At 36.8% G+C, this 72,089-nt stretch overlaps 4 protein-coding genes and 1 pseudogene across 5 annotated transcripts in view; 4 read left to right on the top strand and 1 right to left on the bottom strand.

Annotated features, from left to right (window-relative positions):
• Positions 1 to 10,715: 10,715 nt before the first annotated feature.
• LOC149823093 (putative dolichyl-diphosphooligosaccharide--protein glycosyltransferase subunit 3B pseudogene) lies at positions 10,716 to 11,183 on the bottom strand (annotated as a pseudogene).
• A 2,532-nt stretch (positions 11,184 to 13,715) lies between these two features.
• LOC149823092 (uncharacterized) lies at positions 13,716 to 18,316 on the top strand. Its single transcript, XM_089981413.1, has 4 exons — positions 13,716 to 14,565; positions 16,236 to 16,381; positions 16,542 to 16,652; positions 17,472 to 18,316. The coding sequence occupies exons 1-4, from the start codon at positions 14,040 to 14,042 to the stop codon at positions 18,075 to 18,077; spliced, it is 1,389 nt and encodes a 462-aa protein (XP_089837539.1). The 5' UTR covers positions 13,716 to 14,039; the 3' UTR covers positions 18,078 to 18,316.
• A 2,180-nt stretch (positions 18,317 to 20,496) lies between these two features.
• On the top strand, positions 20,497 to 21,219 carry LOC149823091 (ubiquitin-like domain-containing protein). The gene has a single exon (XM_089980433.1). The coding sequence runs from the start codon at positions 20,497 to 20,499 to the stop codon at positions 21,217 to 21,219; it is 723 nt and encodes a 240-aa protein (XP_089836559.1).
• A 9,062-nt stretch (positions 21,220 to 30,281) lies between these two features.
• On the top strand, positions 30,282 to 65,959 carry LOC149823090 (Chaperone DnaJ-domain superfamily protein). Of its 2 annotated transcripts, XM_089980542.1 has the most exons (11): positions 30,282 to 30,452; positions 30,561 to 30,623; positions 30,765 to 30,831; positions 31,110 to 31,169; positions 33,078 to 33,128; positions 33,246 to 33,326; positions 34,070 to 34,182; positions 63,666 to 63,783; positions 63,961 to 64,087; positions 65,187 to 65,286; positions 65,788 to 65,959. In XM_089980542.1, the coding sequence occupies exons 1-11, from the start codon at positions 30,346 to 30,348 to the stop codon at positions 65,834 to 65,836; spliced, it is 936 nt and encodes a 311-aa protein (XP_089836668.1). In that variant the 5' UTR covers positions 30,282 to 30,345; the 3' UTR covers positions 65,837 to 65,959. The 2 variants fall into 2 exon arrangements, with proteins under 2 accessions (XP_089836668.1, XP_089836669.1); XM_089980543.1 differs by lacking the exon at positions 65,788 to 65,959 and having other exon boundaries at positions 65,187 to 65,474.
• Positions 65,960 to 71,326: 5,367 nt separating this feature from the next.
• Positions 71,327 to 72,089, top strand: part of LOC149823089 (uncharacterized) — a 16,009-nt gene continuing 15,246 nt past the window's right edge. Inside the window, exons 1-2 of the mRNA XM_089980541.1 lie at positions 71,327 to 71,489; positions 71,658 to 71,755. Coding sequence (XP_089836667.1) covers positions 71,433 to 71,489; positions 71,658 to 71,755 — 155 coding nt within the window. The 5' untranslated portion in view covers positions 71,327 to 71,432. The remainder of the gene's footprint in view (positions 71,490 to 71,657; positions 71,756 to 72,089) is intronic.

The following is a 72,089-nucleotide window of genomic DNA, read 5'->3' as shown; positions in this document are numbered from 1 at the left end:
TTTCAATAGGCACATGCTTAATGACATTTATGTCAAAGTTCGGATCCAACCATGAATCCTTCAACCAATTGGAATCACTAGACAACACTGGATCTTCTTTCTCCATGATCCATTCATCGTCTCAGTCTATATGATCTAGACATATAGGGTCTTTGGTAGCTCTTCTTCTCATATTTTTCTCTCTTAATTTCATATTGTACATTACAAAAACCAATGCATTCATCTTCTCTTGTTCAAGTCTATTCCTCCGTTTTGTATGCACCTATAATTTCAAATCATTGATAATCAATTATATGATAATTACACTTATAAAAATGTATTACAAAAATAAAATATAAATTCACAAACCAATGAGAAAGTACTCCAATTCCTCTTACAGCCTGATGGACTGCATGTCAAACTTAGAATTCGAATTGCAAAATTCATCAACTCAGGATTTTCGTGCCCAAATGAACTACATTCAAATAAAACAATACAAAATTGATAAAAACATTAATAATGTCATAATTAACAAAAACATAAAAAAATAACAGCATAATTGCAAACTTACTAGGACTTTTTAATTTTTTTGTTGTAACAACTGCCTCTCTACCAAACAACCCCTTTGCCTTTTTAAATGCATCAATTTATGTTGTAATTTTCAACCAAACATTTGCATCAGAAACCAATTTCTCAACACAATCATAAAAGTCACTCGTAACTTCTCCATTCAAGTTGAAGTTGTCAGCATAATAAAAATGTGGATTTAAATAATAGGCAGCTGCATGCAAAGACTTATGAAGTTGCAAGTCCCATCGTCTATCAATGATATTTCAAATAGGTTTATATTTTCTTTCAACCTTGTCAAGGTTCAAAGTAATTTTCTCTTTTGCTCTATCCATTGTCTCGTACAAAAATTCCATTGCAGGTTTATCTGTCTCAACTAATCGCAACACTTTCACGAGAGGCAGAGTAACTTTAATTGCATATGATATGGCAACCAAAAACTTATGATCATTAAGAACAATATAAAAAATGTTCTTAACATCAGATTTCTTATAGTAATTAGATGATCCAAAATTTGAAGATAAGAACATCAACTCTTTCTTATAACATCCAATACTATAAACCGTAAGATATGTTGTGGCAAAACAAGTGACGGTTGGATGTAGAAGTTCTTTTTTTTTTGTGAACTTTCTTATCAAATTTAATACTTATGCATGACTATAAATATATCTTGTAAATTTTTTTGCCTTTTTCACTGTATCTTTAAAAATTGATATCTTTCGAATATCTTCTAACATAGGATCCAAGCAATGCGCCACACATGGTGTCCAAAAACATGTTTTTCCTGCTGTTAATATATTCCCAGCTGCCACATAATTTGATGCATTATCTGTAATGAATTGCACCACATTACTTTCACCATCTTCTTTAACAACTTCTTCAAACAACTTACACAAATTTGTATCAGTTTTTTTATATCGCTGTTCACAAGAAAATTAATTAAGTTATTCATTTTTCATCTGTTCAACCATCTGCTATAATACTACAACTAACCTTTGGTCATTCATTTTTGAACTCTTTTAAAATTTCGTGAGTACAATCTATCTTGACCTTCAAAATCCACGTTCTGATCTCGTGATAAGAAGACGGTTTGAACCCTCGCCCATAATTTGCAATAGCTTCTACCATTGCACCAAAATATGAACACTTGCAAAGATTAAATTATAAGACATTTGAATAAAAAAATCTACCAATGGTACGACATACATTTTTTTATTTCATCTCTTTTGAAAATAGTGTTTATTGTGGTTTGTCGTGCTTTTTTGTTCACAAAGAGGTCCATAGGACCACCTGTGCTTGTTTTTGCATTACTACATGATCCAATGGTTTCTTTGTTTACATTATTGCCTGTTGAGGATCCAAAATAAACATTCCTCCTGATATACAACTTGTTTTGTTCTTCCTCTTGTTTCTTTTGCTTCTGATCCCTTAGATGATTCTGAAAAAATCTTTTCACATCAGGTGAAACCGTTTCACACATGCTTACACCGTGTTTTGTGTCAGCTAAGTGATGCTTTAACCTATAGATGCCTCTTGTAGTCTGTTTATGATAGCAATTGCAAATTACATATCCTACGAGTTTGGGATATTTAGTGGGTTTTGGAACTTTAGCTCCTTGATCACATCCTACCTCTTTTCCCATTGTTCAACTGCAAAAATGCATATAAGAAAATATATATTAACACAAAAAAGTAGATTCATGTTCAATAGGAATCAACATAATGATTAATGATTCCTATGCATATTGTATACCTTTGTGTTTTATAAAAGGACTATGTATGGTTACTATGTATCTTTTCAATCAACCACATATCCTTTTGTCAACTTTCATGCCCATGATCATTAATATTTTCTTGCAAGCACAACATTTACGGGAAATTAAATCCAATGTCTCATGCATCCCATTCAGATTTCTTCATGATAAAGAAGAAATTAGCCATTTCTGTCACATTTATTTTTCATCCACATTTTCTAGTGTTCATGCCCGTGCACATGCATTCATATATTAATTCAGAATCACTACAAGTATCTGTTGACCATACTGAGCCACCCACAAGGAAAAAAATGCATTTCCATACCGACCTTGGTGTTTAATTAGTTGTCACATGCTAGAAATTGACTGAGCATATACATTGATGACAAGAATAAGTGATGCACCGTATGATCAATAATGGGAATGTATTTCATACAAAGACCAACTTCAAGTAAGCATATCAAAATGTGTCTATGGCTCATTCTATTAACCTGATTAAACTCACCTGAAAAATACAAATCGATATAAAGTGAAAGCTTTGCTTACCTAGAAACTGCTACTAGGTCCTCCACTTTCATATTATACAGATACAATATACCGTTACTAAATTCATATTAAGCACACAAAAACAAAGGAAGTGACAAAAACAGATAAGGAGATGTGGCTTGTCAAAAAGGATGTCACACCACCACATAATGAATGCATGGTGGAAAATTAGAATAAAAGCTTCACGATAACAACATAAATGGGAGCAATAAGGTGTTACTTTAACACTAAAAAATAATTAGAAAGAAGCACAAGCATGAAAATATTTAAAAATAAGCTTCAAGCATAAAAATATTTAATTACAATATCCTGAAACTCTAATACATTGGAAAACAGATTTTTTTAAAAAAAAAAAAGATAAACATCGTATATATGTGCATGAACTGCAGCATTTTCTTAATTAGAATAGTTGAATGCATCGTATGAAAACAAAGAGAGACAAAATCCATGACATGCCATCATAAAAATGAGAAAAAAACAGAGAGAGGGGTGAGAAAAAAAATGAAAAAAGAGAGAGGGGCGACTGTATCACGCGAGAGAGATAGAATGTTGTATCACACGAGAGACAAGAAAAGAGATAAGAAGAGGAGAACGAGAGAAAAAAATGTAGCTGTTTCGGGGCTCCACCACGCGAGAGAGAATGCTGTGAGCCAGTGAGAGCCGTGAGGGAGAGAAGGCTGCTGTGAGGGAGAGAAGGCTCTGAGAAAAAAACAGAGATAGGGGGTGAGAAAAAAAATAAAAGAACATAAAGGGGTCAGTATATCTTTGTTTAATCCCTATTTTTTGGTCGAATGAGGGTTTTGACCCTCATTCTGAGATGCGCCTCGCCTCGAGGCCTATAAGGCGCATGCCTAGGGAGTTTTGCGCTTTACACATGCGCCTCAAGGCATGAAGCCCCTCGCCTTGAGGCGAGGCGTGCTTTTTGCGCCTTGAGGCGCGTTTTTAATTACACTGCTATTGCCTTTCTCAGTTGATCCCCACACAAAGGCAGCAAAACTTGTATCCAAAGTGTGGATGATCTGGCTCGGAAGTAGGAAACAAAGGCTCCAGTGTGAAGATAAGCTCTACAATACATGCTTGACCAAGCAAACCCATCCCGCGTAGGACAAAATATGAATCTTCCAAGAAGCCAATCTGTTTGCCACCTACACAATGAGCTTCTGATAATGACTAACCAAAGGATTCCCTTCAAATAGGGGAAGCCCCAAGTAGGTAATAGGTAAGGAGCCAAGTGGCTATCCAATCAAATTCCTAATTTTCGATAAATGGAACCAACACAAACTTTTCTGGGTCGATCTTCATTCCAGAATGAAGTTCAAACTCTGCCAAAATAGTTTGGAAGTTCAATCTGGGAATGGACATACTAAACAACACCTCACCATTAGCATAATACAAAGAAGGGAATGGTTGTTGGCACCTGGGAAAGTGTGTTATAAGAATCTTCTTTCGGCGGACAGCAAGTAGCAGACTACGAGTAAGACACTCCATGACTGAGGAACAAATAAGGGGACAAGGGGTTCCCTTTTCTAAACCCCCTTGTGCTATGGAAGAAATCTGCCTAACCTCCATTCACTGAAACAACAAAGGAAACCTTTGTGACTCCTAGCATGATTCGAGTGATGGAGAACCCCCCTTCCACTCCTTCTAGTCACTTCCCTCCATGATCACAGCCTAGTACCCCCATTCTTATGCCTCTTTCTGATGAAATGCATCCTTGGGTTTCTTCTTTTCAAGCATCTAAGGCCACTTCTTGGGCGGATATTGTTGATGGTACTCGTACGATGGAATTCTCCTCTTCCCATGTGATTAGGTCTTCTAATGAGAAAAATCAGAAGAATCTGTTTGTTCCAGCTGATCGTGTTGAACAGGCTTCAAAATCCTTTAATTGGAAGACTATTGTTGGTTTCTCTAGAGGAGAGAAGCATAAGAAACTCTATTTCAGGTTCATCTTCGATAAATTGTGCTCTTTATGGCCCCAAATCAAGGGGTTGAAGTTTTCTGAACTCAGGAATGGGTTGTTCTTGATCAGATTGTTGAATGATGACCTTCACTTGGTATTATGTCGTAGGGCATGGAGGGTGAAAAGAAAGGCCTTGGTTGCTAGTCAATGGAAGCCAGGTATGCTAATGAAGCTGGATGCAACCAATACCATTCCGATTTGGGTGAGACTTAACAATTTCCTCTAGAAGACCAGTTTCTTGATTTCTCTGAGAAGGCAGCTGAATATCTGTCTGGAAAATTGCTAGAAGTTGATCATTATAGGAGTTCTTTGGAAAAGCTTCACTATGCCAGGACAAAGATTGAGGTCCCTATTAAATTTTGACCTGAAGCTTTTATTGATATTGAGGTTAAAGGTGGCAAAGATTTTAATTAATCAGTGGAATACAAAGTATACTTGGAAGTCTGTACTGCCTGTGGTTCAATGTATCATTCATGTGCTACATGCCCTAGGAATTTCAAAGTTCATGACCCCCATCTTCCGGATTAAGATGGCCGATCGAAAGTCAAGGTGACCAAGAGATTGGGCAAACATCAACCTGGTGTAGGGAAACCATTAGTTTCTAATAAGTTTAGAGCTGGGTTACCGGAAGCGTCCATAGGCATGGTGAAGTACACTTCCACGAAATGCGTTTCAGAAGACAAACGTTACGTTAGGGGAGGCACCATTTTTAAATGGGACGCTCGCATCCTAGTAATGGACAATTTTAGCCCTTAAAACTTTTTTTTACCAAAGAATAAAAGAATACCCTTTTTTAAAGGGTAAAATGTTCATTATGCCATTATAAAAGGGAAGGTCGAATAGGGTTTCAACTTTCCCAAATCCGAACTCTCTCTCTCTCTCTCTCTCTCTCTCTCTCTCTCTCTCTCGTTATCGACCTCTATCGACTTTCGGCACTTCTGGCGACCTCCGATAACCTTGAGGGACTTCCAGCGACCTCTGGTGACCATGGGGTCTTCAGGTACTCTCTATCTCTCTTTCTTGTCGTCTCTGTCTCTCACGGTATCTCGCTCTCTCTATCTCTCTCTCGTTGTCTTTGTCTCTCGCTCTCTCTATCTCTCACTCTTTCTCCGTCTCTCGCTCTAACTCTCCTCTCCCTCTTTCTGTCTTTGTCTCTCGCTCTGACTCTCCTCTCCCTCTCTCTCTGTCTCTCACTGTCTCCGTCTCTTCCTCTCTCTGTCTCTCGCTCTCTCCGTCTTTTCCTCGCTCTCGCTCTCTCTGACTCTCCTCTCCTCTCCCCCCCCCCCCCCCCCCTCTCAGTCTCCCAGTCTCTCACTCTCTCTCGCTGTCTATAAAATGTTATGCTGAATATTCAGTTACGAAAATATGTTATCCAGTTTTTGCGATTGGCTTCTTTTGTGTTATCCAATGTTTGCAAAAAAATGTGCTGAATATTCAGTTGCCAGCATGTGTACTGCATACATAGATGTTATAGTCTTGATTCTTGATTAATTTTGCTTGGGATCAAACATATTTGACACACTCAAACATTCATGCACTTTGCTTGCTGTTATGATTCTGGTATTGGACCCCATTAAGTCATTTTTTTTACCATGTAATTTGTTGACATGTATCATAGCTGCAATAATGTCTTTAAGTTTTTTCCTTAGGAAAAATTTAGTGCAGTTTTTCTTGGGGTTCAAGGATTTGCTGAGTACAATTTGTAATGTTGAAAATTATAATTAATGAAAATATGTTTTAGAGGAAATATCATGATAATATTTATTTTTTAATTTGTCCAAATATTTTTAGTATGTTGGAGATACATGTGTTAAAGGTGTAAACGAGTATGAAAGTGTCAAGATAGTTAGAAAAATATAATTACATTTTCGCTTCTCTTTCACTTCCTTCTTCGTTCTCCTTTCGAATCTTATGTTGCTTCCTTCTTCATTCTCCTTTCGAATCCTGGTTCGCTTCTGGTTCGATTCCTAGGTCGCATCTTGTTCACGTTCCTTCTTGCTATTGAGACGATTCTCGGTTCACTTCTATATAGTCCTGCTCTTTCCACTTCCTAAAATTTTAGAAGTTCCTCGCTTCTCGCTTCCCGCTTCTTCGACTTGTAACTCTGGTTTAGAGTCTTCAATAATCTTCTTGCTGAAGGTGTAGACTGTAGAGGGTGATGGTGCAGAGAAGCTGATGGATGTGGTTGCTTCATCTTTTTCATCTAAAGATTTAGTGTTGTCTTTTCTTGAAATTCCACAGGGTTTCTTAGCCTCTGCTAATGAAGAAGTTGTCTTGTAAGCCAAAATGGAGATGGAAGTGGATATAATCTTGGTTGATGGTGATATGAATGAGAATGATAACACTGCTTTGGTCAAGCCATTCAAGTTGTGGCCCAAGGTCATGCAGAGGGGCCAATTCTTCTCTCATCATGAAATTTGGGATTCAGATTGTGAATAGGTGTTTCTTATGCAAACAAGCTGCCAATCTGTTTATAGATTGTTTCTTTGCTAAACAATGCTGGGGCTATATTTTCCATAAGTTTGGATGTTCAAGAACTATGCATGGAAATGTGATCACCCTTTTGCAATGGTGGTTTAACAGTGGTGTTCGAGTCTGACTTTTCACCTGGTGATTTGTATAAGAAATGTTATTCTTCACAACTCTAGTGATTATTCTGTTCAAAGGTTTATTGGAGAGATTAGGCAGTGTTTTGAAGAGCATTTACTTGAAGTTGAGCTGGAACAAGGATAAAGAGCACATGGTGAAGTCCTGGGTGAAATTTGGAGTTTTTTTCCACTGTTTGGGAGTCTCCTGGTAGTTTGTGTGTTGATATACATATTATTTCTGTTATGGTGCAGCAGAGTATCAGAATAGCTTATGTTATGCGGGAGCATTCTAGTTTTATCATAGTTGCTGGAGTGTGACAAGTGATGAAGGATTTGTTGCTGCTGGAGTTCATTATTTTTTGAGATTCTGTGTACAACATTGTAGTGGTAAGTGGTTGCAGATATCATCTAATAATGGAGTTTGGTTGTCTAATTGAAATCGGTGTTAGACGGACAGAGGCCTTTACAGAGGAATTTGTGGAGGTTACAAATTTTTTGCTGATCAGGTTCAGGATTATCCAACCAGATTTGTTGTGTCATTTGTTGAATTGTGTCTTCACAGTGGAGAGAATAAGCGATAAACCCCCTGATTGATCTGCTTGTGCGACCATTCAGTAAGGGTGCTGAAGGGGATTTAACACCAGCCTGTTAATAAAAAGAGAGGGGGAAAAGTAGAATCACAACAAAGTAATGACGAATAGTAAATATCAACGACATTGCAATTGATGAATTTAAGTCAGGAAATCAATAAATTGAACTCTTATTACAACTTGACTTTGTTGTGATTTAATCATGGTATAGTCGTGATAAGGGCTAACTTGTGCGTTTGTATATATTATAGACGTCTCCAATAAAAGTACAAACCTATCCGGCTATTTTGACTCTCACAGATGGGAACATTAAATGTTAAAAAGTGTGTTGGGGTCTGAGAATAGCGAGAAAGCATGTGAACAAAAGCGACCTTTTCATTTAAATCTTTAAGGGATTGGTTTGAAGTTTCTGACTCTCTTTCTCGTGCCTTGTGGTTGGTGTGATCCGACTAGGGATGGCAGTGGGGCGGGGGACAAGGTCTCCACCCCCGCCCCGCCTCAAGATTAGAACCTCCATCCCCGCCTCCATCCCCGGCGGGGATGGATTTTGACCTCCACCCCCGCCTTCATCCCCGTTTCATGTCCTCCATCCCCGGTTCAAACGGGGATGAGGCGGGGCGGAGAAAAGTGGCAGGGACGGGGCGGGGCGGGGAAAAGGGTACGTCCATCCCCGCCTCCATCCCCAAACGGGGATGGATTTTAACCTCCGTCCCCGCCTCCATCCCCGTTTCATACCCTTCATCCCCGGTCCAAACGGGGCGAGGCGGGGCCCCGCTTTCCCCCGGTCCACTGCCATCCCTAGATCCGACTGTGGTGACTGGTGAGTACGAAAGCAAATTCTCTGCTACTGCTGGTCTGCAACCACACTGCAAAGTGATCAAAGTTTTTCTCCAACAACTTTTCTTTGTTTGCTTGTTGAGGTGCCACTGAAAATTAAATGACCTCTTTAAGTATTCTTGCTTTCTGACACTACACTGGTTGAATCCAAATATCAAGTCCCCTATTTTTTCATTCTGCCAGTTGTATAATGCTATTACAAGACTAGCTGAGTTGTCCATGCATGTCATATATATATATATATATATATATATATATATATATATATATATATATATATATATATATATATATAGAGAGAGAGAGAGAGAGAGAGCATTGTATCATCAGACGCCCTGGGTGTCCGATGCTGGTCGGATGCACCCAGTGTGTCCATCTTTTTTAAAACAACGGTTTGCCACCTTTAGTGGCGGTTGCGCCCGCGGCTAAAGGTTGCTTTTTATACATCACGTGTTTTCCACCACTGATCTTGTGCTATCAGTGTTGGAAACGCGTTTGAGAGAGAGAGAGAGAGAGAGAGAGAGAGAGAGAGAGAGAGAGAGAGAGAGAGATGAACATATTAGGCTCCATTTCTCGTTTTGCCCCATAGATTTTAAGTGTTTTATGATAGATCTGAACCATTGGATGTGTTTAGCATGCTCGATTTAATGGGAATCAACTCTTGGATCATGTTTTTTCGATGAAAAAACATGTTTTTATGATCTGGGAAAAACAGGTACCTTTATAGCCATTGATCTTGGATCACTGGAAAAACCTTTTCACAGGTCAGATTCCGGCAATCCAAAAGTCGGTTCCCGCTAAATAAAACCTATAGATGACATCTACGGTGTTAGACTTGAGAAAAAAATACTTAAAACTACAATTTTTAAGGGGACTAACGAGACCTAAGGAACGCATTACTCATATATATATATATATATATATATATATATAGCGTAAATATTTGTTATTAATGAAGGTAAGAAACTAATTAGTAGAAATCACTATTTTCTTCAAAAAGAAATCAATTTTTTGTAGATCAAATGTTACAGATGTGATCTACATAGTTTGTTTAGTATATATATGTATAGGGTAAATATGTGTTATTAATGAAGGGAAGAAACGAATTAAGTAGAAATCACTATTTTCTTCAAAAAATTTAAATTTTTTGTAGATCAAATGTTACAGATGTGATCTACATAATTTGTTTAGTAAGAAACTTGTTTTGAATCATGTGATTATGACAAGGAATTAGGTTTTTTAAAGGGTCAAAAAATCAACAGCCCACGATATACTAAAATTTCATAAACTCAAGGATGACATTTTTACATCAGAAAAGCATGATCTTGATCATTAGCAAGCAAACCATGTTTAACACATTCTGTGGTTAAATTTAATTGATGCAACTTGCACCTCTGATTTTTAGCTCATTAGTTTCCTACTTTGGTTAATAACAAATATTTTCCATATATATATATATATATTCATGAATTTGTTCATGCTTGCATGTAAATATGTGTCTATGCATCTATTTGCACATATTTGTTCATGCATTGTGTGGTTGTTTAGTAAGGCATTGTGATAGTCTCCTTGGGTGGTGTTTATTGGTGGATTCCACAAAACTCGTCTCAGGAGGTGGGTGACTGTATTTCTGCATTGAGGACCCTCACTGTTGCCTTTATTTTGGTAAAACATTGCTCCCAAACGCAGCTTGCATCACAGAATCTGCAACCCAGCTTCAATGCAAAACTCCCAAAGATGACCTAAATATAAAAATTGCAACTTTGAGACTGTTAAATCTTACAAATTCGTCAAACGTAATCGGTCCATAAGATTGGAAAATTTTCAACTAGTCGTCATTCTGATTCCTAATGTGAAGCAAGAAAGAAACATTTTGAAAGTAAGCAAGACAACCTTCAACGCCTTGGAGAAGTCCGGAAAGCATGGATGGTGTACTCCGTCTTCCAATTGTCCAAATAAATCACCTTCTTCACAGCCCAGACTGACACCAACATGGCGACAAGCATCACCACCCTCTGCAAATTCACGTTCTTCGCATTCACGAGGATGTTAATAACAAGCACGGGCAGCAGGCCAACGATGGTGTAAAGGAAACTCATTGCAAGTCTTTCGGTCGTGAGCTGCGCTCCTGCGCCCTGGTAGATCAGCTTTGAGGGATCACTGCTGTTGGGGATGGCAATGGGAACGTTTCGGATCACATTGTGCAATGTCCCAGAGATGCTGAAGAAGTAGATGAAGACAGCTCTGGTGAAACACACCTTGGGCTTGTGAAGCAGACTATCCCCTTCCATGATCTTCACCACGAAGTGCGCAGAGTCAACGAGGATGAGGGCCAGGATCACCTTCTGAGTCTTCGAGATCATGGGTGGGTGCTCAATGGGGCCCAACCAAGAATTTTGTCTTGGTTTCTACACAGTTTGATATCCCCTTGGAAAGCTGCGGGAAGTCGACCTGATCCATGGGTTAGGAAGCCACCAGTTTCTTCACATGGGGAGGCACCAAACGGATGTGGGGGAGGGCATCAACACCAAAGAGGCCGAAGCTTGCCTCAGACTCCTTGAACATCATGTCACAGAAGAAGAATTGGGCCTCTGACTCCTGGCCTCTGCTGTTTTTGATGGAGGAGGCAGCAACAAGGGAGAACACAGAGTGAAGCAGCTGGAGATGGAGCTCGGGCTTGTCTTGGAGTTGGATGGCATTGAAGAAGATAAGGAGGGTGTAGGGGTGAGGGGCATGGGGAGAGGAGGAACCGGTAGAGGGTGTGGTCATCGAGATGGATGATGTCCGAAGGGGACTGCTGCTGCAGTGCAAGGAGGTTGGCGACTAGGTAGGTGTTGGATTCTCGTGAGATTTTGGAGGGGAAGATTGACATGAGAGAGAGAGAGGCATATGGCATTATGATGAAGCAACTAAGAACATAATAGACCGAAGGATGACTCTTGAGGTCTTGAGATCTGGATAGAGAATAAACCTAAAGGTCAGATCCAGTGATCAGGAACCACTCAAAACACAAAATCACTGCATGTGTAGCGAACTTCTGCCTTGCATTTTACACGGAAATCGCTGCACACAATAGAGTTTTTCTGTGTTTTGTGTGGCCTGAGTACTTGGTAAAGTACTCGAGCCTGATCGTCTAATGTGGATTATACAGGGGGAGATGCAAACAGGTTGGATGCAAGCTGGGTCATATTTGATCCAAATACAGATCCAAGATTTGAGTAGTAAATCTTAATTCAAATCCAGTTTCAAGCTAGATCCAATGAAGCAGAATTTGAATGTGAATTTTAGATGGCGGCGTCAGATCAAATAGAAAATCTGTTGGTAACAAGGTTTTACGTGTTAAACGTATAAACAAGCTGGATTCGATCCGATTCTGAACACAGATCTGGTAGGAAATATTGGTCTGAATTTGAATCCTGATCTAAAAAAAGTGTGATCAATCTGGCGTCAATAAACCTTTGGATCCTACTTTTAAAATTCATATCGGTCCACCAAGTCAGTACCCTAACGAGTGTCTTGAAGCGTGCACCAAGGAGCCTCTTTATTCTGGGGTGTCATATTTGCGTGTTGGTTCCAGATACCGAATCCATTTTTGTGGCTATAGGGTCTCAAGTCTCAACTAAGGAGCTCTGCAAGCCACTAAAATGAATATGGCTCATTAAAGCGTAGGTTATTTGATTTATGGGATGCTATAACTCCCATGCTAATGTTAGGGTTAATGTCACAATGGCTGCATGTATAACCTATATACATGGTTATTATGTAGGAGTTATTTGAATTAATGAAGGATTATCTCCAAGTTAATGGTGGAATAAATCCAATTTTCCATGGCTGCCCATAGATGTAGCCATCAATCCAACTAATTTGTCAATGTTTGAACAATGGTTATTTGTGCCTCAACTAGTATAGAGAGTAGCTTCAATTGTTATTAGGATTTTGTCAACAAGGAAAACTCTTGGGGGCACGTTTGTAAGCAAGAAAAATTCTCACAAGATTTTTTTTTTGCCAATGAGTAGTTTTGATATGATAACTTCTCTAAATGAAAAAAATTCACTTGTGTGTAGCATGGGAAAAAAGAAATGAAAAATGAGAGGAAAATGAGAGGGGGAAGGGTCGATCAGCCTACCAGCCTACCGAGTGAGAGTGAGACCTGAAAATGGCTGTGGGTAGGAGGAAGATGAAGACAGAGAGAGCATGGCAGCCCATGTTTTGGGATGTGTTGTGGGTGAATGGTTGTCATTATCAAAAATAATTTTTGATGGGAAAAATTCCTCCACCCCTCTAGGTGAAAGAAAATTTTCTGTCAAAAAGCTCACTTTTTGAAAAATCATTCCTTTCAAAAAATTTGGCTCCTTTGAAATGGTTGAAAAAGTTAGTATTTTTTCTTTCCTATTTGCGTTTTTCTTAGCATTTTCTTGCTTCCAAATGTACCCTGAATGAAGCAAACAACAAATTATCGTGATGGAAAAGTGTTATATTGGCATTCTCACGAGGAGGCTGAGTTGGCAAGGCCTTTTACTAAAAATCTATGCCCTTTTCCATGAAAGCCCCTTCCCCTTCCATTAGGGATGTAAACGGTTCGGGTGCAACCGTAATCAGAGTCCACTAAACGGGTTTGGTAGTAAAATCTGGATCTGATTAATAATTGGATCTGAATTTGGTATTAAGTTTTGTAATCAAATCTCTACCCGAATCCGACTAAAAACCCAATCAGATTAAATATAAATACCAGATTTTAAGCTAGTCAGATCTGGGTTTAGTTTTATCTTTTTTCATCCGAATGCAAACCGTTTACATCCCTACCTTTCATGGAATTGAAATAGTCGGGGCTCCTAAGCCCCAAAAATCCAACTTTGGGAGTAATCGATGTCATAGATCTCGCTCAAGGTGCAAGGGAAAATCTCCCAATATTTTAAAACTGTACTTTTTCCCAAAATCCTCCGCAGAATGTCACTACATATAAAATAAAAATATATATAAATAAAAGTATTAAAATATTATAAGATGGCTTTATTGCGTTAATATCATGATAAAAAATATAACACTTTCAAAATAGGCGATATGTTAAAAATATCTCACTTTTACTGCATTCGTCCTTTTAGAAAATATCGTGAAAACGGCGATAAAATTTCAAAGTATCGGAGATAGCACCATAGCGGGATTTGCGGCTTTTTAAGGTTGCAGCAATTCCCTACACTGAAATGGCGCCCCAAATTTAAATGTTGGGTTCCAACCTTTTTCATCCCTTCCCCATCACTAGTGCCCTCTCTGTGCGCACCATGATGGAGTGGCCCTGCTCCAGATGCACCTTCCTCAATCCTTCCGCCCAGAAATCGGCCTGTGAGGTCTGCCTGGCTACCAAGCCTTTCCCTTCCCCCTCCAAAACCAACCTCCCATCATCATCATCACTATCATCGTCTCAATGGTCATGCAAAGCCTGCACCTTCCTCAACCCTCTGCGCGCCGCCAGGTGCGGAATCTGCACTGCCCCGAAGATCGAAACGATGATCTCGCTTCTGGACGTTGATGGGGAGGAACTGGACGCCTCCGTCGGGTCAGTGTTTCGGCCCTTGCAGCGCTGCGATCGCTTGCGGGAACCGGAGAAGCCGGCTGGGGATCGAAGTGGAGCGGCGGGGAATTTGGAGACGTCGCTTTCGATCGGATACCCTAACAACGATCTGTTGCGGGGTCTTCATGCGGAGAAAAGGGCGAGGACGGAAGCCTTCAAGCCGGACCGATCTGTTGGTGAGGGCTTAAGATCTTTTTTAATTTTCCTTTTTTATTCTTGTATTTTCATTAAGCTTTCTTGGGGATCTTGATTTTAATTTTTGGTTGTTGAAAGAGCCTTCATTTTGCAAGCCTTGATCACTCTTATGGCCTTTTAGCATAGAGGTGAACTGGGTTTGTCGGATTGGTCTTGTTCTGTTAAATTTGCAGAGCTAATTTTGATACCCAAAGAGGCAGAGAAAATCGTGCATTGTTAATTGGATGATAAATGCAGTTAATTGGGAAAGGATGGCAGGAACACATGAATGTCATCAGCTTTTATGATTATAAATAGGAGATTGGCTTTTTTGCATAGAATCCCTTGCATGCATGTTATCTCTTCCCCATGTGTTGCTTAGTTGCTTGTGTGACTCCTTGTGGGATGCCCATGTGATGCTTAGGTTCTAGTGTGTCTCTTTGATATGAATGTGCAAAAAGGGTCCCTTCCATATATATTTGCATCCCCATGGGAACGTAATGTACCTCATGCTTTGCTTGGCTATTGCCTAATAAGAGGTCTTACTCTCCTTCTACCATGGATGTAGGCCGCCGTAGGTAAAACCCTCTTTCTTATTCTTTTGTTCTTTTTTTTTTTCGATACCACTTAGCGCTTCCAAAGTGCCTAGAAGTAGAATTTTGTTGATGCAATGAATTCAAACAGTAGTCCTATTCAAGGTATGACTTTTTGTAGTGTAATCTTAATTTCTTGGTGTTCATGGCGCAGCATGCGTGGTTTGCTTGCATTGTATATAGATTAACAATTGATAAAAATAGCAATGATGACATTCTTGATTATTATAGCGCAGAAGTGGATGCCTGTAATGAATCTAAATCAATTTAGCAATTGCAATTGAAAAATGGGGAGTTACTTGGGGTTTTGAGCTGGTCATGTTCTTACAGGTTACTAGTCTGGCTTGCTAACTGAAATATATAAGCATATGGCTGAAGCCTGTATGTGATTGTATAACTCAATCTTATCCTCCGTTTTGGTATTAAAAATAATGCCATAGCTACGTATCTTCCACTCAAACTTAGGCCATTAGTGTTGCAATCTAAGTTATACAGACAAAAAGAACAGGTAGTATCAAATTCATGCAAGGGATGACACTCCAGGTGAAAACTTAAAAGAAAGAAGAAAAACATATTTAAGATGTAAAAAATCAATAAAAAGCAAAAACTGATAATATCGTGATATTATCATGAGAATATCACAATTTAATTAATTTTTTATATTTTGAAAATACATGATATCTTTAGTATCATTTGCTGATTTTACTGCAATATTATAGCGAGATTTTGAAAATATTGCCGATATCTGTGAATATGGTTTCTACTACTGCTTAACATTGATCTATAGATAGATCACACATGAATTTTTTCTTTTCTGGTATCTGAGTTTCTTACTTTCTTGTCACTAGTTACCATCTGTTTCAATCAGGAAAAAACATTCTTAACAGCTCTACGACCACACTTAAGTTGTAGGATACTTTCTGTTTTAAGCATTTGAACATCTATTTGACTTGATCTTTCTTTTTTTGGTATCCTTTAATGCTTTCCCTTTTTCTTTTAAGTGATGCTGCTGCTTTCTCACATTTCTTTAAGTGAGAATTCTGCTTCCTCATGGGTAAATAATGTGCTTCCCCTGACAGGCCTTCCTGAACCATGTCCAGAGCAGGAGACATTGAAAATCTTGACCTACAATGTTTGGTTCAGGGAGGATCTAGAGTTAAATGAGAGGATGAAAGCACTTGGATTACTTATCAAACAGCATGATCCACATGTCATTTGTTTCCAGGTCTCTCTCTCTCTCTCTTTCACACACACACAACACACACACACACATACACACATGGATGCATGCTGACACAGAAACATGCTTGCTTACTCATGAACTTGTGCCTCATTATTTAGCCTGCATTTTGAAGCTTGTTACATTCTTATGGTGGACACTGCAGGAAGTCACACCTAGCATATACAAATTTTTTAAGGGATCAAGTTGGTGGAGTGCATACCAGTGTTCAGTCTCAGATAGTTTGGCTTCTAATAGGTCTTACTTTTGCATTCAGGTGAAAAAAATTTCCTCTCTCTCTCTCTCTCTCATCCAACTGCTTGGGTTGTTTTACACCTTACAGCTCTTTTTATTTCTAAGTGTATACCAACCGTGAACACTTTAGCGTGCACTGTTAAGTTTTTGTTGTTCAGGATTATAGTTCCAACTGTCATACTTACTTACATGTGCCTCACTATAGCTTAACCTATTAATGTAAATTGCTCAAGCTAAACTTAAGCAGTTGGCTATATTGACATGACTAGGGATTTTTTTATCATCTAGTGTAGCAGTTGGGGTGAATCTTTCAATATCAATCAATGATTTTGAAGCCCTTTACCTAAAGAGTTTCTGATATATTCACATGACTACAGAGTTATTTGCTTTTTAGCGTATAGCTGATCAGTTTGTGTAAATCTTTCAGGTATCCATAGATGATCAGTTGGTGTAAATCTTTTAGGTATCTATAGATTTTGGGCCTGACTACCTAAATGGTGCCATTATAAGCAGGAACGATCAACATAGTTCTTGTCCTTAGTTATGTGCAGATCCATTTGATTACCGTCTTAAATTTTATTAATTGAAAGAACCCTTTGAACTGTGAAAGTTTGCATGTGAATCTGGAGTTAGAAATTGTGCATGTTGATTGAGGATTTTCCCTCAAACATCCAGAAAGTTTTGCTTGTTTTCCACATGCATTTTTGTTCTACATGATGGATGCATCATTTTTTTTCTTATATGTCCTGTATTTTTTTTATTGACTATATGTCCTGTATTTGCAATTGGCAAAAGTTCACATGTCAATGGTATGCAACTTACATGCTTTCATGCATTTCAGCTGAGCAAGTTATTCGTAAGAGGCTTTCAGCGCAACCCATTTCGCAATTCCATTATGGGAAGGGAACTCTGCTTGGCGGCCATTGATGTAGGTATGGGGAAGCAATTGGTGATTGCTACCAGTCACCTTGAAAGCCCTTGCCCTGCACCCCCAAGATGGGATCAAATGTACAGCAAAGAGCGTGTGGCTCAGGCCAAGGAATCTATACAACAACTTAAGGTTTTTTCCAATGTCATATTCTGTGGTGACATGAATTGGGATGACAAGTTAGATGGCAGCTTTCCATTATTTGATAGGTGGGTTGATGCTTGGCTTGAGCTTAGGCCAAAAGAAAATGGTTGGACATATGATACAAAAGCGAATCAGATGTTGTCAGGTAACAGAACATTGCAAAAGCGGTTGGACCGGTTTCTCTGCAACTTGACTGATTTCCAGATTGCCACCATTGATATGATTGGGAAGGAAGCAATACCGGGGCTATCGTACTGCAAAGAGAAGAAAGTGAAGAAGACAGTGCAGAATCTTGTGCTCCCTGTCTTGCCGAGTGATCATTATGGGCTGCTCTTGAAGATAGAGAGGAAGCATGGGATGCTTGCCCAGAATTGAATTTCTACGGAAGTTGGTGGAATGCTTCTGGATGACCAGAGTGCTAATTTGCTCTTTAGTTCTGAAATTATGCTAGTTTGACTGGTTTAAGAAAATGGATGGCTTTAACATTAAGTGGTATCAATGTATTTGCAGAGGATGACCGAGTTTCAAAATTTTGTTCCAAGGCCTTCTGCTTGAAATTTGACTGCATGCCTTTTGTAGATAATCTTGATACATATTTTAACAATTCTCAGGTCCCGATGAAATGTTTTTTTGAGCTTAAGGAAACAAAAGCTTCTAATTTTTTCATTGTGTTTCTTTGAATATATATGCATTTAGGATTTTTTTTTTCTATCTAGATCCATCACCCACCAAACTTATTTTACATCCCTCATTTATGACACTCATTTATGCATGACGTTGTCTTTTCCAGCCGTAGATTTTTGAATCGCCAAAAAAATCCTGCACGGATGTTGGATTCCGACAATTCAAGTCTCGATCTTCACTAAACGGACCATATAGATTACATTTATTGGGGTTAGATTTTGATTAAAACAACTTGCAACAATGAGCTCTCAGGTTCCTTTATCCCCCCGATCTGAACCCTAGTACAATATGCAAAAAAAAGGAGAAGAAACGAAATCAATGAAAACCCTTAGAAGATGAAACAAAACTGTAGAAAAAACCCTAGATCAACAAAGAGAAGGATAAGATGGGTCGGAAGAGGAAGCGGAGAGGGGAAAGACCTGACCCATTCTCCTTGCCTACCCATCACCGTATTCTCACGGACGATAAAAAAAACCAGAGAGACTGCCGCAGGGGAACTAATGAAAAATGAAACCTTAAAAAACAAAGGAAAAAATCAATTGATGATCGATCACATAGAGAACAATGGGTTGGGGATCGATCACTGAGAGAATAATTGGCTTGAGGATCGATCGCAGAGAGAACGATCGGCTTGAGGATCCAATGCAAAGAGAATAATCGACTTGAGGATTGACTGCAGAGAGAGAGAGAGAGAGAGAGCTCGGGCCCTTTTTATAGATGTCACTTTATATTGACAACATAACTGTCACTGCTATAGAATAAAACCCTATAACGGCGAGAACCAAATCTCACCATTATTGCTCTATCTTCTAGCCGTTATACATGTCTTTAACGGTGAGATGTGTGCAAAGACAAGGCATTCTAGATAATATCCAACTCACTGTTATTGACAAAGCTAATAGCAGTGAGATTCATGCCCATAGTAAAGTAATAACGGCAAAATATTCTTGTCTCTGTTATTACCTATCAATTAGCGAAGACAAAAATCTTGCCCTTATTACTTTATCAATACTGGTGAGATTTTTTTTCACCGGAAAAGAGTCGCTGCTATTGACCCTCATCCTTGTAGTGGACGTTGCAAGTTCGAATCCCAATGGTATCTTTGTACAAACTGGTGGGGGGTCTGCCAGCTTGCCTTTGAAAAAAAAAACTTTAAGTATATATTCAGATTTGAAGGCATATGAGAGACTTGAAGAACCTGAAAAAATCAAGTGTAAGATGATTGCACAAATATTTGTGCCTTACGTACCTGATCACCCTCCATCTTAAGGACATGCCTGTCAGTTGTGGGGCCCAAGGTCTGATGGAGGGTGATCAGGTGCTTAATGCACAAATTTTGTGCCATGTGATTGCACCCGATCCAAGAACTATCAAGGCTTGATCCTTCCAAGGCAGTTACAAATCAGAAAGTTTTATTGTCTGTTTGCATACATGAGTGAACCACCAATAGAAACTTGGTAATATTACTAAACTCTTCATTTTTTTCTGCCGTTACTCTGTGTGGGCTTTGCACGCATGCTTTTTGAAAACGAGTGGTACTCTTTTAACTGTTTTCAGAAGTGTCAGAAGTTTGTTACTGATTCTTTGGTACTTAATGAGTGCTTTTAATGCATTTTAATCATTTAATTAGGATGCTTTCAATGATAATGGCCAAGGATGCTCTTCCATTAAGCAAGATGCCGTCGGATTCTTCTACTGCAATCATCTTTATGAGTTTAATAAAGCACCATTAAGAAGACTAATCTCTACTCATGGAATTGTCATTATTTGGAGAGGTTAAGTTTCTCAGCAGCATGGCTAGAATTGCGGTTCATGTCCTCAACTGAAAACCCATGAAATACTCATTGTCTTATTTCAATGAAAATATCGAAGATATATTTTTTTCAAGTATGTCTATCTGCTGTATTGCATGAACGGACCACCGTACAGAGCCATATATATATATATATATCAGTGCCATGGCTTAGTAATGTGCCTCCCTCTTTCTTTGTTTTGATCAACCTAAACATATGCCAGACTAAAAAGTAAGAGAGTTTTAGTCCTCTTGACCTATTTCCATTACACTTTTGGGCAGAGGAGCTTTCTCTAAGAGTGGAAGATATAGAAGGCAATGGATGTCAACTTCAAGCTGAGCATAGGGCCCGAATACAAAATTGAGGTTGGTTTCTTTGACACAGTTCTAGATATGAAAGAACGGTTGGAAAAGCTTTCTGGAGTTCCAGTTAAGAAGCAGATCTTTATGTTCAATGGGAACTTCCTGGATGATGACAAAGATGTTCAGTTCTATGACCTATGTGAGGGCTCCTCCATTAACGTTCACATTGAGGTTGAAGCTGGGAAAATTCAGGTGCATATCAAAGCAACAGAGCACTTCTCTCTGGAAGTAGACAAAAAGGATACGGTGGAGGTTTTAAAGGAGAAGATCCGTGAACGCATCAAAATTCCTACTGGCAGGCTTGTTCTTTTCCATTCCAATGTGGAACTTCATCACCAAGTCACTCTAGGTGAGTATGGCATCTCTGACCAGTCTGATATACATGTCAAGATTAATCCAAAACAAGCCAGAAACATGAAGATAACTGTAGAACAAGGAAGGACTAAAAAGATGATCCTTGTAGATGTGAAGTCTACTGACACTGTTCACAGTTTGAAGAAGCAGCTTCAAGCTTTAGATGTTCCTGCCAATGAACACTTCCTTATTCATAAACAAAACATTATGTCTGACAAGAAGACACTTGCATGGCATGGAGTTGAAGAAGGGGACATCCTAACCATCTTCCAAGGTTCTGTTACTTCTTCGGAGCCGAGCTACGGCGACGAAGAAGACGACTAGAATGAGGAGCCTTAATCTAGCTCGAAATTACTTTATGTGATGCAAGTGTAGCAAGTTCACGATGCTATGATTTCGCAGGTGTGTGTTATCTGTTTATCTGCGTGTTTATCTATGTTGTGCATGTCTATGCGTGTATGTGTTTGTTTAGGAGTGTAGTGATTAATAGGTTTTACCTATGCACGTATGTTATTGCGTGTATAAATGTTTATATATCAGGTTGTTGATGTTATGTGGAGTCCGTGTACGTATGATTTCTGTGCCTCAGTGCATTCATGTGAGAAGGTCTTGTAAATGTCACAAATTCAAAACTCACAGGTGGCATCCCTCGGTTGGTCAAAGCTGGGTGTACTCCCAGGGAATACCTAAGGTTGGCGAAGCACGTTATATGTTAACCCCCCCCCCCCGAACAGGACCGGTAACTACATCTCATGTTCGGGGGTCCCAATGAGGGTCATGTATAAGATCCAGCCTGGCTAGTATTCCCATGTGTGTCCGCATCACATAGCATCGGAATTTGGTGCCGTCGCAAAGACTTAAGTACCCTTTACCGCCATTCTCTTCCTCTTCCTGGAACAGACATAAATGCCCTCCATAATCAGCGGTTTGTGAAAAGGACAAACGAGCCCCATGTGCATAAATGCGTGGCGCTCATTTCCCTAAGGTTGGAGGCCAGCCAATATGGCTGTTGGCAGGGGTGGGGATTTTTCCTTGCAATATCCAAACAAAAAACAAAAAGTGACCCCAAGTGTCAAGGGGGTCGGGATGAAATATTAGCATTAGGAATTCATCCAGGTTGCCTGTTATAATGGGGCGTTTAGATTCATCGAGGCAACTATCAACATCAATGCAGCAAATCCAGTGCCCAACTAGGGGTTGCCAGGTATGGCTGCCCCTAATAAAAAGGGCAGCACCCCCCTTATTAAAGAGGGGCATAGTGCAAAGGGAATGGAAATCGTCTCTGGGAGTGACTCCCAACCCCTCCATAAGGGGAAAAAAGTGTGCAATGTAATTGCACTTGATCCGCCCTCCCACCTTTCTCTCTTAAAAGGCAGAACACTTATATAAGTGCCCGAACACACAACTTCACATTGGCTGGTTAGTTCTAGCTGCATTTGTATAGTATATGGGTGTTTATAATTTTAAAAAAAGAAGAAGAAGAGAGAAACATGAAAGCATTCTGCTGCTGGCATATTTTGCCATAGATTCTCGTAATGCAGACATTAGACAAGGGATGCCTCATATGGTAATGGATGCCCACAAGGGTTCCATTCTTCTGGTATGGGTGACATGTGAACGTGGCTAAGTTGAAGAGAGGTCATAGGTTCAAAACCCATGTGCGGCAACCCTTGCCACAAGGTCCAAGTTAAATTTTAATAACTTGCAATTTTGAAACAGAGATCTCCACTAAATGAAAAATGTTAAGGTGGGTAGCTCTGCATATTCATCAAACACAAGGTAAAGATTATGCAATAGTTCAAGATGCATATATAAGTTGAAGCATAAACTTCAAAACCCATTTCCATGAATTAAAATTAAACTGCAGGATTAGACTTTCTTCTTTGAGAATTTGTTGCGCCTGCTCAAGAGGGGGCTCGGCATGGTTGGTAGGAGCTGTATGTGCAAGTCTTCTTGTGGTGGGACGTTGCAGGTTCAAAACCCAATGGTACGTTGAACAGTAACTGGTGGGGGGTCAGCCTAACCCCAGCTTGCCTTTCAAAAAAAAACATTGTCTATTATATATGTTCTTTCACTTCATTTGAAAATCTTTTCGATGCAACAGGTTGCAACTCGGATCAATCCCAAAAAAAATATCAAGCAAAAGGTAATGACTTCATACCAAAAGATCAAAACCATATCTTCATCTGATTATAATTGGATATGATTCTGGCTTACCAAATCTGAAAAAGAGCCAGCCAGTCTTGGATCTGACGTAGTATCATAACACATACATGTAGTTCCAGTTGAACCTACCATAGGCAAAACTACACTTGGGTCATAAAAGAATTTTTTTTTATGATGAAGGAAAACCCTCACCAAGAATCAGGTCACTTAATAGGCCCATCTCCCTGCGAGGTAAAACTCTGGGTTAAAGACATGACCACCTAGCCTTACGTGCTCCAACCGTGATAAAGCAACGACAACCCCCAACGAATTTGATCTTGGGCCTTCAGCTTGACTTAAGACCCCACACTATAAGGACGAGGGCCAATAGCGGTGATATTTCTCACCGTGATTGCTATACTTTTCGCCGTTATTGAACTATAATTATGAGAATTCAAGTCAATAAGTCACCATAAAGAAATGGCCTTTATTGACCAATAAAGACAATATTTATAGGTCGCCATTAAACGAAATTACTTGTCAAAACTGTGAACACTAATAGTGACAAGCTAGCCTATAACAACTAGATTGTTTTAACCACAAAATACCCTATAACGACGAGATCTCTGGATTGTCGTTATACCTATAGATTATAACATTCATTTGTCACTGTTATAGGCTATAGCGGTGAGCATTAACTCGCCGTTGTAAGCTATAGGTTCGCTATAATGTTGGGAAAGGGATCTTGCCTATAATAGTGAGACAAGAATGTTGCCACTATAGGCTATGAACCTATACATTAAAAACTACCAATTAGTTTAAAAAAAATATATATTCACATATACACTTCAAGTATATTAAAATTGACAACTAAAACATTCATTAAACAAAAACAACATTACACTCCGAATATACACTTCAAACATCCAACTTCAAAATTGCATCCTCAAACATTTACTTCAAATATATATCCTTAAATATTCAACACACTTCAAACATACATTCAACAAAAACTTCAAATACACTTAAAAAAACAAACATACTTCAAAATACAAACTCTCTACATCATCTCCAAGCCCACAACAAACACGCTTCAAATACAAACTCACTATATCATCTCCAAGTCTGCAACAAACGCACTTCAAATACAAACCCGTTACACTTCATTTCATCATCTCTAAGCCTGCAATAAATATATAACTTTTAATATTCACATAAATCAAAATTTAATTGTAGCAATTGTAGCAAACAGTTAATTCATCAAAACATATACACTTCTCATATAAGCAAAGAGTTTACAAATTTTAGATCTAGGATGATGGGTTTTGTCTTTGTGCATCCTTGAAGGCCTATATCTCCTCTCTGAACTTTCAAGCTGCTTCTTTCTCTCTTATTATTTCATCTCTTAATTGTTGAATCTCCATCTACATCGCTCTCAACTAAGTAGATAGCTGCAAAATTTGGGTATGGCTGGAGTAGGATATTTTAGATAGAGGAAAAAATGTACCCATCCTCGTTATATATCTGTAACACTCCTCGAGGACCTTGGTAAAGATGTCTCGTTCGTCATCGTTGGGCTTCCTTGTGAAGAAGATGCTGAATTTTCAATCTCTACATATTGCAGCTTCATTTGCACATTATTAATAATTGGTCATCAATAACTAATGATAATGTACAAAATAGAATGAATGAATTGATACTACATAATATGAGTTACTTATAAAGGCGTCTTCTGCTTCGCTACAGATGAATATTGTGCAATTTTAATTGGCGTGCATCTCTTTATAGAACATACTCACTGTCAGTTCCTACCTATCTATTTCAGTCTACAAATAACAAATTAAGAATATATTAGATCAAATATATTTAACACTATACTATATAAAAAAAAACATAGAGAATAAAAAACTTACTCTTGTATGATACCTCTAGAGGTACAAAGATGATCCATTGGTATGTTGGACCGTCTGTTTTGCTTTATTCGTTGAAGTTTTCTTTGACACCCATTGTTAACTAAAGAAAGATCAATTAGTAGATGAAAATTTAAAAATTTGAACATTTATTTACTTATAAATATATATATCAAATATTTATTGTCCAATAGTCTTGGGTGAAAAACGTGCAAGTCCCTTTCCACACTTCAGAGTTGAATCCCTCAAGAGGATGTTGTTCTGCTACATCATGATTTTGAAACTTCAGATAATGCCTGTAGAAACCTTCTCACACCATTGAGTATGATAGCTGAAGTTGTTTCTCCATGCACCACTGATGTTTAGGTATATCTTTATCTAAATTAAACTCTTTTTGCATCAAATTATCAAAATATAATTAATAACACTTTTTTTATGAATTAATATGTTTATTAAACTATAATTAGGCAATATACTTACATAAATTGCCTCACGCAACACTATCTTTTCATCGTTTGGGCCTTCTTCCACGAGTGTGAGTGAGTATAGTTCGCTTCCTGATGATGCATGAAAACCACTTAGAGAATACGAAGGAGCCCTCACCCACGTCTCCTTGCATCACGGGTTTGATAGTTAATGATGCATTTCATTGCTTGATTTGTCTTTGGTGGGTTACACATTTGTTCTTCTCTTGTTTGCATTGGAAAGATTCTACAAATGCTAATTTGTAGTAAGGAACAAAATAAATATTAATATAAATGATAGTAATAATTTTTTAATTATAATAAAGAAATATTAAATTAATACTTACCTAAAGTCACCATGGATGACTATGGAGCTGTTATGACTTATGGTGTGTGAGGGGTCACCTCTTTCTTCCTTAAAGTATCACCCACCTCTTATCTAAGTCGATCTCGGCTAGGTGTTCACCTTGGCTAGCAGATGGTGAACAAATCTTGAGAGAGAAAGAATGCTTACATTCTCGTGGTGAATATGTTGACATCTATAACAAACAATATTAGATCAGACTACACTATACAAAATTGAATTATACATGAATATTCACTATCATACAAGAATAACATTAAATTTGATATATATTATGAAGAACTGATTCACAAATTGTAGATATATCAACTGAACAACAACAATGAGATCATGAAGTTAGGATAACACATAATTATGAAATATAAACAATGGTCATTTTTGAACTCATTTTCAAGAGGAAAAATGAACACAAAGACAAAAAATAGAGGAATGACACATGCACTTACATTACATTTCTTTTGTGACCCTAGATACTTTATCAACTCTTCACATTTAATTGCAATTATATCAATTTCTGGGTCTAGCCATGAGTCCTTCAACCAATTAGGACTTTATGGTAACACATGGTCTTCCTTCTCCACTTGTGATGGAGATATGCTGCAGTATTTACGAATATCAAAACAACACACGTGACCTACTAAGACCCACATATCAAAAGATCAATCAAATTCATCCAAGAGTAACAAATCAAAAAAATTATAAACTAAGTTCAATCATCATTCAAAACATAAGCACATATGCATGTAAGCATTCATTTCAAAAAATATATTTCAGAACCTAATTAGCATGTAACATTCTATCAGGGATTCATAAAGTACAAATAAAAAAAGAAACTATAACCAGAGCCAAAATGCAGATGGACCACCTTCTAATATTTCAGTTGCTACAATCAATACAAAGTTTGCACATTTATTATAAAAAATGATCACACAGAAGAAATTAAGTTAAAATAATTTGCTTTATCTTGTACTCTTTTTTGTATAAACACTATCATCCCATCATAGTTACGAATTGATTTGTTATTTTTCTGGAGGAATTGCTTCAAAGAAGACATGTCCTCAATATTATGTAAATTAGTCATGTGTGCCAAAAGAGGAAATGACAAGCTATCTCAACAACATATGCAAATTGGCTATAGGTTGAGACAATCGACTAGATCTTCAAAGATTCATGCAATCCATGTCGAGCAGTTTGGAAAATTCTAGCATATAACACAGTTAGAGAGTTGAGCTTGGCTTATCCAAATGTATGTTGACTCAACCAAAGATCATATATGATTGGTTAAGACTATGTCTATACTCTCTACTAATTAGTATTAACCACAACTAGAATGTAGATCAGTATTAACTACGACTAGAATGTGGATCAAGAAGCAATTTAACCATGAATAGAATGCAGATCAAGATTACAAGAAACCTAAATCAACAAGAAATCATTAAAAGAGAAAATTAAAAAAGCCCTAAAAATAGAATTTTTTTTACAACAATTTAAATAATAAGTGAATGCCAAAAACATCAAATTTGTTGACAACAATTTTAAGCACAGTATGAATGTCAAAACAACAAATTTATTGACAATAATTTAAAGCTCACAGTGAATGTCAAAAACAATAAATTTTTGGCAACAATTTAAACCATAAAGTGAATGGCGAGCAATAGCAAATTTTAACAACAAAATTAAAGCACACAGTGAATGTCAAAAATAGAAAAGTTGGACAACAATTTAAAGCACAAAGGGAATGTCAAAACATCAAATTTTGATAGCAAAATTAAAGAACACGGTGAATGTCAAAAGCAAAAAATCTTTGACATCAATTTAAAGCATATGGTGAAGGTCAAAACAGAAAATTTTGACTGCAAATTCAAAGCATATAGTGAATGTCAAAACCCAAAAAAATTTACAACAATTTCAACCATAAAGTGAATGTCAAAAACAATTTTTTTACAGCAATTTCAACTACACAGTGAATGTCAAAAACACATTTTTTTTACAGCAACTCGAAGCACATAGTGAAGGTCAAAAACATAAAATTTTCTTTCTTTTGACAGCAATTCCAGCTACACATGACAGGTTTGAAAAACCAAAATGCTAACTGTGCAAGGATAAAAATCTCAACCAAAAAAACAAAACTTAAAATAGAGTTTTATAACTGAAAAAATTGTGGATGTTAATTGGCACTTCGGCCTAGAACCAGGACTGATTTAAAATTTCACAAATTGGACTTGAGTCCATATACCAGCTGGGATCCTATGGGTCTGACCCAACTAATTAAGTGGACATACATGACCTAGTCTCGGTCAGAATTGTGTCAAATGCGACCCACTGAACACATATCCACAGTTGTATGGGCATTTGAGGCTAGGTGCATTAGAGGCAAAGGCAATGTCTTGTTAGTACACTTTGTACTTTGCACACATGCACAACTCAAGGTGCAACACCTGCTACATTACTTCTTTTGATTGAACCTAAGGGCTTAACCATGTTTGCTAGGTTGAAACAACTTTAAACACGTGCACAGTGAAGGTCAAAAACAAAAAAGTTTTGACAACAATTTCAACCACATAGTGAATGTCAAAAACAATTTTTTTTTACAGCTACTCCAAGTACACAGTGAAGGTCAAAAACATAAAATTTTCTTTCTTTTGGCAGCAATTCCAACCACACACATGATAAGTTTGAAAAGTCAAAATGCTAACTGTCCAGGGATAGAAATCTCAAAAAAAAAAAAAACCTTAAAACAAAATTTTATAACTTGAAAAACTCAGCCAAAATTGTCTAACTATAAAAATCTCACCATCACATTAATCTAGATAATTATGCATATATTTTTAACATGCAATATACTTTTTTTTTCAGCAAGCATATTTTATACAAAACAATTGTTTTATTTTCAGCATGCATATAGGTCATACAAAAAATTATTTCCTAAACTAAATCTCATGCAAATCGAATTTCAAAAAAAATGACCCATAGATGCATTTTCAGATTTCATGCATATTCAAAAACTTGCTTAAACATTATATACATTTCAGATTTCATATACATAATCAACATACACATAAAAAAATGAAATATAAACCGTTTTGCAGCCATACCACGTTTTTAGACATTCACACACTCAAAACCGTGTTTGAAAAACACACCATATGATTCATAAAGAGAGAGTACCTTGCAACAACGAGCAAGACTGCGCCAACAACAAGAGAGACGAGAGAGCATGGAGAGAAGAGCAGAGAGAGACGAGCGAAAGAGAAAGAGGAGGGAGTCGGGCAGGGGGTCGCCGAAGTGAGCTGCAAAGAGAGAGGGACTCGTCGAAGTGAGCAGAGATTAAGAGACGAAAGGGCAGGGAGAAATGAGAGAAAGAGAGGGAAGCCTCATGGGGCTCCTTAAAAAAATTCCCCAAATGTTGGTCAAATGGGGGATTTGACCTCACTCTATAATGGTGACATAACTGTCGCTGTTATATAGTAACCCTATAACAACAAGAGCTAGATTTCACCGTTATTAATTAATAATTGTGAGATCTTCTAACCATTAAATATATCTATTAATGTGTTTTAACATAATATCTAACATGATACATAAGTCTTTAACGATGAGATGTGTGCAAGGCCAGGGTAATTATTGAAACATAAATATCACTATTATTGATAAAGCGATAGCAATGACATTCATCACTGTCATAGAGTAATAATGACGATATATTTATGTTCCTGCTATTACCTATCAATTAACGGGGATAAAAATCTCGCCGTTATTGCTTGATCAACAGCAGCGAGGTTTTTTATCGCCATTAAAGAATCACCACTATTGACCCTCATACTTGTAGTGTCATGGACTACATGGGTAACCACCAGGTTGGTGGGGTCACAAAAGGATCATATAAACCAAAAGTGGCAAATCAATAGTCTTGTATAACTTCTACACTAAGAAGTCGTGGATCTTAATTAGGGGTTTCAATGGGTTGAGTTTGATCCAGACCCAACCTTATTAAACCATATAGGGTCATGGTTTGGTACCGAGTTGGATCCGAAAGGTCCGATTAATATATGGAGTTGGGTATGGTTTGTAAAATTTCATACCCGACTCGTGCCCGACCCCAGTTCTTACTAAGATCAACAAATTTTCAATATAAAAAAGATAAAAAAAATATTATTTTACTAGGTATGGTTTGGGTCTTGTTCATGTAATCCTTATAGGATCCGGATGTGGTTTCTCTTATGGTGGGTCTGTGTGACCTGGGTCCAGACCCGGTACCATCATCTCAATCAGGTCTGGGTCTGGTTTCACCTGGGTCCATACCAAACCCGACCCATTGACACCCCTAATCATAATCGGTTCTCGGACGAACCTTGGTCTCGTATAAATTTCATATACCATACCCGGCTCTCAATGCAAATCGGACCTTATATGTCCGACCCAAATATCTAACCAGACCTCTTTCTTCATTGCCAAACCCGGATCCTACAAGATCCAAAACTGGTGCACTTATGAAGACCCCTCCCCTATTGGAGGGGAGTTGAATGAGCTGCTGCTCGCCTTCCGAGAGCTCGGAGCGGAGAGATCGATGGCGTCGTTGCTCTACTGGTTCGCGATCTCACTTCTCATCGTTTCTCTTCTCCCGTCGACCAAATCGATCTACTGCGACGAAGACGATTGCTACGACCTCCTCGGGTATTCCTTTCTTCCCCTCGCTTATCAGAGCGGAATTTCTTCTGCGAGTTTTTATACTTCGTTTTCTGATGAGTTTGGGCGTATTTTATGTTCTCTATTTGATTCCAGGGTTACGCAGAGTGCGAATGCCTCGGAGATCAAGAAAGCTTACTACAAACTCTCATTGAAATAGTAAAACTCTCTGCTTCGATCGATCTCTTTTTTTTTACCTGGTTCCATAATTTGATTCTGCGTTGGAATCTGATTTTTCTCCACTTGATTTTCTTGTTTGTTTTTTGAATTATTGCTTTATTTTTTTTGCTTGGTGGTCAGTCATCCTGATAAGAATCCGGATCCGGAGTCAAGGAAGTTGTTTGTCAAAGTTGCGAATGCTTATGAGGTAATTTTACTGATTCTAGAGTGATTTTTGCATTCTTAAGATCGATTTATCCATGATTATTCTATAATTTCATTTTCTGGTTAATTATTCTTGAATTATGCTGGATTTTTAAGGCGAATTATTAGTTTTAATTTAATAATGTCTAACTTCCTCATCTTCGTTTGTTCTGAATTAATTGCGTGGCGCAGTTTTCTTTTCTTGTATTATTGTGTGGTGTCCTTGGTGAAGTTCTTCATGCGTAAGTAACAGTGTTTAATGATGATTCTTAATTTGCGCAGATTTTGAAGGATGAGGCCACAAGGGGGCAGTATGATTATTCTATCGCACATCCGGAGGAGGTAAATCGATTTTTTTTTTTGAGTTTGGATAGTGATTCTGTGACACTGAAACATAATAAAATGCATCTTTTAGCATCAAAAGGACAGTCTAAATCTTCAACATTATCCTGCAACGTAAGTATTAGTTTTTGTGCCGGAATTGTGATACATGCGGCAAAACTGAAGCAATGTAATGGCCTCGTGCCCTGTATAGATAAGCTTGTTTAATGATGTTTCCAAATACGTTCGGATCCTTTCGTTTCTTCAGAATGGATTAGGATTTCTTCCTTGTGGATGACACATTGTCGTCTTATTTTCAAGGAAACACCAACAAACAACATCAAGATTCTTATAGGTCTTTTAGGGACAATTCAATTTCAAGTACGTATGGTTGATGTCAGTACTCTTTTGGTCTTTCATCTGTATAAAACTGGCAACCCAATTTGGTCCAATTTCTGAAGGTAATCTAGGGAACTTGGGCTAGATTCAAAACTTTGATGCTATTCAAAAGGATGCTGGGAATTTGGTTGTGTATGTGTTGAAGAACAAATTGGAACAAAAACCATTGAGTTGACACCATTAGCTATGGATGATATGGATGCAGGAGGTATTTATGGGAGACAAGCTTTCCATTATTTGCTCTCCTCTTCGTGTGCTTGCTTTCTTCCTGTTAGACACGCTTGATTAGGGGCCACTAGGATGTGGCAACACCTGCAGGAAAGAAATGGTGGAGTTATGGGTGAAAGTTGAGTCCAGTGAAATTTTAATTTTTGCATGTATAGAAGACGAATTTATCTTTTCTTTGGTTATTTCTCTATAGGAATATAACACCTTGCAGAGAGTCATGAGCAAACATTATTCTGTGGGACTTATCTAAGTTGTTCAGATATGGTGGATCAAGGTTTCTGATTACTCTTAGCTAAAGTCTCTTGGATGCTGTGATATAATAAGTGTACAAAATTTTGATTAGAAATATCATAAGCAGAGAGGAGGAAACTTCAGGATCTTCAATGATTGTGGTCTTGATTTTTTCATTCTCTTCTCGTTTTCGCTACCATCTCTCTCTCTCTCTCTTCCTTGATCTTGATTCAGTTACAAGTTCAGGAATTATGATTCCAGCTGAGCCAAACCAGACTTGATTCCAAGGCATAGTACATAACAGGTACCATATGAAAGGGTAGAACAGACTTAAACCCCTATACGACTTCTTTTATTTTAGAGTGAGAAGATTTGTAAGAGTATTTCTCTCTACTTTATAAGGTCAGCACCTGAGAGATCAAAGGAGGAACAGATGGTTTATTCATCACCAAGTAGAGATGAATGCTATATGGTGGCAGTGGGAAATTCCTTCTCCCTCTGTGATTTTATTTTCTTGGATGTTGATTGCATTTCTATTCTTAGTGCTTTCTTTTGCCATTCTATGACTTATCCTTTCTTTCTTTTTCAAAACTTTTCAACATTTCTCTTTTCTGACTTTAGTTACAGAATCTGCTTTAGGGTTGCAATGCATGTCATATGATCCATAACTGATAGACCCTAGCATGAACAAAGCCTAAATGGCTTATATATCTCTACTAACACACAATGCACATGTCGACTCTTGACCAGGACTCATGACTGATTGCATGTGTGAGCTCATTAATCCTGTCTACTGATGGATGTCTGGTGGAAAACTTCTAGGTGTCAAAGCTGGAACCTACTCCTAATTTAACTTCAATATGAATTTAGTCTGTTGGTTTGCATCAAGCTACTTGAACATCATTTGGCGATTTAATGAAAGAAAATCTGATTTTCTTCTGTTCAGAATTGAACAAACCTCAACACTTTTCATTTACTTCTGTTATTTTAATTAGTATGATTATTTACTGGTATCTGATATTATCAGAAGGGCAGATAAAATGAGTGATCCCATTGACATTTCTGTTGCAGGTGTTTTATAACACAGCACGTTATTATCAGGCGTACTATGGGTACAAGACAGTAAGACTCAACATGAACTTCTTTGACTTTCTTTCTAGCCAAGGAATTGAAAATTCAGTCTCAAGTTAGAAATACTAACACAAAAGGATGTTTAACTCTTTTTTTTTTTGCTGGCAGGATCTACGTGCAGTTTTAATTGGTCTTCTTCTAGTTCTTTCAGCATTTCAATTTCTCAATCAGTGGACAAGGTATAATCAGGTATTAAAATATTAGAAAATAGCTTTTATAGTGTAAGTTGTTCCATCAATATAAATGGAACGATCTTCTGTCATTATGGTCTCAAGTTTTTTAGGTACCTACTACTGTATTATTCTCAGGAAGCTATAGATGCCCCATTTTGCTGCACCTACGGGCATTTTTTATTGCTTCTGCTAGGCCATTGGAAGTTTAGGATAATAAGTTTCTGCTGGTGTGTACACAATGCACGGTTCACACACACAGAATTGTCTTTTTCATGTAATGGGTGTGACATTGTCAAGCAAAGCTTCTATATGGCATTGGAAATTATTCCTAATAGGTTGTCTATAGGGGACATGTACATGCCGTGATAATACATTAGAAAACCATAGATAAACATTAGAGGTTCAACTTCAAGTTTTCCTTCTATTGGTAGTTCAGGGGAGTGCCCAGTTTGGTACTTCCCTGTTCTATACATTATATGAAAAAGGGTAAAGATTACTTTTTTCTCTATTACATGTTATCCTGAACCCAGAACAAATGATCTCAACTTTCAAGTAATTTTTGGATTCATTTCCAAAAAAAAAGGAAAGAAATTATCATATACAAAAATGAAATTCAATTAAAGTGTATGGTGCAGTATTCTGTTGTTCAGTGTGTTGCCCTTATATTATAATCTACCAGCATAATATGGAAGCCCTGCTTTCTCCATTTTCCAAGTAGATCAATTGTGTTTCTTTTTCTTTCTTTTGATGCTGATGCAGGTTGTTACAATGGTAAAGAAAACTCCAGCATATAAAAATAAGCTGCATGCTCTGGAACTTGAGCGCAATGGAGGATTGACCAACAGAAAAAAGGGCCCCAAACAGTTAAATAAGTAAGGAATATTTGTTGTTTGTATGTGCAAGTATCAAATGCACCAAAACATGACTTGCCGTTTGCTTTGATTTTCTCATTTTAACTCTCCAGGTTGATTGTACACTATCTCTTTGATTTACCATGAATAAGTGTTGGTTGATCTTTCTACATGCTGGTAATTGTTGCTTGCTATAAGCAGATTCCTAGGCTTGGTTATTGTTGTTCCTCTGAATGGTAAGAAGCTGCAACTGGGACAAACCAAAAATGATAAAAAAAGAACTGTCACCTTCAGATACCAAATGATGAATCAAGTTATAGAAGATTTTGTTTGTGCATTTAGATTCCCTAGTCTGGAAAAACCTATGTAACACGGACACTTCTAAAAGGCCAACACACCCGTGTTGCTCCCACACCAACGCGGGTGCATCACTTGGTCACGGCTTATGCAATGTCAGGTGCAGTCTGTGAAGAATCCTTGCAAACAATCAAGTTTCCAAATAACTTGATACTTCAAATACTCAAGACACAAAATAAATGCACAGTGTTTATAAGCTTTACACCACAAAAGAAGTGCAATAAATGCACAGTGTTTATAAGCTTTACATCACAAAAAAAAGTGCAATAAATGCACAATGTTTATAAGCTTAAGGAGACAACTCCTTACTGTAATACTTACATCTAATGGGCTCACATAACCCTTATTTATAAGCACACTTAAAGAGTCATTGGGTTATTCCCAACGGCTCTTATTAGAGACGTTGGGAATTAGCCCAACATCTATCTTTTTAAACTGGCCACTGACTATTGTACACTGTACACAGTCAGCCACTGACTGTGTACAAAAATATTACATAAAAGAACAAAAATAAGAAATGAAAAACTTACAAAAATAAGAAAAAATAAAAACGAGGAATTACAATCATATCAAAAAACATGAATATACGTAAAATGTAGAAATGACTAAAATACCCCTACAACTAATACAAGAAAGAAATATATACTTTATATATATATATATATAAGTAGATGGATACATGTACATATATATGAAATATATATATATGTATCTTTTTATATATATAAAAATATATATATAGAAAATACATTGTCTTATGAATTACAATTTAAACCCCCCTCAAACTTAGGGCAAGATGACCGAAAGTTTGTCAAGGAGGAAATCGAAGCGCGGAGCACACAAAGCTTTGGTGAAGAAATCTGCCAATTGATATTCTGAAGTTACATATGGAAGATCTATAGCTTCTTTCAGATACGCTTCCCGAACATAGTGACAGTCCATCTCAATGTGTTTAGTCCGCTCATGAAAAATATGATTTTTGGCAATATATATTGCACTCTTGTTATCACAGCATAGCTTCGTGGGCCCTTCTATTGAGATCCCCATGTCTTCTAATAGCTGGTGAATCCATACAATTTTCATGGTAGTAGTCGCCATGACACGATATTCAGCTTCTGTTGAGGATAGAGACACTTTTTGTTGCTTCTTACATCTTCATGAAATCAGCGAGTCTCCTAAAAACACACAAAAACCAGTGGTGGAGTGACGGTTATTTGGGTCACCTCCGCAGTCTGAGTCAGTATAAGCAATTAATTTTAATTAAGAAGAAGATGATAAGAATACTCCCTTGTTTAGTGTGCCCTATATGTATCTCACAATCCTCAAGATGACACTCATGTGAACTGATGTTGGTGCATGTTGGAACTGACTTGCAGTATGAACTGCATGAGAGATATCTGGTCTAGTAATATTCAGATAAATCAAAGATCCCACAAGCTGTCTGTAGGGGGTGAGATTGGAGAGAGGAATACCATCATCAATCTTCATTTTAGCTCCTACTATAGCAGGAGTTTCACAAAGCTTATCATTTGTAATATCTGACTTGTCAATAATCTCAGAGGCAAACTTAGTTTGAGATAAAAAATACCCTCTATGAGAGTATGCTACTTCAATACCCAAAAAATAAGTTAGAAATCCCAAATCAGACATTTCAAACCTATCTTTCAAAATTGATTTTATGCTTTTAACCCCTTTAGAATCACTTTCGGTTATAAGCATATCATCCACATATAAGAGCAGAATGACAATCCCTGCATTGATTTTTCTAACAAATAAGACAGTGTCAGTGAAACAAGAAGAAAAACCATTTTCTAATATTACAGAGTTAAATCTATCATACCAAGCCTTGGGGCTTGTTTTAAACCATAAAGTGTTTTTCGAAAGCGAAACACTTTCCCTTTGGGAGTTTCCATTCCTGGTGAAGCATTCATATATACCTCTTCATTCAGATCACCATTAAGGAAGATGTTTTTAACATCAAATTGATAGATGTTCCATTTATTGATTGAGGCAACAATAATAAGACATCGGACAATGACCATTCAAGCCATAGGGGTAAAAGTTTCTTTATAGTCAATCCCGTATTCGTGACTATATTCATTTGCAACTAATCGAGCCTTATATCTCTCAAGAGATCCATCGCTTTTAGTTTTTACCTTAAATACCCATCTACACCCTATTGCTTTCTTACCCTTAGGAAGATCTTGGAACTCCCAAGTCTTTGCCCTGTTGAGAGTTGAAAGCTCACATTCCATTGCTTTCATCCATTCATCATTCTTTTTAGCTTCTTTGAAGTTTATGGGTTCTATATAGGAATGAATGACGCTAAGGCAGACTCTATGTTTAAGAGTAAACGAATCATATGAAATAAACCTAGAAGGCATCTTTCTACTTCTCTCAGTTCTTCGTAGGTTTTCATCATTTGTTGAATTGGACCCACTAGGTTCACTGAATTTTTCAATTGCACTCCTAAAACTGTTTCTATCTCTATGGGTATATGTTATAGTATCTCTCAATGCTCCTTCATTTCTATGTTGGGAGATAGGTGGATGGGAAGAGCCATCTTCTTTATCATTGACGTCATTATGAATAAAATCGTCATCACTATCATCATCATGTGCTAACATTTCAAATAAAAAAGAGTAATCCATGTTTTCTTCAAAGGGTTCACTCCTTTCAAAATCATTAACATTTTTCAGAAAACTCACATTTCTGAAAACATATAGCTTGTCATTCTTAATATCATAACAACGAAACCCTTTTTGGGTTTCAGAATATCCAAGAAAAGCGCAAGCAATGACTTTTGGTGAAAGCTTGTTGTTCTTGTCAGTAAGAACGAAACATTTACAACCGAAAATTCTCAACCGACTATAGTCGGGTTCTTTGGTATACAATTTTTCAAAAGGCAAGATATTGTTCAAGTTTTTAGAAGGTAGCCGATTTATCAGATAGACAAATGCTAAAGCCGCTTCAGCCCAAAAACCTTTTGGGATATTTTGAGAAACAAGTAATTTTCGAGTTGTCTCTATTATATGTCTATGCTTTATTTCGGCTAATCCATTTTGTTGAGGGGTTTTCGGACAAGGTCTTTGGTGAAGAATACCATGACTTTCAAGATAATTTTTGAATTCACTTGAAAGGTATTCTCTACCAGAGTCAGTTCTAAAATTTTTTAGATTCTCATTAAATTAATTTTTAATCATCATATGATAGGTTTTAAAAATCGAGAAAACTTCATATTTGTGTTTAAGAAAATAAATCCAACAATATCTCGTGTAGTCGTCAACAAAAATGACATAATATGCAAAGCTTCATTTTGATAGGACGGGTGTCGGTCCTCGAATGGATAATTTCAAAAGGTCTTGTTGTAAACATAGATCTTTGACAAAAAGGCAATTTTTTCATTTTCCAAAGAATACAGTCGTTACAAGTGAAATCACTTTTATATAGACTTTTAACAAAAGGTAAATGAGATTTTTTCGCAATATTTGGATGTCCAAGTCTCTTGCGTTACACATTAATATCCTTTTGTTGGACAATATTACAAAACGGGTTCTTTGAAATTTGAAGGGAATCGACATAGTATAGATCACCCTTCCTAGAGTCTTCCTCAATCAATCTCCCGGACCGGCGATCCTGTATCCAACATTTGTTAGATGGAAACTTTATATCACACCCATGATTCGAGAGTTGAGAAACGTAAAACAAACTTAAGTTTAATTTGGGTATAAATCTAATTTTTGGAATAAAGAACCCTTGTTTTTTAAAAGTTCATATTCCTTTTACTTCAAGAGATGTTCCATCCGCGGTTGAAACAAAAGATGGATAGGGATTTTTTGAGTATTCGAAAAAAGAACTAAAACTTGGGGTCATGTGAAAAGAAGCACTCGAATCTAGAAGCTAAGAGGTCTTCCCGGGAGGAGAAGAGGTTGACATGGTGTTTCCGAAAATAGCCCCTTTTAGAGGAGGTTGAAGTGCATCCACGATTTATTGCAATGAGAGAGTTCAATTTGAAGATGACGAGCACTCTTCCTTTTGAAGTTGGGATGTAGTAGCCATGACAAGTAACTTTTTCCACTTTGGGCAAATAGGCTTGATATGCCCCGGTTCTTTAAAAAAATGACATAAAAGCTTGCTATAATCCTTCTTCCCTCCTTGACCACTTGAGTTTTGATTCTTAAAGTGATGAGGCTTGTAGGTTCTTAAGTTGCTCATCGGTCTTGAGACAACATTAACTTCTTCATTTTCTTCATTATTGGAAGGTGTAGTTAGAACACTTGGGTTGTTCTTGCTTATACCCATACGAGTCTCTTCCCTACTTAGTTTAGTAATTACATCTTCAAGAGAGGGGGAAGTGAAGGTGGATAAAAGAGAAGACCGGATTTGTTCGAATTCAGGCCTAAGTCCATTCAAAAAATTAAAAAATCTATCTTCTTCTAATTGTTTATGACGAAGCTCTATGGCTTCGCCACTCCACTTGGGTTCGAGCATAGCAAGCTCATCCCAAATAGAAGAGAGTTCGACAAAATACTCCATTATAGTCATCTCTTCTTGATGAAGAGTTAGTGCCCTCTTTTTAAGGTAATATTTATGGGACAAGTCCCTAGAGGTGTACATCTTCTCAAGGTACTCTCACGCTTGAGAAGCCTTCTTAAACTTCATAATATTGGCGTTAATTCTTGTTTCTACGGATGAGAAAATTCATGAGAGGATTTTAAAATTCCTCATCTCCCATTCTTCATGCTTTTTGGTGTAGTCTTCAAGAGCCTTGGCTCTTTCTTCGCTTTCAAAGATTTTTATTTCTCCTTTCTCCATCAAGGTTATCTTTGGCTCCGGTTCGGGAATCGGGCCTTGGACATAGCCCCAAAGCCCTTTTCCTTTGATACGAGCCTTCATGTTTTCGGCCCAAACGTGATAGTTGGACCCATTGAATTTTGAAGCCGAGAGAAAAATGAGTCTTTTTCACCCATTAAAGAGGAGAGATGATGAAAAAGAATACGTACCACAAAAGATTTTTAGACCTTTCTTGATAGAAGAGTCTTCTAAAATATTGGATGAACAAGCGGATCCACTCTAATCACCAAAAAATCGAAGGCATACTTTTTGAGACACCCAAAAAAGTGAGAATCCACACGCTCTTTCTTTCTCCAACCTTGCTCTGATACCATGTGAAGAATCCTTGCAAACAATCAAGTTTCCAAATAACTTATACTTCAAATACTCAAGACACAAAATAAATGCATAGTGTTTATAAGCTTTACACCCCAAAAGAAGTGCAATAAATGCACAATGTTTATAAGCTTTACACCACAAAAGAAGTGCAATAAATGCAGTGTTTATAAGCTTAAAGAGACAACTCCTTACTCTAATACTTACATTCAATGGGCTCACATAACCCTTATTTATAAGTACACTTAAAAAGTCGTTGGGCTATTCCTAACAACTCTTATTAGAGACGTTGGGAACTAGCCCAACGTCTATCTTTTTAAACTGTGTACAAGAGACAGTGGCTGACTGTTGTACACTGTACACAGTCAGCCACTGACTGTGTACAGAAATATTACATAAATGAACAAAAATAAGAAATGAAAAAATTACAAAAATAAGAAAAAATAAAAAGGAGGAATTACAGTCATATTAAAAAACATGAATGTACGTAAAATGTAGAAATGACTAAAATACCCCTACAGCTAATACAAGAAAGAAATATATACTTTATATATATAAGTAGATGGATACATGTACACATATATATATATATATTCTTTTATATATATAAAAAATATATAGAAAATACATTGTCTTATGAATTACAATTTAACACAGTCAACCGTATCGGGGTCCATATCTATCCAAAATTGAACTCGGTTAACCCAAACCAAGACCAGTTTTATCTATATTATATACATAAATGCATACACACATACTATATATATATATATATAAGAATGGGGATTGTGCTGCCCATTTTTATTAGGTCATGTTAGGACCCTCCAAAAATTATAGTTTTAGTTGTTTTATGCCAGATCTGAACCTTTAGATGTGTTTATTATTGCATCATTGCTTGTTTATTAAGAAGAAAACATTGTTTCAAATTGATATGATATAAAAATGTGAATATTTTATCCTCAAATTTTAGTACAATATCAACCATTGATTCTTTTACCTCTTTAGGTGCTTAATAAAAAACATGTTTTCTATTGAATAAACAATGATAAACACATCTAACGGTTCAGATTTAGCATAAAACACGCAAAACTATGATTTTTGGATATTCCTAACTATAATAAAAAAGAAAAAATGATACAAGTAGATGCCTCTTATGGCCTTACAAGAACTCAACCAAACAATGACCACTTAAGGGCTGAAACACATGCACATAAGCCACTTAAGGGCTGAAACACAAGTAAAAAATATAAGATTTTATTGAGAGTGAGGGTGCTTGAGAAAGCATAACCTATCCAGGGGAAACACCCCTTTATATACACACATAAAGGCCCTATAAAGCCATTGGGAGCTCTCAACGACTACATGTGGCATTTGACTATAATGCCCAATACAAAAATATAAAATAAAAAACCAGAAAAATAAAAAATATATATAAAATAACCAATGTGCCCCTAATGGGCACAACCTATTACAGATTAGTGAAATGACCAAAATATCCCTAATGAATATTACCTATTACATTAATATAAAATATATATGTACATATTTATATATATTTATATGTATCTATATATATAATAAAGTATGCAAAAATGTAATGCAAAAATGCTAATGCATTCACAATGTCCAATAATGGACAATCACAAAGGCACAAGAGAGAGATAGTAAAGAAGTTCACTAAGGGACAATACAAAAAGCCTTTAAAAGGCTATACATAAAAAATAAAGAGCTTTATTGAATGAGAGCTCACAAGCTTAAGAATACAAGGAGAGAACACCCCCTATATATATATACACAAAGAGAGTGGGAAAAAGGGAGCCATTGGGGGCTCCCACATGTCGTTGGGAGTCCCCAACGACTATAATGTGGGACCCCCAATGCATATTAAATAATAAAAATAAAATAAAAGAAAAAATAAAAAAGATAAAAATAAACTACCTATTAAAATAGTTGTTTCTAGAAACAACTATGTAAAATGACCAAAATACCCCTATCAGGTATATATATATTAACATCCCCTCAAACTTTACAGGGAGATGACCAAAAGTTTGCTAAGAAAAAAAATAAAATGAGGAGCAGGAAGAGCTTTAGTGAAAAAGTCTGCTGATTGATACTCTGATGTGACATATGGTAGGGTAACCATTTCTCTCAGATATTCATCACGTACATAGTGACAGTCCATCTCTATATGTTTGATGCGCTCATGAAATGTGTGATTGCTCTCTCAGATATTCATCACGTACATAGTGACAGTCCATCTCTATATGTTTGATGTGCTCATGAAATGTGTGATTGCTGACAACAGTGTTATTAAAAACGCGCCTCAAGGCGCAAAAAACGTGCCTTAAGGCACAAAAAACGTGTCTCAAGGCACAAAAAACGTGCCTCGCCTCAAGGCGAGGGGTTTTATGCCTTGAGGCGCACATACAAAGCGCAAAAGCCCCGAGGCATGCGCCTCATACGCCTTGAGGCGCACCTCATGCTGAAGCGTACACACCTTAAATTTTCATAGTCAAATGAAGGTCAAAGCCCTCATTTGACCACAAAATATGGTTCTTTTTAAGCATTGCTTAAAAAGCCCACGTTCCTCCTCCATGCACGCTGTTCCTCTCCTCTCCCATTCCCTCTCCCTCTCCTCTCTCACTCGTTGTCCCTCTCTTCACGCTCCTCTTTCGCCACCGTCGCCACCAGTTCTTTAAAGGTATATAACAAGATTGGTGACGGTTAGCAGCGCTGCATGTCGCATATAATGTGAACACTTTCTATTTGGAAAGACTTTATTAGATAGGGAGTAGGCCATCTGTTGAAAGCATTACTTCAGGATATGTCTATGGTTATTGCAGTAGAAAAATAAGACATGTTCACCCAACGAGATCCTATAACTAAATTCATTCCACAGTGCTGCTAAAATGGGTCGAATTTCTTTTGTTTTATGCTAAAGCTGTGACTAGTCTTTTGCTCTCAGGTTGTGAATTTCTTTGTGGGGTTGTTGTTCCTACGCTTGTTGGAGCAACTGGGGGCTGAGGTTCTGTACTCGATATTCACATATTTTTGCATCATAGCGCAGTGTTTGTGAAGAGGAACGTGGTTGGGTCTGTTTGTTATTATAAATTTTAAGTATTAAATGCACATTTTAGAATTTGATTGATCCTCTAAGTCATCATTCACTTCATTTCTTTAGAAAGAAAAGCAAGAATTTATACAAGGCAAGGGCGACAACCCTAAACCTAAACAAGTCGGTTCTGATCCATAAGAAACCGGGTTTCAAACATAAGCCCCAAAAAAATTTCTTTCAGGGGGTGCTGCCCCCACACAACCCTCCGCTGGGGGCGCCCTCCCTGGACCCCAGCCAGCTGAATGCGCAGCAGGACCCGCATCGGGGGGAGCCCCGGACCCCCTCTTTAGAAAGGGCAAAAACTCTGAATCAGACTCCACAACTCATCATGTGTGTGTGTGAGAGAGAGAGAGACCAGAGGGAGGAATGCCAACATGTTAATGTTACTTTTACATGTTAATCTCATATTTTTTCAGTATTTATTTGAGATTTTTTATATCTTGTTAGTTATTGCCTCATCAATAAGGCATTTTTTATTTATTTATAATTTAGATATTTTTATAGTTTTTTTAAGTTAAAAAAAATTGAGGCTTACGCTTTACGCCTCGAGGCTTATGCCTCGCCTCAGATTTTGGTGGAGCGCCTCGCTACGCCTCAACACTTTTCACAACACTGGCTGGCAATGCAAATTGCACTTTTGTTATCGCAGTATAGATTTGAAGGACCAGAGATATTTACACCCATATCTTTGAGAAGACTTCGTAACCAAACGAGTTTCATAGTGGTAGTTGCCATAACCTGGTATTCAGCTTCAGTAGAGCATAGCAAAACATTCTGCTGCTTACATCTCCAAGCAATTCGAGAATCTCCTAAAAAGACACAAAAATCAGTAGTTAAGATTCTATCATTAGGGTTTCCTCCCCAATCAACATCATTATAAGCAAGTAAATTTAATAAAGAGGATGATGATAGAAATAGCCCTTTAGTAATGATATTCTTGAGGTATCTGACAATTCTTAGCATAACACTCATGTAGACAGTTGTAGGAGCATGCTGAAACTAGCTAGCAGAGTGAGCAACATGAGCAATATCTGGTCTGGTAATGGTCAGATAGGTGAGAGAGCCAATGAATTGTTGTAGGGTGTGTGAACTTCTAGAAGAATCTCATCCTCCAGTCTTAATTTAGCATTGATCACTTCAGGAGTTTTCACCTTCTTATCATCTGAAATTCCAGATTTAATTCATATATCTGCAACAAGTTTCATTTGAGAAAGTATATAACCGCGGGGAGAGTATTCAACTTCAATTCCTAAAAAACATCTTAAGAATCCTAAGTCAAACATGTCAAAATTATCTTTTAACATATTTTTAACATTATGAACACCAATTTGATCATTCTCTGTTATAATCATATCATCTACATAGAGTAGAAAAATAACAATACTAGTTCATGCATTTTTTACAAAGAGAGCAATGTCTTTATAACATGAACAAAAATCCAGACTAGTCATGACATCACTAAATCTATCATACCAAGCCTTGGGAGTCTCCTTAAGACCATACAATGCTTTTAAAAGTTTAAGAGTTTTTTCTTGTTCAATGTTAAATCCCGACGGAGTATCCATATAGACTTTTTCATTAAGGTTTCCATTAAGGAAGACATTTTTAACATCCAATTGATATATAAGCCATTTTTTAGTTGATGTTACAACTATTAGGGTCCTAACACTAGTCATTCTAGCCACGAGTGCAAATGTTTCCTCATAGTCAATACCATATTCTTGTGAGTATCCTTTAGCTACTAATCTTGCTTTATATCGTTCTAAAGTTCTGTCACTTTTAATTTTAACTTTAAAAACCCACCGACATCCAATAAGTTTCTTGTTGGAAGGAAGTTTAACTATTTCCCAAGTGTTAGCTTTCTTAAGTGCATCTAGTTCTATATTCATGACTTCAATCTAATGTGGTATATTTTTTGCTTGATTATAATGTGCGGGCTCATGATGGGAGCCTAAATTTATTAGGCAAGCCCTATAATTAGGTGTTAGTGTTTCATAGGACACAAACCTATTTGGTGGAATGGATTCTCTAGTAGATCGTCTAAGAGAGGTTTCTTCTAGAGACTCATTGTTTTGAGAAATTTTTTCTAAGACACTAATAGGTTTATTTTGCTCACGCCGAGTATAAACTTGAAGATTTTTAAAATTATCAATGATATCATCACTACTTGGTTATGTTTCAATATTAGAGTTTTCATTATATGTGTCATCTATGATTTTAAAATGATTTAATAAATCACCATTAGAATGCATATCTTTCGTTGGAGAAAAATCATACAAAAACATGTAGTTAATTTCATGTTTCTTATCAAGATTTTCAAAACCATTTTCATCTTCTAAGAATGTCACATATTTGAAAACATAAAGTTTGTTATTTTTTAAATCAAAATATCTATATCCTTTTTTATTTTCACCGTATCCAAAGAAAACACACTCAATTGCTTTTGGAGACAACTTATGTCTTTTGTGTAAAATGTAAGGAAGTGAAAATACACTGCAAAAATATCTCTCAACAAGTTCTCACAAATACACCACAAGAACCACAAAGGTTCATAAAGAGAACTCAAGAACATAAACTACTCGAAAATGGGTATACAAACAAATAAATAAATTTAATGAATTGGGATAAAATCCCATACAAAAGGAATAAATTACGAAGGGGATTAGTCCCCATATTTATAGGGAAGGGGAGAGGAGCCTCAAGGGAGTCTTTGGACTCCCAATGGCTCTATTAGAGCCATTGGGAGTCTAACGGCTCCCTTGTGGCTGCACCTTTTTGACTAGTCAAAAGGTGAAGGTTATAAGAGTCCTAAAATGGACTGATTTAGCTAGTTCTAGTTAGGTTTCAACTAGAAATAACTAAACCAAATACTAACTAAAAAAAAGAAAATTACATATGAGATTACATATTTTAACACCCCCCCTCAAACTTACGGTTGGATAACCAAAAGTTTGCCTAAGAGAAAGTGAAATCTAGGAGCAACGAGAGGCTTGGTGAAGAATGTTAAAATGTAATGATTCTTATATATATATTCATATATATATATGGAGAGATACATTTACGTATATATATTATATATATATGTATATGTATCTATCTAAGTATATATATTAATATATATTCAAAACTCGATAAAGGGTGTTTTAGTCTTTTCTTATTTTGCGCATATTCTCATTTGAGAATATGACTGTATTTTGCTTTCTTTTTATTCTTTTTAGTTTTTCTTTTTTATTTTTATTTTTTGTATTTTGTGTCACATGGGGGGGGGGGGGCTCAACATAGACGTTGGAGCCCCCTCCAACGGTTATATTTATAACCGTTGGAGGGGCTCCAACATATATGTTGGAGCCCCCCCCCCCCACTCCTCCAACATTGTATAAATAGGGGTGCTCCCCTTCTCTTTTCTTTATGCTTTTGTAAAGCCCCTCTTGGGACCCAATATATTGAAGTTGATATTTTTTATGCATTTGTATCCGTGCCTTTGTGCACTTGTGAGAGTTCTCCTTTGTGCCTTTGTGCACACTTCATGTTTTTAGTGTTGTGCACACAAAATCTCTTTTTATAGAGATTTTTACATGGTATCAGAGCAAGGTTGCTTGGGAAGGAAAATCTTGTGATTCTTCACAATATTGAGTGCCTCGAAAAGCATGCCTTCATTTTTTTCGAGATTGGCGTAAAGACTTCTCTTCATCAAATATTTTAGAAGATTACTACAACAAGAGTTAAAATCTCTTTGGGGTACGTATTTTTCTTCTTTATCTTATCTCTCTAATGGGTGAAAAAGACTCTCATTTCTCTCTTGGCTTTAAGCTCAATGGCTCCAATTATCACGTATGGACCGGTAATATGGAAGCCCATATTAAAGGAAAAGGGCTTTGGGGTTATGTTCAAGGTTCGATTCTGGAACCAGAGCAAAAAATTACGATGGTTGAAAGTGGAGAAATCAAAATTCTTGAGGGAGATGAAAGAACGAAGGCTCTCTAAGAATATAGCAAAAAACATGAGGAATGGAATATGAAGAACTTCAAGATTTTGTCATGGATTTTCTCATCCGTTGAGACTAGAATCAACGCCAATATCATAAAGTTTAAAAAGGCTTCTCAAGCATGGGAGTATCTTGAGAAGATGTACACTTTTAGAGATTTGTCCCATAAGTATTACCTCTAAAAGAGGGCGCTAACCCTTCTTCAAGGAGAGATGACTATAAGAGAATATTTTGCCGAGCTTTCATCCATTTGGGATGAGCTTTCTATGCTCGAACCTAAGTGGAGTGGAAAAGCCATAGAGCTTTGTCATAAGCAACTTGAAGAAGATCGTTTTTTCAACTTTTTGAATGGACTAAGGCCCGAGTTTGAGCAAATTAGATCTTCTCTCCTATCCTCCTTCACTTTTCTCTCTCTTGAAGACGTCATTACTAAATTAAGTGGAGAGGAAACTCGTATGGGCATTAGCAAGCAAAATCCAAGTGTTCTTACAATGCCTACAAATCAAGATGAGTGTGATGGAGCGAATGTCGTTTCTAAGCTCGGGAACAACTTAAGGACATAAATCTCCTCATTTTAAAAGTCAAAATCATGGTGGTAAAGGCGAAAGAAGGGACTATAGCAAAGTTGTATGTCACTTTTGCAAAGAATCGGGTCATATCAAACCGGTTTGTCCTAAGTGGAAGAAATTACTAGCAATGGCCACCACTTCTCAACCACAAAAAGAGGAATCTACAAATGGAGCTCTATCTCTAAATCAAGTTGTGGAAGCTCTTCAACCTCTTCTTAAGGGGGTCATTTTCGGTGTCGTTGTATCTACTCCGTCTCCTTCAGGTAAAACTTCTTGGCTATTGGATTCCAGTGCTTCATTTTATATGTCTCCAAACATTTCCTCCCTTTCTGAGTATGTTGAAAGTTCGTCACTATCTTTTGTTTCAACTGCGGACGACACTTCTCTTGAAATTAAGGTAATTGAAAATTTTCAAACTCAAACTTCTTTATTCCAAAAATTAGGTTTATACCAAAATTGAATTTGAACTTACTTTCCGTCTCTCAACTCTCAGACTTTGGCTGTGACATTCAATTCTCATCTAATAAATGTTTAATACAGGATCACCGGTCCGGGAGGTTGATTGGGGAAGGCTCTAGGAAGAGAGACTTATACTATGTGGATTCTCATCAAATTCCCAACAACCCTTTTTGTAATGTGACCCAACAGAAAGATATAAATGTTTGGCACAAAAGACTTGGTCATGACAATATCACCAAGTTGTCCTATTTGGACTTTACTAAAAATCTTTGTAAAAATACTTTCTTTTGTAATGATTGTATTCTTGAAAAAATGAGAAGTATGTTTTTTGAACAAAGATCTATGTTTACCACTAAGCCTTTTGAAGTTGTTCATTTGGATGTTTGGGAACCGACACCCGTTATATCAAAAGGAGGTTTTGTCTATTATGTGATTTTTGTGAATGATTTTTCATGATATTGTTGGATTTATTTTCTCAAACATAAGCATGAAGTTTTTTCATGTTTTAAATCTTTTCATATAATGATAAAAAATCAATTTAATAATAATTTAAAGATATTTAGGGCCGATTTCAGAGGAGAATATCTCTCTAACAAATTTAAAAAATATCTTGAAGACTATGGTATTGTCCATCAAAGATCGTGTCTTAAGACCCCACAACAAAATGGTTTGGCCAAAAGGAAACATAGGCATATCATTGAAACCACTAGAACCCTTCTTATTTCCCAAAGTATTCTAAATTTTTTTTGGGTCGAGTATGCTCTTGCTTCCTTTTATCTTATTAATCGCCTTTCATCCAAAAACTTAGATAAAATTTCTCCATTTAAGGCTCTATATGAAAAAGAACCCGATTATAATAGATTAAGAGTGTTTGGTTATAAGTGCTTTGTCCTTACAAATAAAAATGATAAACTCTCCCCAAAAGCTATTCCTTGTGCTTTTCTTGGCTATTCCAAAGGGTTTCGATGTTATGATGTTAAGAATGATAAGTTATATGTCTCAAAGAATGTTACATTCTTGGAAAATGATAGTGGTTTTGAAAAGAATAAACCTCATTTAGAAAATGCCGACAATTTCTTTCTTTTTGATCTATTATTTAAAGATGATATCTCTAGTGATGAGAAATCAACATATAACAGTGACAATGAAGTAGTTGAAATCAACGATAATTCTAACCCTACTACCTCTCAAGAAGAAAATATATCTAGAGACCCTATCACTTATACTCATAGAGATAGATGCACCTTTAGAAGTGCCATTGAACGATATAGTGAACCTAGCAAATCTATCTCCACACATGATTCAAATCTTAGGAGAACCGAAAGAACTAGAAAAACTCCCTCTAGATTCGTCTCCTTTGAATCTTTCTCCCCTAAATATTGGGCTTGCTTAAGTGCCATTCACTCATATTTTAAACCCAAAAATTTTGAAGATGCTAAACGTTGTATTGAATGGAGAGAAGCCGTGGAAAGTGAACTAAAAGCGCTTAGGAAAGCCAACACTTGATAATTTCAAACGCTTCCCAATGAAAAGAAAACTGTCGGATGTCGATGGGTGTTTAAAGTCAAAACCAAGAGTGATGAATCTCTTGAGAGGTATAAAGCTCGCCTAGTAGCTAATGGGTATAGCAAAAAATACGGGATTGACTATGAAGAGACATTTGCTTCAGTAGCTCGTATGGTTACTGTCAGATGTCTCATAATCATTGCTTCCATTAGAAAATGGAATATTTACCAAATGGATTTCAAAAATGTCTTCTTAAATGATGATCTTAATGAAGAAGTCTACATGGATGCTTCATCTGGTATAGAAATCCCTAAAAATAAAGTTCTTCGTCTTCGTAAAGCTCTTTATGGTTTGAAACAAGCTCCCAGAGCTTGGCATGATAGGTTTAATAATGTAATGACTGAAAATGGTTTCAATTCATGCTATACTGACACTGCATTGTTTGTTAAGAAATCTGATGCAGGAATTATTATATTACTGTTATATGTTGATGATATGTTAATAACAGATGATGATACCAAATGAATCAAGAGTATTAAATCTATTTTGACTTTCAAATTCGAAATGTCAGACTTGGGATTTTTGACATATTTTTTGGGAATTGAGGTTGCCTACTCTCACAGAGGTTATTTTCTGTCTTAAACTAAGCTTGCTTGTGAGATTCTTGACAGATCAGGTATCACCGATGATAAGGTCTCTGAAACTCCTGAAATAGTAGGTTCGAAGATGAAGATTGATGATGGGATTTTCCTAAAAGATCCCACCCCTTACATGCAACTGGTTGGATCTTTGACGTATCTCAGCATTACGAGGCTTGATATCTCTCATGCTGTACATGTTGCTAGTCAATTTCAACATGCACCTACTACAGTTCATATGAGCGTCATTCTCCGCATCATCAGATACATAAAAGGTAATGTAAATAAAGGGGTATTTCTATCTTCTTCTTCTGAATTGAATTTAATTGCTTATACTGACTCTGATTGGGAGGTGACCCAAATAATTGTCACTCCACCACTGTTTTTTGCATCTTTTTAAGGGAATCTTTAATTTATTGGAGATGCAAGAAACAACAAAATGTCTCACTTTCATCCACAGAAGCCGAATATAGAGCCATGGCATCTACTACCATGGAGATCGTTTAGATTCGCAACTTGCTAGAGGATATGAATGTTCAAGTTCAAGGGCCCACAAAACTGTATTGTGATAATAAAAGTACAATCTATATTACGAAAAATCACACATTTCATGAGCGCACGAAGCATATTGAGATAGACTGCCACTATGTTCGTGAGGAATACTTGAGAAGAACCATAGACCTCCCATACGTTACATCAGAATACCAGCTGACAGACTTCTTTACCAAAGCGTTGTGCTCACCAATATTTAACTTTCTTCTTGGCAAACTTTCGGTTATGTCACCCTAAGTTTGAGGGGAGGTGCTAAATGTAATAATTTATATATATATATATATATATTATATATGTATATGTATCTATCTAAGTATATATATTAATATATCTTCAAAACCCAATAAAGGGTATTTTAGTTTTTTCTTATTTTGCGCATATTCTCATTTGAGAATATGACTGTATTTTGCTTTTTTTTTGTCTTACTCTTACTCAACTTAAAACCTCTTGCTTCCAATGTCTGTCTCCATAAGTCTAACTTAGCATTAACCCCAGCTCTAGACTCATCAATCAAAACAATATCATCAGCAAACAACATACACCACGGCACATGGAATGTTGATTTAGTAAGCAACGACATAGAGATGGGAGTGTAGTGAAGCTTGGTGAGCAAGAAATACCGGTGGATGATTCTTTCAAATATTTGGGATCTATCATTCAAAAGTATGGAGAAATTGATGGAGATGTAAATCATAGGATAAAGGTTGGGTGGATGAAATGGAAGAGTGCAACTGGAGTGTTGTGCGATCGTAGAATGCCATTGCGGTTGAAGGGAAAGTTTTATAGGACGACTATTAGGCCCGCTTTACTATATGGTACGGAATGTTGGGCTGCCAAGAGACATCATATTCAAAATATGAGTGTAGCTGAGATGCGTATGCTGAGATGGATGTGTGGAAATACAATAAAAGATAAGATTCGGAACAAGGAGATACATAAGAAGGTAGGCGTTGCACCCATTGAAAAAAAGATGAGAGAGAATCGTTTACGGTGGTTTGGACATATTCGACGAAGGCCTAATGATGCTCCAGTTAGAAGGATGGAGAAATGGAAAAATATATTAGTTAAAAGAGGTCGGGGTAAGCCTAGGAAGACATGGATGGAGGTGATAGGAAAGGATATGAATGCTTTGAACCTCATCGAGGACATGACATTGGATAGAAATGAATGGAGGAGAAAGATTCATATGGAAGACCTAGAATGATTTTTCTTTGTTGGTTCATATCGCCGACCCCAATTGTTTTGGGATGAAAGCGTAGTTGTTGTTGTTGTATTTTTATTTTTTGTATTTTGTGTCACATGGGGCCCCCCTCAACATAGACGTTGGAGCCCCCTCCAACGGTTATATTTATAACCGTTGGAGGGGCTCCAATGTATATGTTGCCCCCCCCCCCTCCTCTAACATTGTATAAATAGGGGTGCTCCCCTTTTCTTTTCTTTATGCTTTTGTAAAGCCCCTCTTGGGACCCAATATATTGAAGTTGATATTTTTTATGCCTTTGTGCATTCGTATCCGTGCCTTTGTGCACACTTCGTGTTTTTTAGTGTTGTAATTATACACAAAATCTCTTTTTATAGAGATTTTTACAAAGAAATCGGTCAACTGATATTATGGAGCAACATAGGGAAGATTAACGGTGCCGCGCAAGAATTCCTCTCGAACATAATGACAATCCGTTTCTATATGCTTGGTGCGTTCGTGGAATGACCGATTGCTTGCAATATAGATAGAGCTTTTGTTGTCGCAACACAGATTTGATGCTTTTGAACTTTCAACCCCATATTGGAAAGAAGACGTCGAAGCCAGACTAATTCCATAGTGGTTGTAGTCATTGCCCTATATTCAGCTTCTGTTGATGAGAGGGCGACCTTTTGTTGCTTCTTGCATCACCATGACACCAAGGATTCTCCCAAGAAGACACAAAAACCTATAGTGGCGGTCATTTGGATCACTATCCCAATCTGCATCAGTATAAGCAAGCAATTCTAAATTAGAAGAAGCAGATAAAAATAAACCTCGAGAAATAAAATTTTTAATGTATCTAATAATGCACAAAACTGCGCACATATGAACAGAAGTTGGAGCATGCTGAAATTGACTGGTTGTATGAACAACATGTGCAATGTCAGGTCTTGTGATGGATAGATACGATAGAGCCCCGACAGGTTGTCTATATGGAGTTGGGTTCTCGAGTGGTTCTCCATCTTCAATCTTCATTTTGACGTTCACAATTTCAAGGATATCAACGTGTCTTTCATCTGAAATACCTGACCTGACAACAATATCTAATGCAAATTTAGATTGAGTTAGCAAGTATCCTCTAGGTGAGCATGCAACTTCTATACCAAGAAAGTATTTCAAGAAACCCAAATCACTCATTTCAAAGTGTGTTTTGAGAAATTCTTTAATGTCATAAACCCTCTGTTTATCACTTCCGGTGATGATCATGTCGTTAACGTAGAGTAGAAGGATGATAATATCTGCATTAGAATTCTTAACAAACAAAGTTGTGTCAGTAAGACAAAAACGAAAACCAAAATCAAGCATAACCTTACTAAACCTGTCATACCAAGCTTTTGGAGCTTGTTTGAGACCATACAACGCCTTGTTTAGACGAAGAATTTTTTCTTTAGGGACATTCATTTTTGGTGGTGGGCCCATGTATACTTCTTTAGTTAAATTTTTATTTAGAAATGCATTTTTGACATTCATTTGAAAAATATGTCATCCTTTTATTCATGCAAGCGCTATTAGGATTCTAAAGGTGGTCATTCTAGCTACTGGAGCAAAGGTCTCTTCATAGTCTATTCCATACTCTTGGGAATAATCTTTTGCCACCAATCAGGCATTGAATCTTTCAAGAGTGCCATCACTCTTAGTTTTCACCTTGTACAGCCAGCGGCACTGTAACACCCTAAAATTTTTAACCTTAATTATAACTCAAATATTGAAATTTTGAGACCATTTTTTTATAATTATAACTAAATCAGATCTTATAATGCGGAGACGGTTTTTTAAAACGGTTAAGACTTTGGGCGCGGTTACACTAAAGATAACAATCAAATCAAAATGTACGGGATATATACATTTCAAACCACGTACAATATAAGACTGAAATATGAAGAGTTTTAATTTCATTTCAAATCAGAGTATGAAAAAATACTTCAGTCTCTACATGATCAAGTACTTAAAACGAGAAGATCATGAATACCAAGATCGCAAGGTAAGAGTGGACCCTCGAGGATGCAGCTCGACCAACCCTTCGCTCCAACTACTCATCATACTTTACCTGTCCCCTATAAAACGGGGTCAGACTCGCTAAAGTTTGGTAAAGCAACCCAAACTCAAACTCAAACTTAAAGAAAACATATCAAGCATTTAAAGGTAAAGATATATTATTCATCCATCATCAAGTGATAGACAAGAGAACAATGTCCTATGAGTCATTCTTTTCAAACATTCGAACATAAAGCATTTAAAAGTATTTCATTACTTAATATTCTATTCAACCTTAACTCATGTAATAAAGCAATATCTATATGCATTCAAGTCATATAAGTCATCGTATATATATATATATATATATATATATATATATATATATATATATATATATATATAAAAGACATTCAGATCATTGCATCATTTTCATATGCATTTATAATTCTTATAAACAATAAGTCAAATCACATTTGACCATTCCAACGTGAAACACACACATACCTTATAAGTAATTTAGTTAGATATTCATGATACACATCAATCATGATACATAGATGTGATATATTTACTCAGACAATCACAATGCAATCATTTGCAATGAAACTATGTAGGCGTGATGTATCATTCACCTAATAAGTCAAAACTATTCATTTGTAGGCGTGATGTGTCATTCACCTATACGCTAATATAAGCGTCACAATCATAACCTCATATCAAGATCTAAAATCAATAAGGATCTAATTATTATATCTGAGTTCAATATATAATCATGCTATAATAGAAAAGTCAAATCTATAGATTCATAACTGGCTATCTCAATCAACTCAGAAGATCATTACAATTCATCATAACATTTCATTTATTTATAATAAAGATTTACAAAATCTACACCGGATCACCTGGTCTGGGAAATGTACAACCTCACAAGGAGTTACCGCCCTAGACGGATGGTCTGCCTGGCCTTGGATAATGCACTTCTTCACAGGAATATACCGTCTTTGCGGGCTACCTGCTCTTGGATAATGCACTTCCTCACAGAGACTTACCGCTCTAGTCGGATTACCTGATCTGGTCATGCACACCCTCACAGAGAATCCTTTGGGAATAGTTCCTCAACGGGTACCTTATCCAGTGAAAACTATTGTGATACATGTATCAATACAATTGACCACTCTCAGGGTCGATAGCCATCAATACGAGCATAAGCATGTATACAATCAAAGCATCACATCATACATCACTTCATATGACATTAAAATTATAAAATTACACATTTAACCAATAAGGCTTCATGAACCAAAGTTCACTATTGAACTTAAGCATTTATCGCATGCATTCATAATTTCATTTCACGTGACATTTAAATCATATCATACAGAAGCATATTATCCTACGCATCATATCATCGCCCCAAAGAACATTGTACTTCGTAAATTGAACCTCGAAGCATGCGTAAACAAAACATGAGTTCTATGCATGCATACATGAACATGCACATTTCATAATACGAAGCAACTAAACCTCAACATACATAACTCCTACGTAGTTCGAGATTTGCACACACGATAAAGGTCATGCATTTTTTACCACATGAATCGATATATCACTTTAGATATAATTGTGTAAGGGTTGGTCAAAATCTCATTGACCATCCTACCGTACATCATACGCATATATTTATTAAGCAAACAAGACATACAAGTTCAAAACAATTTATAACATTCGCATGCATTCTTCTATACAAGAATAAATGAGTTCATCATATGATAAGACAATATATATAACATTCACATTATGCATCAAACACGACTTATACATATCCATAGTAGTTATATGTGCACCATGTATCAAATTCATACAAACACACAAAACAACATAGTATGCGCAAACTAAAGTATGATGACACACATTGCGTTTATATTATACATTCATAAGTGCACGGGCATTCAAACCCACACACAGGTGTACCTGTAGCAAACACACTCCATATTCCGCTAACTACAAGCATGACAAGCATGATCTCCGAATTACAATCACAAGAGTCATAGATATCCATTGCTAAGTGAAGTGTGCGAGCATAACTTATATTTGCAATTCATTTAAATATTCAGTGCAACGACATCATGCTTACACAATTAGTGCCTAAACATGCTCTCTACAAGTTCAGTTAAGGTATCTTACCTTGATAATGTGAAAAACAATGAATCGAAACTCAAAAGACCGAGGAGTTTTGAAGTCCACAAAGACCGCTACCCAAGCAATACAACGAACCCTTTGTGTGCGATCGCATATGCCAAAAAATCAAAAAATGCCAATTATAACAAGATTAGCCAAAAACAGCAAATTATCCTATAAATCATTACCAAGAGCCAAATAACACACAAATACACTCCAATAATTTACAAACTCCATCAAAAATATATTTAAATATAATATATATATATATATATATAAATAGTGATTTATAGCCCAAAATAGTTCTATAAATGCAAATTATACCCTGATTGGCTTGAATGAACAAATGAATATGTAATAAATAAATAAATAAAATTCAAAAGCTAGAAACACATTTCTAATTTGGAGATAAAAAATGAGTTCTTTATGTTTTAATAATCCTTAAAAATTACAGGTTTTACAGACACCCAATAGGTTTCTTGTTGTTTGGAGGATGGTCTTGAATGAATCAAGTATTTGTTTTTTCTAAACCTTCTAATTCGACTTCCATAGCCTTGACCCATTCTGGTTGATCCTTGGCTATATCATAACTAGGAGGTTCTTCGTAGGAATAAATTAAGGCAACAAAGGCTTGATGTTTTGGTAAAAAAGACTTGTATGACACAAACTTTTCAGGAACCCTCAAGATCCTAGTGGATTTTCTAGATGAAGACACAAATTTGTGTTCCCTTGTGTATTTATCCAGAGCACACTGTCTTTCTAAGTTTTCTCGTCTAGAGTATTGAATACAATCTTGACTGTTGCTAACAGGATCAGAATCAGTCACATCCGTCTGATGATCCAGATCAATTTCTCTTTCACTATCCCTTGGAACTAGATCCAACAAAAAGGAATACTCATCTATTTCAGTAGAGTCTTTGTTTTCAAAAAAACTTTCATTTTCTAGAAAGGATACATTCTTTGAGACATATAACTTGTTATTTTTAGGATTAAAACACTTATACCCTTTTTGATGACTTGCATATCCTAAGAAGGCACAGGGGACAGCTCGGGGAGAGAATTTATCATTCCTATCTGTAAAAACAAAGCATTTGCACCCAAATACCCTCAATCTAGAATAATCAAGAGTTTGTTTGAAAAGCTTTTCAGTGGGAGAGATATTGTTTATTAAGGATGAGGGCATTCTCTTAATAAAATAAAAAACAGTCAAAATTGCTTCGGTCCAAAAACCCTTAAGAACTTGATGTGTGATAAGTAGTGTTCTAGTTGTTTCTATAATGTGTCTGTGTTTTCTCTCAGCTAATCCATTTTGTTGAGGGGTATAGGGACAAGATTTTTGGTGTGAAATTCCATGTGAGTTCAAATATTTTTTAAATTCAGTTGATAAAAATTCTTCCCCTGAATCAGTGCGGAATATTGAAATATCATTTTTAAATTGATTTTTAACCATATTGTGAAATATTTGAAAAAATGAAAACACTTCGGATTTGTGTTTGAGAAAGTATATCCAGGTATATCGTGTAAGGTCATCTACAAAAATTACATAATATAGAAAACCACCTTTTGACATAACCTGTGCAGGACCCCAAACATCAGAATGTATTAATTCAAGTGGTCGAGTGGAGACAAAGGTTCTTTCCTGAAATGGTAGCTGTTTCATTTTTCCAAGAATACATTTTTCACAAGTGAAAGTTTCAAAATTACAAAAATTTTCTATGTTTGGAAAATACTAGAGCTTGGATATACAAGGATACCAAATCTTTGGTGTAAAAGATCCAAGCCCAATTTTTGAACATTGCAGCATAATGTTTTCTTGGGTAATTCCAGAAAGTCTATGTAATACAAGCCTCCTCTATTGCCTTCCCCAATCTGCTTCCCTGACTGGTGATCCTGTACTTGACAATCATGAGAAGAGAAAGAAACATTACACCCATGATCACTTAATTGTGAGACATATAAGAGGTTTATATTAAGTTTAGCGATATATCTAATTTTTGGAACACAAAATCCTTTTGAGTTTTGAGAGCTATTTTCGAAATTTCCTATTCCTTTTATTTTAAGAGTTGTTCCATCCGCAGTCAAAACATTCGATTCACTTGAGTTATAATAATGTGTCACTAACTTTAAATTTGGTGTCATGTGAAATGTAGCACCAAAGTCAAGGAGCCATAGGGGTTTACCTGGATCGGAGATGCCAACAGAAGAAGCAGCAACTCCGACAGAGGAAGAAGATCCTTTAAGAAGAGGTTGCAGAGCCTCCACCAATTGAGTTAGGGACATGTTTCCAATGGATGTCTTATTTGATTCTTTTGTTGATTCAACGGAGGCTACCTTCTTCTCATAAGGTCTCTTCAACTTTGGGCAGTAAGTTTTAACGTGTCCCGATTCATGACAGTAATAACAAATAACTTTTTTTTTTCAAAATCGCCTCCTTGCCTTTCATTGTTTGTCCTCCCAACATGTGGAGGTTTGTATGTGCGAATGTGATTGCCAGGTCTAGATACAACTAAAATTGTATCATCATCACTTTTGGCGACTCGTTTCTTGAGTTTATTTTCTTCCACACTTAGCTCTTCAATTGTATCTTCAATAGAGGGAACCTTTCCCCGATGTAGAAGAGCGGACTTGGTTGATTCAAATTCGAATCTTAACCCATTGATAAATTGAAAGAAATGCTCTGCATTTACTTGATTCTGGTGAAGCTCAATGTCTTGTGGACAATGTCACTTTGATTCAAGAAGAGACAATTCTTCCCATAGCTCGGCTAAGCTATTGTAGTACTCTCTAATACTCTTTTCCCCTTGAACCATATTTCAAACTTTTTCTTGCAAATTACATATGTGAGCAATATCTTTAAGAGAATACATTTTCTTAAGATACTCTCACGCATCATTAGCGTGTTCAAATTTTGCGAGACTTGAATACTTCTTTATATCTACACTAGAGATTAGCCAAGACATGATCTTGGCGTGACCCATTCTTCATTCTTTTCAATTTTTCTCATACATGGAGATGGCCTTAATTTTTTCTACCTCCGAAAGAGGTACTTCTCTTCCTCCTTCTTTAGTGAGAGTTAGTTTAGGTTCTTCATCGGTTCCATCAACTAAGCCCCATAGACCTTTTCCCCAAATAAGATGCTTCATGATTGAAGCATCGTTGAGTTTTATGGGCTTAATGGTGACATTATCATTGTCATCCATTTTACAAGCTTGAGAATGAGAGGGGAAGGAGAAAAACAAGGGGAATACTTTTACCACAAAGAGCGAGAATAAGTAGCCTTCCAAGCTTTTCAAGGCTACACACGATCAATTCTTCGAAGAGACTTCACTTTCTTGAAGAATACTTGAATGGCATGCTTCCCAATGCACGTTCACCGACCTCGCTCTGATACCATGTAAGGAAGTGAAAATACACTACAAAAATATTTCTCAACAAGTTCTCACAAATACACCACAAGAACCACAAAGGTTCACAAAGAGAACTCAAGAACATAAACTACCCGGAAATGAGTATACAAACAAATAAATAAATTTAATGAATTGGGATAAAATCCCATACAAAAGGAATAAATTATAAAGGGGATTAGTACCCATATTTATAGGGAAGGGGAGAGGAGCCTCAAGGGAGTCTTTAGACTCCCAACGGCTCTATTAGAGCCGTTGGGAGTCTAACGGCTCCCTTGTGGCTGCACCTTTTTGACTAGTCAAAAGGTGAAGGTTATAAGAGTCTTAAAATGGACTGATTTAGCTAGTTCTAGTTAGGTTTCAACTAGAAATAACTAAACCAAATACTAACTAAAGAAAAAATAAAATTACATGAGATTACATGCCTATGAGATTACATATTTTAACATAAAAGTACAAAGCATTTACAACAAAAAATGCGTAAGCGATTGAAGTCGGGTGTCATGTTGAGAAGTTCTTCATAAGGAGAGATTTTTCAAAGTGGATAATGACATACAATTTATTAAATAAGTTGAGGTTAAAACAACTTCGGCCCAAAAAAATTTGGGGATATTTTTAGAAATAAGCAATGTTCTAGCGGTTTCTACAATATGCCTATGTTTTATCTTTAGGTAATTTTGGAAATCATTAGATAGATATTCTCCACCCAAATTGGATCTAAGAATAGATATATTGCTATGAAATTGATTTTTAACTTTTATGCAAAACTCTTTGTAAAAGGGGAAAACTTCCGATTTAAAATTAAAAAAATAGATCCATACATACCTAGTAAAGTCATCAATGAATGTTACATAATATGAGTAACGACACTTAAACAAAACCGGAGATGGACCCATACATCTGAGTGCACCAATTCAAAAGGTCTTGTTGAAACAAAGTTTTTAGTTGGAAATTGAATAGATTTCATTTTCCCAATAATACAATTTTTGCAATTCATATCTTTTTATTTACAAAATTTGTTCCTAAAAGGAAAAAAATACATCTTTGAGTAGCTTCGATGTCCAAATCTTTTATGCCAAGTTTCAATGCTCTTATCTTGGACACATGTACAAAATGAGTTGGAAGGAAGAGTCAAATAATCTATAAAGGGTCTCCTTTTCTATGGCCTTGCCCAATCCGCTTCTCGGACTGAAGATCCTGCACAAAGCACCCATTAGTTGAGAAAGATATTTCACATCCATGGTCGGCAATTTGAGAAACCGAAAAAAGATTTAAGTTTAGTTTTGGAACAACTCTAACTTTTATGACAAAAAACTTTTGAGAATTTTTGGGATCTAGTGTTCCTATACTTTAATTTTTAAAATGATTCCATCGGCCGTAGAGACAAGATATTTTTGAATTGGTGTATACATCGGTTAAAGCATTTTCATGGAGAGTCATAGGAAAGGATGCTCCAGAATCTAAAATCTAAGAATACGTATCGGGTAGTGATGTAGAGGCAATGCCGACACCCGATGTAGATGAGGTAGCTTTGATGATTTGTTGAAGAGCCATGAAAATTTGTCCAAGTGTATCTTTAAGATCTACATTCTTGCCTTCATTTTCCTTTTTGGTAGTTGATTCTTCAATGAAAGCAACCTTATACTTTAAAATTTCATTCAATTTTGGTCAAGCGGGTTTAATGTGTCTTGGCTCATTACAATGATGACAAACAATCATCTTTCTACCTCCACCATAGTTATTATTGTTGGTATAGTTACTTTGCCTTCCAAAACATGGAGGCTTATATGTTTTAACATTATTGCCGGATTTAGATACGTCTAAGACCTCATCAACATTCTTACTCATGCAAAGTCGAGTTTCTTCTTGAATAATTTCGGCAATGGCATCCTCCAAAGGAGGAAGAGTTGATCTATGGAGAAGGGAGGATCTAACTTGTTCAAACTCGGGACGAAGCCCAAATAGAAATTGAAAAAACCTTTTTTGTTCCATTTGCTTTTGCCTAAGTTCCACTTCCTCAATGACAACCCACTTAGGCTCTAAGAGTGCTAATTCATCTCATAGAGGACTTAAAGTACTATAATAATCTTGAATGCTTAAATCACCTTGTTTGGTGGTTCTCACTTTTTCTTGCAAAAAATATGCTCTTGCAAGATCTTTTTGGGTATACTAAAGAACCAAGCCTCATTGGCTTTACGAAATTTGGCAATGTTAGCACATACCTTGAGTTCTACATTGTTCATGAATCATGCAAGGATATTTGCATGATTGCTCTCCCAATCTTTCACCTTTTTTGATGTTCTTCAATGGCCTTAAGGCTAGCATCTCCCTCAAGCGCTTTCTCTTGACCTCCTTCTATCTTGGTGAACTCTAGTTGAGGTTCGAGAATAGAACCCATTATATAACCCCAAAGTTTTTTTCCTTTGAGATTATTTTTCATTGTGGACGCCCACATCATGTAATTCTTGTCATTGAGCTTGAAGGAGAGATCAATCTTGGATTTCATTGTACGGACAAAAGAGAAGAGAGAAAGCATTGTCACGACTTCAACTCCAAAAACCATATGACTCTGATATCATGTAATGAAGTATACAAAAATGTAATACAAGAATGCTAATGCATTCACAATGTCCAATAATGGACAAGCACAAAGGCACAGGAGAGAGATAGTAAAGAAGTCCACTAAGGGACAATACAAAAAACCTTTAAAAGGCTATACATAAAAAAAGTAAAGAGCTTTATTGAATGAGAGCTCCCAAACTTAAGAATACAAGGGGAGAACGCTCCTATATATATACAAAGAGAGTGGGGAAAAAGAGAGTCATTGGGGGCTCCCACATGTTGTCGTTGGGACCCCCCAACGGTCATATTTATGACTGTTGGGGTCCCAACGACTATAATGTGTGACCCCCAATGCATATTAAATAATAAAAAGAAAAGAAAAAATAAAAAAAGATAAAAATAAACTACTTATTAAAATAGTTGTTTCTAGAAACAACTATGTAAAATAACCAAAATACCCCTATCGGTTATTGTATATATATATACTTATATTACAACTTAATACTAAAGTAACCTAACAAAAAAATGGGGGCAGCACAATCCCCATTCTCTCTCTCTCTCTCTCTATATATATATATATATATTGGAGAACAAGTAACGTCGGACGGCCTTAACATTGGATGCGCGTCCAACATTGGATGCGCGTCCAACATTGGATATTGGTCATTAGCAGTGGTCACGACTGCCGCTAATGTGTTGGGCAGAAAAATGAGAATTAGTAGTGGTCACGCCCGCCACTACACGTTTCAGTTAAAAAAAAATGCCGTTGATACGTGCGCGATCAGCGGCAGATATGTGTCCGATTTGCTCGTCCACTGTTACGGGCCTCTCTCTCTCTCTCTATATATATATATATATATGTATGTTCCATAGCCACACACCCAAGGTTTTTTAAACTGCCATGTCACACCCTTCACACCCGTATCCGCACCTGAACTTATGTGACATAGGGAAAAACCTATGGAATGGAGGCCAAAGAAAAGGCATCTAGGTTTTGCTTATGATACGAGTCTTTGAAGGATAAGTTCTGCCAAACCAAGACAAATTTATGGTAGCATATGGGAAGCACCATTGTAACATGAATTTTTCAGATTGCTCCACATAAAATTGAGTTGGAGGCACTCTCTGCACATCTCCTTCCATTGACCCCATTAGATCTCCTGGAAAGATGCTGTTAGGATGCCATTGAAAGTGGCAATAATGATTTGTAGCTCCAAACATGCAATATAAAGCTTGACATATTCACGTAGATCCTAATGAATGTCTTGTTCTTTCTTCTTCTACTGAACATTTTGGTTTGTTTCTTTGAAGGAAATACTTGATCTGCAATCTGGATTCCATGATCCTCTCTTGTAGAATAAGGCAGCACATGATATCTCAAGAAACTTCTTTTTTTTCCTCAAATAGGTAAAAGTTAGTTATAATTGTCAGTACAAGTGTTAAAGACTAAATCACCTATTAAGCTATGTTGTAGAATTCAGAAATTACTTTACTGTCCCCTGACACACCTGAAAAGTAAGCCCCCTTGCATGCATGTTTATGCTGTGATATCCTTGACATGGTATCTAAATGTGAGTTCTCATGATTTTTAGTTGTTTTTGCGTACTATTGCTTCATGGCTGCATGCTTTTTGTCTTTGCTTTTATACTCGCCCTCTCATGCTTTGCTTTATCACATGCTTTTGCATCTCAATGTATTCATTGGTCCTTATGGTGGAAGGGACACGGAGTCAACTAATAAATTCCTTGCTGATTCCAAGATTCGAACTTACTGGTCATTCTCTATCCCAGGAAAGTGGAAGAGGAGCTGAGCAATGAACTTGAGTTGCAGATCCAAGGGGCAGAAAAGCCCTCCATATGGAAACTTCTTGGTGTTCGATTTATCCTGCTCCCTTATACACTGGGCAAGGTTAATAGTGCTATTGAATAACATTCCTGAACATATAAGCTTTTTCTTCTCAACCCTTTTCCAGCCTGGATTTCTTCAGCTTTATGCATGTAAACTTGGTGAATTCAGATTTACTAAAAGCATTCCAAGTCTTAATGCTATGAACTGCAAAGTGTCTCTTTTTTCTAATTTTTCCAGCTTCTATTCTGGAGAGCTTGCTGGTTTTGGAGGTACCAGGTAAAAAGGGCTGCCTACTCCTGGGATGATGCTTGTTACTTGACCCAAACATGCCTCAAAGTGCCTGCAGTTGTGTGGAGTAATATGGGTAATTTTCTGCCTATTTCTTTTTCTTGGTTCATGTGCAGACAAGAGGTTTATCTGCAGCATATGTAGCAATTGCAAACTAGGCAGTGGCACCTAAAAATTGGGGCCAGTCTTTCGATTAATCCACCACAGACCAATTTTTGTATCTTCTCATTATGGTGGTGGAAACATTTGGTTGTCAGAGTAGACTTGCCCATATGAGAAAAGGACAGAAATCTCTTGAGGAAAACCTATGCTTCAAAAAACAAATTTATCACAGATTTTGTCAAAATTAGAAAATCTTTACAAATAACTTTCTCTTGGATTGAGAGTCGATTCAAGGTTGTAATCATGCATTGGTTTGTCTAACGAGTGGATGGAGAACAAGACTGCTTCTCCACTCCTTGAATCCCCAATTCTTGGGCCTAGCGGAAAGCACTCATCCTTTCAGCCTGAAACCAGCAAGATCTTTTAAAAAATACAAATGTTTCATTTCATGCCATATTCATGAACTGTTGAGCAAAAATGCAGTCCCATGGAGAAAAGGGAACACTGTTTTCATCTTTCATATTGATTGTGTTACGGCAATCACAATTCTTGTGGTTACTATTAGTGAATATCATGTGTAGATTGCTAATCATTGTGAGCATAGACAGATGGACCAGTGTGCCAGGTATATAACTCACCATAGTTGATGCTGATGCAGACAGACTGGAAAAGTTTGTTTTAGTGCATTTGAAAGCCACTGACTATAATTGTTGTCAAGTTTGCAAATGCATGTAAAAAAAAACTTTTTATTTCTGGTTTTGTTTAATCCAATCTTGTCATTTTCTTTCATACATTATTTGGGAGTATGAATGAATGCAAGGCTGATGCTTGTCTCGGAAAGTAAAATGTACAAGATGCTTTACCACAAGCATGTTTTTTTGTCATTCATCTTTTTCATTAACTTCAAGGATAGAAAGCTCTGTTGTCGACTAGAAGAAGTGATGTAAACAGTTTGGTGTTCTGCTGCTTTGATGAACTTTCAATGAAATTATTTTTCTGTTTGCGTCATAATTTACCATGTTTCTTTGTTTCATTGTTATGGTTATTCATTTTCATGGGATTTGTACTTCCAGACGAGTCAGTGAAGGATGGTCTGGTGCGGAGACGCTTGTGGAAGAGATCCAACATGGAAAGCTACCTTGCGGAAATGAGAAGAGAAGCAAAGCGAAGAAGGTAGCAGATGTCATTAGAAACCCAAACGGGTCTCTTCACCTTTTTTTTATTGAATTTCCTGCACCTCTTGCTTCACCAAATAACTTGCTCCAGGAGCAATGGAGTGTCATGTACTTGATGCTACCACATTAAAATTTTCTTGTAACTGATTAATTCTTCACCTTTACTATATGTTCCGTTTTCTGGCCACATGTGACTCCAAGTCAAATTTGATTCGGATTCATATGAATCAGACTCACAAGAGACCCCTTGTGATTCTCATGTACATGAGAAATCAAACTCTCATTTGCAAGGGCAAACGAGAATCCGTTCCTCACCACTCATTTTTCTGATGTTTGGTTAGATATTCTCTCATTGCATGAGAGTCCTAATCTCATGTGACGTCACCAAACATGAAGAGTTCCAAACGTGAATCGACTGGTCGTTTGTTGCTTATGTGGCATGCATGAGTTACAATGCCCATAGTTTTGAGTCTGGTCTGATGATCTGACGTGAATCCAGTTCACTATACCGGTTTAGGTACCCACCACCTCCAACTCACCGGCGATGACCTAGTATCCTCTCTCCCCAAATCATAGAACAGTGGCTGACTCCATCGTTTCTTTATGTAATTGAGCATTTGTGGAAGAATTTGGAACCTCTGGCGAGAGTCCAGTAGCCGAAAACCTCACTGGCTTTGAGTTCTTTATGAAATTGAGCATTTGTGGAAGAATTTGGAACCTCTTCTGAGGGACGTATAGCATTAACAAGAATAAAGTGATACTTCATGTAACTCTTCTCCTTCATTATGGATTTCATGCATATGTCACACACATTTTACCCTTTTAACAGTCGTCCATTGATTTCCAGACGTAGCTTGGTCTTGTGAAGCCATCAGTACAGTTGGATAAGTAGTTTTATCTTGATAAGTAGACCCACAAACACTATTATACTTCATGCAACCTTCATATTCTAATGCCTGGGTAATAACACTTCCATTTTGAATATAGATTTCTATATTTGGAAGAGGCTGAAAATTCAGTGGAACTTCTATACATATCTGATCAAAAGACATACATTAAATCAATTAGATGACCCTTTTAAGAGTTCTACAATTCCCTGAAAAACATCAACAGTCCAAAGAGTGGCCGAAAGTTCTGGCAAGCAAATCCAAAGTGGAACCGGGTTGGACTCATCAAGTTTGATCTCCATACCTAGAGTCCATCGATTAGCAATCAGGTTCCGACTAGCTGCATGCCATGCTCTTTACGCACCTAGCAGCGAAAAACAGCAAGATATGACAACATTCCTCTCGATTTTCGCTGAATATGAGATCATTTCTGATGATTTTACGCTAAAACATAAAGCAAGAAAACTCACGATTTTTACCATTATGTGTCACCCGATTGCACACATAATCTGCAGTTTGGCTATAGAACAATATCTATATCGACAAAATTCAAAATGATCACACATCAACATCTATCATACTTGTGGAAAATAAATCTAGAGACAACGAAACCTACCTTTCACCGAACCAAACTCCACCACACAACGTTGAAAGAAGAAGGAAAATAAAGAAGTACAAGATAGATTAAAGAATCCTAGTTAAGCTTATCTCAACCACTACTTCTAAATCAAGTCAAACTCTAATTAAATATTATTTAATTAATAAAATAACTCTTTATAAACTTCAGATATAATATCTAACAATTAGGGTTTTACAAACATGCTCCAAAAACATGATTTATAATTGGACCTTTTCTTTAATCACCCAACCTAATTCTATGGGGTTTGCCTATTAGTGGAAATGACAGTATTCTAGGGCAAAAATGATATGTTTTTCCAAAATTTTATGAAATCCTTCCCATGCTTAAAACCACAAATAGACAATTTTTAGGACTTTTTACCTTTCGCACGAGCGAACCTCACGAAGTTTGCATGATATATCATTCTACTTGTCAGCTATCACAAACTCTCACTTAAAGCATATTCACATTTTTTTGTGGACCTCCCATGTTCGCAAAAAGATTATTTGTGAATGTCCTGTTAATATGAAACCCATAACTTTGCAAATACCATGGTAAATAGCATATCACACAACCATATGTGAACCTCTTGTGGATCCATTCACCTGGAAACTTTGCAAATATAGTACTAAATTTGCATATAACTTACGAGATTTGGATATCCAAAATTGTGAATCTCTTGTTAAATGAAAACCTCATAGCTTTGCAAATACCACTAAATTGGCATTTCTTGCACAAAGATCACATATCCAAATTTGTGAACCTCTTGTTAAATGAAAACTTCGTAACTTCACAAATACAAGAATAAATTCACAACCTTGTTGAATCATATATAAAGTTGTTTATGTGCATTTTTTATGTTTTTTTATATAAAGAACCCTCACCCTTTTCTTCTATTGTTTCCTTGTGGGGCTCGGGGGGATTTTTTTTTATGCATTTCGATGAGGTTGCAATATCCTTCACATTGATTTATTTGGTTCAATTGAAGAGGTGAGTTCCATACAAACATATATGCATATCCTGTTATTTCATTTTGAACGAGTTTTCTTTGTTTGTAGATAGGAGCATTTGCTACAAGAAATAACACTTTTACCAATGCTAATTTAGCGTCAGTAAACACCACCTGTCAATAAATTTTTTACCGACGCACACATAACACCAATAGTTTCATCGATAAAGAGGTCATTGATGAAACTTTTATTGGTGCAGACATTGAGCCAATAAATATGATTTTTATTGGCGTATTTTTAGCACCAATAAAAAATATATTTACTAGTGCACCTTTAGCACCAGTAAAAATTACATTTACTGGTGCAGAGAGTGTAAGCCAATAAAAGTTTCACTGATGACATCTTTACTGGCACACTTTCGATGCTAGTAAAAATTTCACATGCCCAAGTAAAGATCTTTACTGGTCAGAAAAAATAATATTTCATATAGCATATCATTTTACACATTGAACTGTAAGAATCAAACTAGTTATCTTAAAAACATGTTTTACATGCGCACATGCGCATGCAAGCGCATGTGCACGCGCACCCCCCCCCCCATATATATATATATATATATATATATATATATGATAATTTAATCAATGATTAAATATAAAATTAACAATGATTGCAAACATTTTAGAAACATGTATATACAAAATAACAAATCAATAAAGTACCTATCAAGGAGCACCAGATTTTGTTCTCTGTTGTGACCTCTTCCTCAAAGATTACACTTTTTTCATCGATGCATCAACCTCAGACTTTGAAGGATGATGCACCTTACAATCTTCGAGTGGACTCTCCAGCCTGACCTGAACTTCGCCCTGAGCATCCACTTCTTGAGGATCCTCTACCTTAAGGTTCACATCCTCCACCTTAGGCATCTCATCCTGCACATTAGGTACCTCCTCCACCCTTGTATAGGATCCTTTCACCCTATTATTCACACTCTCCCTCTCCATCTCACCACTGTCAGTACAGGTGGCTATGTCTCCAACTTTCTATAGTCGGACATTAAGGTTAGCAACAACCATTGACTAAGTCAATGGCTCAAACTTCTTCACTATCGACTGCACACATGATTTCTCCCCTCTTGCTTAGATGCTTTCGATATGGGAGACATGAATGTGGATACAAACCCTTTAACCTTTTTTGCAAATTCTGCCTTAGTATTGGGCCACTGTGAAATTGTTAGTTGTTGTTTGGCTAACATTGCAGATGTTTATTATTGCTTGTTTGAGCAAAAATTTTTGTATTTTTTATTATCGAGGTTGCATTTTTATGGTATATGTCACCTATTCTTTATTTCACAATAATAAATATTACTCTGTTAGTAAAAATTTTTTTTGGCTTTTTTTGTTGTTTTTCGACACTAGCAAATGATGCAGGTGTAGACCCCTTTGCCACAGTCTTCTCAAATGACAGATGATATTAAACAAATTCAAATTTTCCTATAATTACATAACAGAGAATATGGTAAACATGCGAGCAACATAGACACAACATAGGCTATTAAAAAGCAATGCAAAAACAAACAAAATAACCTATTGACAATACAAAATCTTGAATCATTAAGAAAACAAAAAGAAACAGTGTTCACTAATGAAGATGCACAACATATCAACCACAAAAATGGGAGATAGTGGCACATGAATCAATGAAACAAATGGAATAGGCTATTCAACATGCAAAGATAACTTTAAAATCATGTACTTTTTCTACAAAATAAGTAACTCATGACATTTAAAAAAAATGATTGATTCAAGCTGCTATCTCAAAAAAATAACAGATTCAACTGTTAAAGATGTGCTTAAAAAAACTTGCCATTGATGATTTTGGAAAACTCAACAATGAAATGCCACCGAAGATAGTTGCTGAAAAAATCGCCAACAGGAAGCACGTTGGGGACCATAGGTTGGGGATCACAAAAAACCCTAGTTTAAGCAAAAATAACCCTGGGGTGAGGCTAATTGGTTTTTATACAAATGAAGAGTAGCATTTATTTGTAGTACGAAACTTCATATTTAATTTATACCAAAAAGATGTGATGTTCCAAAAATTCACATTTTGTTAGGGAAGTCTTCATAAAAGGAGTATATTCACAACTTTCATATTTGCATTGTTATTACCTTATTTGCGATGGTCATTTAGGAATACTAGCTTTACAAAAATTTGCATGCCAATTTTTTTTCAACTAGCAAGATATTTAATAAAAAGGAGGTTCACAATGTGCCTAGTAAATTTTGTATATAATATGTAAATTTAATCTGGTACTTGCAGGGGCGTAGCTAGGATTCATGTGAGGGGGGGGGGCAAACAGGGGTGTAGGAAAAAAAAATTTATTTGTGCGATAGTTGGGGGTTCGGGGGCAGCGCCCCCGAAATTTTTTTTTTGAGATAAAATAAAAAATGGCTACAATTATTAATAAAAATCTATTTCATATGGACAAATCAAACTATTTGCTGCAGTCATGGCTGGGCTAGGACTGGGCTTTTAAAAAAAAAAACAAAAAAAATTAACTGTTTCCGGAGGCAGGACTGGGCTACAGCCCAGTCCTGCCCCCCCCTAGCTACGCCCTTGGGTACTTGCAAAGTTACGAGGTTTCCGTTTAACAAGAGATTCACAAAATTGGATATGTGATCTTTGTACAAGAAATGCAAATTTACCATGGTATTTATGAAGCTACGAGGTTTTCGTTTAACAAGAGGTTCGTACATTTGGATATGCGAACCTCATAAGTTATATAAGAATTTAATATGATGTTTGTGAAGTTTCCAGGTGATGCTATCCACAAGAGGTTCACATGTGGTCGTGCAAATTTCGTACCATATATGCAAATTTATCGTGGTGTTTGTTAAGTCATGGGGTTTTAGATTATAAGGACTTTCACAAATAATGTTTTTGCGAACATCATGAGGTCCACAAAAAATGTGCGAATATACATTTAATTGAGGATTTGCGATAGCCGATGAGCAAAACAATATATTGCATGAACTTCCTAAGGTTATGTTGTGTGAAGGGTAAAAAGATCCTTGCTTATTTGCGGTTTTGGACATGGCATGGATTCCAAAATTTTTAAGGCATTTAGGAAAATGTGCAATTTTGGTCGTACAGTACGGTGATTTTTTGCTTACTTAAGGTGAGCCGTCCAATGGGCACCCCCGAGTACCGGATCATGCCTTATCTGATACTGCACCTTGTTCGCTGGTAGATGATACGGCAACGGGTCTGGTACCACAAGTTTTCAGATTCATTGATGGATCTGGGGACTACTATAAAATCTAAGTGAGATCTGATCCATAGCGTGACCCACACTTCAAAAATGAGGCGAAACAAGACCTGACGTCACCACGGCCTACCCGTTTGCATCCCCATCAAAATCTTGAGTAAGATGACCTTGGTCCGGTTCCTTACCATAAAACCGAGACCCGAACTTGAAAGTGGCACCTCAACTGGATAAGCTTCTTACCCGGTTGAATCCAGATCAGATCCAAACCATTGGCAGCCTCCCCACTTCTTTTACTCTACTCTGGTCCAGGAAGGCGCCAGATCGAAACCAAACAGGAACACGAACGAGAACTTGCCGAGCAGAAGCAAGTTACTCCCGATCGGGAACTTCCGCGAACATTTATCGTGATCTTCCATGGCCAAGCTCGTTCCTCGATCAGGGGACGCTGTGTTCGCGAGTGTCGAACGCGTGGTAATTCAATCTTTCCGGTTTTCATTCGTTCTTTCGATTTGGCGGACGAAAAAATTTAGCTTCTTTTGAAGTCTATGTATCAAAAAAGTTCTTAAACGTTGCGTTGTTTTCTTTCTCTTTTTTCTTGTTTATTTTTTGCATTTTTTTTTCGGTTCGGGGTGACGGAAGAACGCGGAGTTGTTCACCCTCACATACGGAGCGATCGTGCGGCAGCTCCTCACGGATCTCGAAGAGACGGAGGAGGTCAACAAGCAACTCGATCAGATGTACGTTCTTTCGAATCCTCCTCTTTTTTTCTCTAATTTTGACTCTCCTTTTCGATCTCAACTCAAATTTGCGTGGAATTTAATTTCTTGTTGAGATGGGGCTTTGGTTCTTTCTTATTTTTTGTTTAAATTAAGGTTTTTTATTTGGAGCGTCCCAATTTCGACTAGTAAATGCTAAGTTTCGGCAGATCAATCTTTTCGTGGTCCTATCATTCAACTGCTCGAATCATCAATCCAATGATTTTTCTCACTAAAGTGCAGAAAGCTGGGAAGTAGGGCCTAATTTAGACTGTTTATCTGGATAAATGGGTGCATTGTCGAAGTTTGAGATGGA

This window comes from Nuphar pumila, chromosome 11, assembly GCF_984573655.1.
Source record: "Nuphar pumila chromosome 11, dmNupPumi1.hap1.1, whole genome shotgun sequence".
Classification (NCBI taxonomy): domain Eukaryota; kingdom Viridiplantae; phylum Streptophyta; class Magnoliopsida; order Nymphaeales; family Nymphaeaceae; genus Nuphar; species Nuphar pumila.
Note: the sequence above shows the minus strand (reverse complement) of the source record. Positions and strands in the feature narration are given on the sequence as shown.

Coding starts and splice junctions, on each gene's coding strand:
- LOC149823091 (XM_089980433.1), top strand. CDS start 20,497: ATGGATGTCAACTTCAAGCTGAGCATAGGGCCCGAATACAAAATTGAG.
- LOC149823092 (XM_089981413.1), top strand. CDS start 14,040: ATGTTGGGTTCCAACCTTTTTCATCCCTTCCCCATCACTAGTGCCCTC. Junction 14,566..16,235: donor CAAGCCGGACCGATCTGTTG/GTGAGGGCTTAA, acceptor TTCCCCTGACAG/GCCTTCCTGAACCATGTCCA. Junction 16,382..16,541: donor CACATGTCATTTGTTTCCAG/GTCTCTCTCTCT, acceptor TGGACACTGCAG/GAAGTCACACCTAGCATATA.
- LOC149823090 (XM_089980542.1), top strand. CDS start 30,346: ATGGCGTCGTTGCTCTACTGGTTCGCGATCTCACTTCTCATCGTTTCT. Junction 30,453..30,560: donor GATTGCTACGACCTCCTCGG/GTATTCCTTTCT, acceptor ATTTGATTCCAG/GGTTACGCAGAGTGCGAATG. Junction 65,287..65,787: donor AGAGAAGCAAAGCGAAGAAG/GTAGCAGATGTC, acceptor ACGTGAATCCAG/TTCACTATACCGGTTTAGGT.